This window comes from Amphiura filiformis, chromosome 16 (genome assembly GCF_039555335.1).
Source record: "Amphiura filiformis chromosome 16, Afil_fr2py, whole genome shotgun sequence".
Lineage (NCBI taxonomy): Eukaryota > Metazoa > Echinodermata > Ophiuroidea > Amphilepidida > Amphiuridae > Amphiura > Amphiura filiformis.
Window position 1 is genome coordinate 19,618,303 of NC_092643.1, and position 72,089 is coordinate 19,690,391.

At 37.1% G+C, this 72,089-nt stretch overlaps 3 protein-coding genes across 4 annotated transcripts; 2 read left to right on the forward strand and 1 right to left on the reverse strand.

The window, feature by feature from the left end:
• Positions 1-7,846: 7,846 nt before the first annotated feature.
• On the forward strand, positions 7,847-15,780 carry LOC140135698 (uncharacterized). The gene is made up of 3 exons (XM_072157288.1): positions 7,847-7,932; positions 14,324-14,731; positions 15,505-15,780. The coding sequence occupies exons 1-3, from the start codon at positions 7,915-7,917 to the stop codon at positions 15,721-15,723; spliced, it is 645 nt and encodes a 214-aa protein (XP_072013389.1). The 5' UTR covers positions 7,847-7,914; the 3' UTR covers positions 15,724-15,780.
• Positions 15,781-28,575: 12,795 nt separating this feature from the next.
• Positions 28,576-48,519, reverse strand: LOC140135687 (mitochondrial ribosome-associated GTPase 2-like). The gene is made up of 8 exons (XM_072157273.1): positions 48,452-48,519; positions 43,459-43,685; positions 37,935-38,082; positions 35,802-35,917; positions 35,006-35,074; positions 34,222-34,371; positions 30,726-30,864; positions 28,576-29,836 (listed from the first exon to the last, which is right to left on the reverse strand). The coding sequence occupies exons 2-8, from the start codon at positions 43,594-43,596 to the stop codon at positions 29,430-29,432; spliced, it is 1,167 nt and encodes a 388-aa protein (XP_072013374.1). The 5' UTR covers positions 43,597-43,685; positions 48,452-48,519; the 3' UTR covers positions 28,576-29,429.
• A 139-nt stretch (positions 48,520-48,658) lies between these two features.
• On the forward strand, positions 48,659-59,836 carry LOC140135688 (bifunctional protein HldE-like). 2 transcript variants are annotated; one of them, XM_072157276.1, is made up of 5 exons: positions 48,659-48,748; positions 53,577-53,622; positions 55,490-55,967; positions 56,471-56,578; positions 58,166-59,836. In XM_072157276.1, the coding sequence occupies exons 3-5, from the start codon at positions 55,545-55,547 to the stop codon at positions 58,523-58,525; spliced, it is 891 nt and encodes a 296-aa protein (XP_072013377.1). In that variant the 5' UTR covers positions 48,659-48,748; positions 53,577-53,622; positions 55,490-55,544; the 3' UTR covers positions 58,526-59,836. The 2 variants fall into 2 exon arrangements, with proteins under 2 accessions (XP_072013377.1, XP_072013375.1); XM_072157274.1 differs by lacking the exon at positions 48,659-48,748 and having other exon boundaries at positions 53,401-53,622.
• The last annotated feature ends 12,253 nt before the right edge of the window (positions 59,837-72,089 follow it).

Consider the following 72,089-nt stretch of genomic DNA (forward strand, 5'->3'; position numbering starts at 1 on the left):
TTGTAATTATCAGAAGGTTTTCTCCAAATTCATTCTCTAATGTGTATGGAAGAGTAACAGGGTAGTGGGAAACTCAGTGGTAACTACTCTTCTAAGTGCATCTGGCTGAGTACTAAGAAGTGACGAATTCTTATCTATATCTTTTTACGGCATTTTCGTTTTGTTATCTTTTTTTTTTTTGTGTATGTGATGTGGTCGTCTCGGGTGATCTTGATGTGTGTACCTACGTCTAAGCTAATCTATTTCAGATCCAGTAACACCTCATTTAGTTCCCCTAGGCATTTGGATATTATAATATAATATTAATAGGTAGTAGCATTTTACTTTGCAAAATCAATACAACAGGGTTGTAGTGCTAGTTTGCATTCCCGTCAATGAACATTGGTCGAATCATACCCAAGACACATAACATGCATAAGGTGTCTCTAGAATTGACACAGATAATACATGTAATAGCTGAGTGTGTGTGGGTGCTCTGAGCATAATATCTACGTCACAAGATAAATCGTTGATATCTTTATCACAGTCACCACAATAACCCTACTCTTTTCGTAACTGGTATAATATTAACTATCTTACATACCGCTTTGCATTCCTTATCCAAGTCCATACAACTTTCGCAGCAATCGCACAGACATCGTGCCTTCTGGATGACAGCAGGAATGCGATTCTTATTGTAGTCAATCACAGTATCCCAAGGACAAATGCCTACCGTGTCCCTGATGTTGTCTTGGTTGCGAGCTGCTGTGCACTCCTATATAGGGAATATCACACAGCAGAGGATGATTTAAGGAAGCCCCATCATGCACCGTAAAAGTGTTATCACTAGAGTTTCAACTGCCACTTTACTTTTCAAATCCCATTGAACTCTGTGCAAAAGATGTTGTTTTAGAATTGCCCGTGTGTCGTCATTACTTGGTCGATTTTAGATCTAAAGTGATGTATGCATGAAGGATAATTCACACCTTCTGTAGATAACATAAAATGTGAAATCGACCAACCTTTAGAAGGTGTTTTTATTGTAAATATATCTGTCCAAATTCAAATTTAACCATGCACGTGCGTATGCAGTGGGCGGGCAGTGGTGTCATGTTCACTCACACAGCTGTGCTAACCGCAAGACTTCTGGGAAGTGCTTAAATCATCCTCTGATCACACAGTAACATTTATTTCAATACATCTAAAATAAACTGATGAGTTCAACCTTATATTCAAGATTTCTATTTATAATGTTGTGTATTATGTTGTATTCTATTCAACTGAACCTGAAACTGAAACTGTTGTGCTAGCTTCTTTTTATACTTTTCAATCTTCACCCTCGGTTCTTCTACTTCTTTATATTACAATGTATACATTCTTATTTTATTGATTTTTCCCTATCTTCCTGCTTCTTTCCCGTTTCTCTTTCATTTCCTTTTTTCTTTTCTGGTCCTTTCTCAGTAAATTCGTATTCCCTATCATATCGGTAGGTTTACGCCGGAGAGTGAGAATTCCCAAGGACAATGTAGATCAAACTTTCTCAAAGAGGGAAACCCGGCTTGGGATTCCGCACTTTTCTCTTAAGTTCAGACCAGTTTCATCAAAATTCGATCTTCGCCCATTGAAATGATGAATAATTTGCTTGCACAGATTGCAACAGATCCAAAGATGTGTCAAAATGTGCAGGATAAGATATTGCATTACGGTATTAAAAAAACAGTGCTTAGATTTCAAATTAGGTGCTTTTTCCAAGAGTAAAGAAACTTGTTGCGTGCAGTTACTTCAACTTCTCTAATACAATATAAAATACGTACCATTTGCGCAGGTTCTGGATAATAGTCTGTTGTGGTGTTAAATGGATACAAAGCGAATGTACTTTCAAATGGATACAAAGCTGCACTATCAAAGACATTCTCCTGTGGTACACAATAGTCATCAATTGCTTGTTCATGTCTTGGAGTTGGATTAGCCAAACTGTATCTAATATTCATCAACATCAGTAGAACTACACCAGCAACCTGAAAAGAGGTGTTGTATAATTTATACTTTTTTTAAATTTATAACATTCGGCCGAAGCCAGGCTAAACCCAATAGTGCTCAGAGGCTACTAAATTCAAGGGATGCCATCCGGATATGACGGGACAGGGATATGGGAAGAGGTCCGATTTTAGAAGCAGGAGGAAAACCGGAGCACCCGGAGAAAAACCTGCGAGGACGAGCATGGATCGGCAACCAAACTCACATGTGGCACCGCGGTGAATTGAACCCGGGCCACAGTGGTGAGAAGCGAGTGAGAAGACCACTACACTAACCCGCCCTCCAAATGTTACGTTGTCCAATGCTATCAAAATAACCGTTTTAGAAGAGTCCGCTGTACAATGTACTTATGATATGAACACAGAATACCTTGGTGTAACAATATGTCAAAAATGAATTTAAAAGTTTAATACATTGAGCTACATTGCATGGATCTGACGTATTAGCTTGAGGACGTATAGGACATGACAATAAGTTGAAGCTTGTTTGATTTGAAATATGAGGCTGAATAAATATTCAACGGTTTACACTTCCTCATATAGGCCTATTGATCGAAATTACTGCAAAATTATAAACATTTCAATTTTACCCGAATGTCATTTCTGAAGTTGACGCGAATTGAAATATTTTGGTTGCAAAAGCTTTGTGTGGGTGAGTGGGGGTGGATACGTGTGTGGGTGTTGAGTGTGTGGGGGGTGGTTGATCATTATAAACCCATTTCACACAAGATGTCAATATTAAAAAAACTATAACATTGAAAATACATTGAATATGAACGTTATATTTGCTGTGCAGAATACGGTATGCCACATATCACATGACAATTCAACATCTATAAACACATCATACCATCTTGGTGCGATATATTGGGAAAAGTACATTATTTGTGGATTTGGTCTAAAAACAACAATAATAACTTTAGGCTATAATAGGCCTACATGGTATTTTTGTAATTATAAAATTTGATATTAAGAAGTATTAAACTTAAGTATTTTACTATTGAAAATATATGACTTCCTTTTAATAGCATGACAATGTTGTAAAACGTAATCATTCCATTCATACAGGCTGTATCAAACCACAAGCCTTCAAAAGATCAAACCGAAACGATTGGTTGCTATGACTTTTCATGATCAATGTCGCGGTTTCAATTACCGTATTGTTTGAAACAGTCAGTGGAACACCACTCTATGATTGGCGCAGCAGCAACAGAAAACCTGCGTTCGTTCTGCAGCTAAGGTGAATTTTTCAATAATTGCAAGAGGGGTCATTTGAAGATCTGAGCGGGCGAGTAGGAACCTAATCATGATAATTGGGAGAACATTTGAGCAATGTATACAGGTGATTGATCATGACGTGCCTTGTACAGAAGCAAGATTTTAAAAGTTACTCTGCCTCAGGCTCTGTGCCACTGAATATCAGTTTCCTCCCCGGGTTTCCTCCTGTATCATTTAAATTTGGTACTCAAAGTGTTCTGGTTCACGATGCGCAACTCTATTTCCTACTTTAAAACCTATAATTAATTGATGCATTTGCTATTTGTCCATTCCCTACATGTGCAGTATTGCATTATCTATAAAATGACTTTTTTAATCAAATAAAATGATATCTGCTCAAATATCTTCATGTGCATTAACTATGTTAACTATTATGTGACCGTACACCATGAATGAGCCGTAAAGTCGGCCCCAGTGTTTTATTTCGTGTTTTGAAAATATATATCATAAGCTTTAAAATGGTATATCATTTGACTTCAAACTATATCCAGAATCGGGCTTATGGTTGGTTGAACTTTGCTCCTTCAACAAAATGGTAGGCCTATACCTTTTTCGGTTCAACATGTGTCTCTTTTCCCCACATTGCTGGTAATAAATATCAAACAGTCATAATTGACGGTCATTTCAAATCATCCCCATGTCAACGAGGTTCATGAATGTCCTCTCATTGGTAATTGTTGGTTTTACATACCTAGACAAAATACAATGCTTTGCAAACAGGATTTTGCCCAAGCAAACAACGACTAGAACTATTTAAGAATTCTATAGACTAGGTAGAAGCTTATTATCCTCTTCAACAAAAGGGTTTTTGATTGGTTTAAAATGTGTTTGACTAGCGCTATCAAAATGAGATACACTGTGTATCACCAACTTGAGGTACCTATGAATACGACCTTCATGCACATTTTATACTCAGAATACAATTTAGGACATTTAGGCCTACGGCTCATTCGTGGACGTGGTTTAGACCATACGGTCATATATGCTCTAAATGTGACCATTTATTTGGTAGAAGGAAAATAACCTCACCTGATTAAAGAATTCCATATCGGTACAGTTTCTCTGTCAAAATTGCTATTATTCTTCCAACGACGAAATTTAATTTTGATGCCTATCTCCTGATGTTTTCTCCTTTATATACGAGTATATATATAACTGATACTGTTTCACTATAATCAACTGCTAGATATAATTCCTATGTTATTCCAAATACCTTTCACTTTGATGTCTTCTGCTGTTTGCTACCTTTCTATTGAAGTCTGTATGACTGTCAAATCATTATTCACGTTATATAATCATTATGTTATTTTTACACTTCGTAATTTTACCATTTTTAGTCACGTCTCGGCATCGTTTTAGTCATTAACTGACACGTAGGAATATCCCCATCTGCATGATTTGACATCTACATTAATCAAAGACATTGTGTAATAAGAGATTTCCCTCATGCTAAAATAAGCATCTATCATATTCCACCCATCTCAACCTATACATGTACGTGATCAAAGCCCTATACTGTTCCATAGCTAGGTTACATTATGTTTATGAGGTACACGTTACATTTAATACATGGATGGTAATTATATCCATTTGCTTCTCGGAAATTACGCATCGTGGCGCTTTATTTGGACAATTATGAATTCTGTAAATTGTAGTTTCTAAAAAAAGGGGAAACTACAATAATTGAGATAAAATTGTTTATACATACAGAAAACCTGTTCAGATATCGGTGAACAATTTCAATATTAATTTAACAGCTTTTAACCCCGTACTTGCACAATTGTCCGACTCCGAGCGAGGGGGAGCCCAACATTTAAAATACGAAATTCACAAACGATATACATTCGGTCTTTTCAAATATTGAGTTTTAGTTTCACGATTGTTCAGAAAATAAAAAATTGGAGATTAAAAAGTGGAGCAGAACTGGTCTCCAATCTAACACGTTTGTTTTGGGAGGACACAATAGGATATAAACCATAAGTATATAATGGTCTATTGCATAATTATTATCGGATATCTATCACCGCGGGCGGTAGTTGATGCTCTATCAAATCTGATTTAGTCTAGGCTTTAGAGGCGCCCAACGAAGTCTGTTGTAGGTGGCCTACTTTCATGTCACCGTATAATTACACCCTAGTTCTGCCCCCCCGCTTCGGGCGGAGCACATACATCAGACTGTAAACCAACATTTTGAGGGGGGAAATTTTAGCAATTTTTTATGGAAATTCCACAATATTGCTTTAAGTTCATCATGACGTCATTTCCTAATTCCCAAAGATAGGAAGGATATTATTAAATACTGTATCATAATATAATAGATTTATTTTATGATAGGAAATAATCAGGTATCATATTATAATGATATGTTCTAAAGTTAGCAGTTCTAATTATAACATTTTCATGGGGAAAAGAGCAGTGCGAAATCGTGTTAATACTGATGAGAAATGACCGAAATTGATCTAAAATGGTGAAAATGATAATGAGATTGCATGCATTTTCTTACACTTTACCGTACTCCAAGTAGAAGCAACAATCAAAATAACACGAAAATGCTTTGGAAATAATCATTTAAGGCCAAAATGTGCAACAAGGGTCACTGAATGTGTAATTAGTAAAACAATGACAAAATCTCATCAGTATAGTTGCATTTTTTTCTGACTCCTGCATAGCCGGATTTAAAGTCATGTACGATCTTATAGGTTTAATATGAACTGAATTGGTTAATTTTTTTCAAACCTGATTTGTTTGCATATTTGTAATGTTTACACATGTCCCAACTTGCACCTAAATGGAATCGGCCAAATATGTTGTCTTTGTGGGCGAACAACAGTGAGCAAAGTAGAAATGCATGTTAAATGTCCAAAATAACCAGTGACGTTTCTTTCACTTTCAGCTTAAAATGGACAGCACCCCTTCCCGACAGTTATTACTAATATTATTTCAACATTTTGAATAAAGAATAACAAAATTAAAATTTGACGGAAATCGTAGGCCTACATTTAAAGGTAGTAACTTAACGTTGACTAGATTGACACATCATTGAGCAATATAAAGTATGACAAAATATGATTAACATTAACCCATAATTGAGAAAATTAAATTAGCGTCATAATTTGTGTTTACCTTTTGGAGTCATATTTACTCTTAGTAGATATACCAGTCGACAAAAGACATTAGAATGATTGCAAAAATTCATTTATGATCTAAATATTAAAAATACCTACCAATAAATATATAGGTCTACCTAATGTCTTCAGAGTCTATGCTAAAACTCAGCTTACAGCCAATGGAACAGCCAGCTCAGAACCGCGAGTGGGCCGGGGTCGGCGGTGCGTACTTTTTCATGAAACTTAACAATGCAAAAACCGAGATTTCACTTTTGGAAACAAGCTCTTCATTTATGGAGAAAAAAATGTGATAATTTAGTGGAAATATAGAATGCTAGAACCGTACCGTAAAATGGGGTAACTTTGTGCCACTTTTCATAGTTTTTAAACCACTGCTTCCAAACAAAACCAATTATATTTCTAATTAACTTTTTTTATGACATTAGGGTTCCCTTCTACACCTTGAAGTTGAAAAAGATTTTTCAATAATTTTGTAAGGGTGCCCTAGGGGTTAAAAATAACCTGCCCAAAGTTACCCCGCATTTGGGGCAACTTTGGTCAGAGTATTACATTCCATGAAGAAAAAAATCAAAAAATTGATCTTCGCTGTAAATGAGCAAGTTGTTATTTTTGTGACATTTGACCCTTGCAAAATTAATCAAGCACACATCCATGCTCATAAATATCGATTTTTATTTTTCCTGTAAAAAATGTAAAAAAATGCTCATTTTTGGTCAAAAATCTAATTATTTTTAGTAGATTTCAAGGAAATTGGACATGGGCGACTATTATTTCTTCCAAATATATTTCTTAACAAATTGACACCAAATATGACTAAAAACAATCAGTGCTGTACGGAAATATGACCATTTCAAAAAATATATTTGACCGACCAAAGTTACCCCGCTGACCGAAGTTACCCCATTTTAAGGTAGGCCCTATTATAGGCCTACTGATTTCGATACTGAAATAATTTTTAAAATTGTGTTCTTTGATGATTTATGATGTTCTTTGATGATTTATTTAGAGTCTTTCATTTAAAATAGGCGGGAAAATAGGGAAATATAGCAGTATGAGTAGGTTTATTCCGCTTATATACCTTATATTCTTATAATATTATCATTATTTTGTTTATATTTTTATTATTGTTTTTTTTTTAATCGTAATCATAAAGAATAAATTAAGTCATGACATCCTGTTGTTGAGTGCTGAATCCAGGTACCTGGCTAAATCACCTCGTAGAGTATTAAAACGCGCGCGCCGCCATAGCTTAATTCCATGATCTTGATCTTATTTTTATCGATATATATCGATCACTTATCGGACACAATAGATGAAGTATTTGATTGACAAGGTTACCCCCTGCGTCCCCTAGCCGCTTGTGCTCCTCATTAGTCGCATCATGTCAGATCATGTGCAATATTAGCTAATATTGGTTACGTTTTGAATTACGGCACTGTGGGCTTACCATACCATATCGACATACTGTCGGTGGGGGCGCACTATAAGAAAAAATGGCGGATGTTTTTGAGGTAAGAAGTAACGGTAGGATGTAAAATTAGTTCTTTCGTAATGAAGAAGACATTACTATGTATAACTATTTGTAAAAATAGTAACGGACATCATACAAATGTATGTAGACTAAAAATAAAGTAACAGCGACATTTACACGTAATGAAAATGTGGGTAAATTATTTCGGCTATGGAACAAAACAAATGCTAAGGGTGACGAATTCTACTCCGGGAGTACTAATACCTGCTAAACATGTAAAGTTTTATTCAGATTTCCTTTTACAAATTAAGCGTACTGCTAGCCGTCCAGCACGTATTATTTTGCACAAGGTCCAATGCACACGCTTGACGTCGCGCACATATATATACGCGATGGTTAAGCTGTCAACATGGTCATGATCATAGACTATAGACATACCACCTACCTATCACTGCCCATCCCTAACCATGGTAGGGAGTCCGGCACTTTTTGCCTTTCTTAAGCGAACCTTATCAAGTTTGGTATCACTGGAAAGAGAATTTAAAGAGAAAACCAACAGTCTTTAAATCAGCTCAATAGCTTGAAGTATAGTGAAGTTATGCTCAATTAAAGTTGTGTGCGTACAGGTTTTGTGTCTGTCGCCGCGACCAACTGGAATGTGTGCAACAAAGTCCCTATTATGTCAATTACTGTCTCAAAATTTATTTGAAATCTAATAAAATTTGGAAAGGGAGTTAAAAAAGACAATGTAATATCATATTGACAATTATTGAATAAAAAAGTAACAACATATGATTACATAGTATGAAGTGCAGTTGTGTGTATTTTATTTTTTTCTCAAGTCAACCCAAACTTCGGGCCTATGCGGGAAAAAAAGCAAACATTTTTATAACAAGTTTAGAAGAGAGATTCTTAAAATACTGGAGTTGATTAAAAGTAGTAACATATATAATATCAATTCATTGAAGTGGTTTTTTTCTCATATTTCTCTGAAGCCCTCATGCAAAATGTTCTTGTCTTTAGTTTATGAAGCTCATCTGACACTGCACTACTCAACTTCAGAATTGAAAAAAAAAATACAAAGGAAGTGAAACAAAAATTAAAAAATATTACACAGATTCTTTAAGTATCATAGAAATGATTAAAAGTAGTAACAAAAATAATATCACTTGTATTAAGTGTGCCTTCTTCATTTTTATCCTTGCCCTCAAGACCCGATAATGCGCTACATCTACCACCCGGCGTCAACCCGACAAGGCACATGGCATGCACCGCTAACACACCGCTACACTCCCCGTACTTCGCATGTTACCACAGTACCTCCCTGTACAAAATCATGGTTCGCATTTTACCGCAACCTCCGATTGCTCTGCAACTTGGCCAACTTCTTCTTGAAAGTCTATAATTTAATCTAATACCAGTTTCATATAGGTTTCATGGACTCTTTATAACCGAATTATAAGGCTTTTGACAAGAAAAATCGGGAAAAATTACCTTGATTTTGGTGCCTCAGAAATTGCTTTTGACTGCCGTTCATGCTTTATCAACGGGCATTTGTTTATTATTGCCGGATGGGGAATTCTTTTTTCTATCCCATAATAATCTCAGATTTTGGACTAGGTCAGGGGTTAATGAGATGTGATCCAAAAACTCCGTCACATCCGGAAGCTCATGTGACAAGATGGCGACGAATGCGTCTACTGCTAATCTGTTGCTCTGAAGGTACACCGTATTTATCGCATTGATCTAGGATTATATGGACTTTTTTTGGAAAAAACATCATACAGTTAGAAAGATTAATCTTTAATCTCTTCAAATCATAATTTATTTTTCCATTTGAACATAAAAATCATGTTTAAAACATAAGACAATTCTTGCGTGTTTTACGTGCTTCCAGATACAAATTCGGAAATCGGGAAACTACTGGACTCCCTAACCATGGCAGTAGGTGAAGCCACGTATCCAAGGTGATTTTGGTCGGGTGGTCGGACGCGGAGAAATAAGCGTTCATGTCTGGAACGAAAAACGCGATCGTTTGCGTGATTGCTGCGCCGTTATCGCCCGCGTCAAATGCAACATGTTCTGTAGACATGGTAGACGCGAACATGTCTGCTTGTTTGCGTCTAAGTTGCGTCCTTGTCAAAATCGTTGCTAAGCAGTGTTGACTTCACTACGCAAACCAAAGTCATAGGTCTAGGTACTTGTTTGTCTGGGGTCATGATGGTCAAAGCCTAAGGAAATCTGAATAAAACTTTTCATGCTTTTAGACGTTCGCTTTTCGTACGGACGTATCTCTTTCCTTTGTTGAGAAAATTAAAATTGTGAAGATAGGACATCCGGGCCATACTCTGCCATGTTTGGCTGAGTAACGGTATATGAACACGGCCTTTTTTTTTTGCAGGGACTGTCTTAGTCCGAATAATCAGACCCAGAACAAAATATTAATTTCTGACATGATCCTGTTCTGGGTCTGAACTGTTTCCATATGAAATCTTGATGGCAAATTGGACAATAGAAGCACATGGTTCTACGTGACAGCTTTTTAATCCCTATTCATGTTACATGAATCACGCTATTGTGGACCATCCTTCTGATACTTCAGTGTTTGTACAAGCGGAACGTTGTTTTTTCTACCTCTCTGTTTGTAAACAAACCAGGAGGTCGAAATCGTCCTCCTCGCCGAATACGAAAGTCAGCGTAATAGTACGGCACTAGGACTGTCTCAGTCTTTTCATGCTTTTGTTAGACCTGTATGTTCATAAAATTTTGAAGTTCAATATTTTTAGCTGAAAGTTCTTTCATTTGAAAGAGAATCAAATTACCTAAACAATAAGGGGTCAATCATGTTTCTAGTGCATATACTTTTGAAGTTACAGACAAAAATAGTGTCACCAAATTGTCCAAAATTTTGTGTGTGAAATTGTGACAGCAGGCACATGTACAATGTACACTACTGTATGTGACCCCAGATGACCTCCTATTCTTTACTGTAAGAAAGCTGTTTTGGATGGTCTTGATTTAAAATACACACAAATTGCTTTTGAGCTAAATCGAGTGTCGACTTGGTGGAACATGGATTGCACTATGTCTATCACATAGACACAGGGGTCGCGCTAACCTGCGTTTCTGCGCGTACAGCGCATGTTTTTAAGTTTGGGCGCATATATTCATTTTTGCATATCAGTTCAGGGGTTTTCATGCGCGCAGAAAAATGAAAACATGTGAAAGAAAAATAAAAGCTTCGATCTCCAATATTTACGGCCCGTCCAGAAATTATGTAACATAAAATGCAATGTAACATAAATGTTGAATTGAAGTCGCCGTAGCATTGTAACATAATTTAAAAATAGAAATAAAATACACACCACCGGCATAATTACACAGATTGCGATATTGTCTAGAATCACTGCTGATGAATTATTGCAGTACTGAATGATGACACACGCAGGGGTAGCACTAGGTTTTAAAACCAGGGGTTCTCAGAACCCCTGAACCCCCTGAAAGTGTTCAAAATATGCGCTCAAATCCTAAAACGAGGGGTTCTCTAATCTGTCAAGTATTGAATGTACCATTTTTATATGTATCAGTATCAGATTTTGTGATTTTGGCTATAATGATGTGTTACCGGTACCATTGGTATAATAGTTGTTTAGCCCAGCAAAAAACGTGATCTCGCTTTTCACTGCACGATTCTCGCCTGTAACCAACTATCTCGCTTTTTAAGAAAGTTCCCGAGCAGTTTACTTACTATAAAAGTGTTGCTTTATGCCATAAAAGTTCGCCGAATTCCACAAAATGCAGTTCAACTTCGGCAAAGTGCAGAATTGGCACCATTGGCACCACATGGAAGCAATGCTTTACTCAATAAAAAATGACATTTCATTGCAAATGAGTTCAAGTTTAGGCCAAATATTATGATATTTATTGGATTACTGGAGTATTATGACTATAAAACATAATTCAAGGGCAAATTTTTGTCATTTTTTTCTTCTACGGCCGATCATTGTGTCGTATTTCACTGATGGCATATCTCTACACACCACCCACAAAGCATTTCTTTCCGATCCCTAGAATTAGAAATTACCAACTCACGTACGTGTGTTATTATCCCAGTACCAACATAAGTCAACATCACTTAGGTTTTGGTTGTCAAAATTAATTTGTATGCCTTACCTCCACCGGAGGTATTATGTTTCCTGGTTGTCCGTCCATCCATCCATCCATCCGTCCGTCTGTCCATCTGTCCGTCCGTCCGTCCGTCCGAGCTTGCGGGTGCAATTTCTCGGAACTGGTAAGATGTATAGTGATGCAATTTGGTGGAGGGATGGTCATTGGCGGTCTTCAAATTCCAGTAGGTGTGGTTAGTGGGTCAAGGTCACCCAAGGTCATCTAGGGGTCTTCTGAGGTCAAATTAGCAAAAACTGTCATATGGGCATGAACCTTGGTGGGTACTGTAAACATTTAGAACCAAATTTAGAACCAAATTTTTTAAGGTCATTTTGGGGTCATCCAAGGTCATCTGAGGTCAAATAACTTAAAACTGTTGTATGGGCATGAAACTTGGTGGGTACAATCAACATTTAGAGTCAAATTTTTGGACGGTCATTTTGGGGTCATCCGGGGTCACCCAGGGGTTATCTGAGGTCAAATAACTTCAAACTGTCGTATGGGCATGAAACTTGTCAAGGTGGAGGCATTGCGGCCGACGCTTTGCGTCGAGAACCGCGCAAGTCGAGAACCGCTCTAGTTAGTAATTTTTTCCATTGAGCCCCACAGTAAAGCCATTTTTGGACCGTACAGGCACATTCCACTTCCCTATGGACGAATAGCGCCACCTATAGTGTGAGATGTGAGCCTGGCTACTTTTGTGCAGGAGCAGCCATTAAATCCTGTCATTTTTTAATAGAGCTTCTCTGCTCTGGAGACTGAAGCCTTCAAGCCAATACAAATTACAATAGAATGTAAGGAGAATGGTCAACTAAGGAGGAGGGCTAAAAATCACTCTCCTAGATCACTATGAAAACGCTAAAGAGACATGACGAGAATGTCAGGGAAATCGACAAAGATGTATCATGTAAAGAATAAGAAATCCCGAACTATGGTAAATTTGTGTTAGGATGTTGAACTTTTCGAGCTTTCTTAGCACAAGTTTTTGTTAAATACTTTTTGTCGATACATGCAAAGCTCTTGACGACAATCGGCAAAAGTGCTTATTGTCGACAAAGCCTTGTCGATACCACCACTGATGAAGACCGTGGGAAGTAGACTGCGGAACTCAGTCCTCAATGATAGTCAGTCACCACAGAATTAAAACCAGAGAACCAGGACTCGACCGCCATCTTGATACAGGCATGGAGCAAAATTTGGGGGTATTCGGTTTCCCTCGAATTCGCCGAGGCATTCGTTGTCATGCAAGCGACATGGATGATGGGCGCATTTGAGAGACGCACTTGATGCGACCTGCATGCGAGTACCAAGATGCTTCAGATGAGACGCAGAATTGTTTTCGTTCATCTCGGCGCACCGTCGGCAAGGACCCGAATACCCCAATTTTCTCCCCATAGCTGACGCTGACGGCGCGATTGTATGCGGGCGGTATAGGGAGTCCCGGTTCTCCTTCTCTAATTCTGTGTCAGTCACTTATCTTTTGGTCGTTATATGAGACTATGTGAGAAGCCTAGTCCTGCCAGCAAGACTTCAGTCTTTATCATAAACATAATGACATCTATGGACCTGAATCGGTAATCAGATAATGTCATAATGTCATAATGTTTAAAATAAAGATTACTGAGTTACTGGAACCAATGAAAAGCCCAGACACTGGGTACTGCTCAATCTGGTTCCATACAGTGCCATACTTCACTAACTATTATAATAGTTAGCACCCAATAAAACTAATTGGGCGGATTATCAATTTGACACTCCAGTTGGATCTCATATTGGATCTCAAATTACTTCAATTCTGTTCAATTTGAGATGATTACAAAATGAGATCCATTTTCCAAAATCATACTTTTGAACAGCAGTGATAATAAATGATGATTGATGGGGAGAGAGTATATAAGAAAACATTTAATCATAGATTAGCATAAAATTGTTTACTACCGGTATAGCTGAAACTTCGACCAACACCATGAACAAATTTCATAATGTTCAGAACTTGTATAAATTATATTTAATTTATAAATGCAAATAAAATTGATAGATACAAACATTGTTGTGCTTGAAATGTGTAAGTAAATAGATCAATGATCACCGGGACTAATCCATTGCTGCCATTTTGATATTTGTACCATTTGTATTTTTCCGACAGATTTCTACACGCTCGCCAAGTCCATGAGGGCCGCAGACTGCAGGTATAATGCAGCAAGCCCTCATTATGTCAAGAATGTTTTCTAAAACATAAAATATAAATGCTTTTCTGTTCACAGGTTGAGAAAATCCTTGGGGATCGTACCCGTAAAGGGCAAACGGAGTACAAAATCAGATGGAAAAAGTTTGGCCCAAAGGGAGACAGTTGGGAACCAGAAGAGCATTTACTAGATTGTACCGATGCCCTGAAGGAGTATAAAGCACAGAAATCTTCCAGAACAGCTCCAACACCACGTCGCTCACAACGAGCTAACCCTACACCAAGAACTACAACCAAACCTGAACCAAAAGTGGTCAAGTCGACAAAGAAGGTGAAAACAACAACTGTCACTGTACAGAAGCAAAAGAAAACAGCATTGGAAAATGATTTTATCACCCCTAGGCCGCCAAGGGCTTCAATTCGACAGCGGGTGTTAGAGTTGGAGGAATCCGCACAGAAAACCTTGCAGCAGATCAGAAATAACCAGGTCAGTTGCTATTAAATTTTTCAACCATTTCAGGATTTTCCAACGTTTTTACGATTTCAGCATGTTCTGACAACACTGGCTGATATCTGAAGTATATACTGATGGGCTAGTATGAGTAGTTTCATTAGTCCTTGCTGGAGCTGAAAAAAGATGTGAATTTCCCAGGAATATAAACTCAAAATTTGGCTGCAAGGAGACAGGATTTCCCTTCAATTTATTATGCATTTCTTTATTTTAACCCTAGGGGCACTTACTACATTTCTTACAGACTCCCTGATTGGTTAATAACATGATCTGAGTAACCACTAACCAATCAAAATAGAGCTTTTAAATCTCTTAGCAATTTTAAGCTTAATCCACTTCAACCCTATGCACTGTTCTTACCTTATCTCTAGCTCAATATATGATATTACCTTCTTAGCAACCAATCAAAACAGTTCTTAGAGGCCGATATTTCGGCTTGTAGTGCCCAAGGGGTTAACCTTAAATTTCCCTCCAAACCACAAATTTTCCAAGAATAACGTTCCTGAAAAGTACATCCAGTGCCCATTCTCATATTTCAAGGATTCACATCCTGCCAGTCGTAAACAAGAGTACCCATGAAATATAAAAATGAATGACTGTAAAATAATATTTATTTTGCACAGTACATAATTACAGTGACTGTCAGGTTTCATCAAATGTATGCCTTCCAATTGTTTCTCGTTTTAAAACAAGAGTGTAACACTAATTATACACAAATGGTACATTTTATTTTCTTCCATCAATTACAGAATCAAGATGAGCCCGACTCGGTTAGTTTCACAAGAACACCGGTATCAACCCAGAAAGCAAGAAACAGGCTAATGGAACTGAAGAGATGGTTAGACCAGGATAAATCATCAGGAGCTGAACATGAAGGGGCATCGTGGTGGATAGTGGCCTTGTGTTGTCTGTGTTTCCTTGCTGTAGTGGCTCTCATTGTCTGGAATAGCCCTGCATCAATATCATGAGTGTAATAAACAAATGTACAGTGATTGATCAGTGTTGTAGCTAGCAGAAATTGAAAACTGGTTTTTTATCAAAATTTCCCAGACATTACTATTTTAAGGCACAACTGTACATTTGTTTTCAATTTTTGTGCAGTTTGGGAAGACCTTAAGATCTCTTGAGCATCGATGCATCATATGTGGTTATCTTGAGTATGGTTACAGAATAGTCGACTGCAGATCTGTCAGATAACGCTTTTTCAATGGGAAATGAATTTTGCTGCTTGGATGATGTCACAATGAGGTTAGCATTTATTCTGTATTGAAAAGCGTGTTCTGACGGATCTGCACTCGACCAACCGGTTCTGACCAGTATAGCTACAATACTGATTGATTGTATATAATTTTGTATAATTTATGTACAAACAGGGTAGTATAACCATAGTCTAAGTAATTACAGAATATTTTCCACAGTCAAAGTCCCTGTACATATTGTATGCTGTGAATTCTCGCATTTTTATGAGGGCCGATCGTTCAATCCTGCCATATCTAACAATCACATCTTCAAGACTGTAAAAATACGCGGTACAAGCATAGCAGTTTTGCCTGTCGCATTTCATGGAATGATCGTCCCTCATTATCGGGTGATGCTGAGACTTTGACTGTTTGGAGTTCTTCTGTATCGCTTTAGTCTATGAGTACAACATCTAGCTAAAAAGACATTCATGTACAGGGCAAGTTATAATAACCTGTTTAGTACAAATTGTCTTTTGATGAAAATCAACTTGCAATTGTGAGACAAACTATACATTGCCAATATTTGGACAAAATCTTTGAAACTTTCTTGAAAGATTCAACGGTTGATTATATAATGAACAGAAAATTATGCAAGGAAATGTATTGTATGTAAGTTATGTAAAACTTTGCAAGGCAGCAGTTAAGCAAATGTGTTAGGAGCATTCAAAATCTATATATGGTTTGTTCACAAGAAGAAGATTGTGCAAGTTGTGTATTTCTTTGTGTGCTATGTGTATACCTCACAGAATTAAGAGGAGAACCGGGACTCAACCGCCATCTTGATACAGGCATGGAGCAAAAATTGGGGGTATTCAGTTTCCCTCGGAATGCGCTTGAGGCATTTGTTGTCATGCAAGCGCGACATGGATGATGGGCGCATTTGAAAGACGCTTCAGAGATGCAGCATTGCTTTCGTTCGTCTCTGCGCACAGACGGCAAGGATTCGAATACCTGATTTTTCCCCATGGCTGACGACGCGATTGTATGTGGCGGTATAGGGAGTCCGGGTTCTCCTTCTTTAATTCTGTGGTATACCTGCAAAGGGCAATGGCGCCATTGTACCCTGTATGGATGTATTTCAAACTTGGCCAGTTAAGCACAGTGAATAGTTTTTGTGATTATTATTACTAGGCTAACTAGTATGTTATGCACTTGTGCCTTCTTTTTCCATGTATTTAAATGTATATCTGTAAGAATGCTATTGCTTATTGTTTTTATCTTTATACCGTGCATGCATACTATTGTTGATAAGTAATTTTTATTATTCTTTTGTGGTCCAGGTACGCGCTGGTGATTATCGATTGCGTAGTCATGGTAGAATATTCAAGGTCCACCACCACCACATTTACTAATACTTGGTTGTTGTTTTAGACTTACATCACCCACCTTTGCACAGTATTTTTGTGGGACCTGAGAGCATATCAAATTGCATTCCAGATGCGAGGAATGTCCTGATATTAAATAAATTTGAATTTTTTTTAAAATTCACAATGGGAATATACATTTTTATGGAAAAGTGTTTTGTGTTAGGGGTTAATAGATTGAAAATATTGACAAGTCAATGTTGGAAAAAAAATTGATATTTTTCAATACATTGAAACATCATAGCACCAGCACAGCACCTAATATATTACACAGGCAGTACATGTATGCTGTTAAAGTATGTGGAATGAGTTTGTCAAGATCTCATTATTATACATAATTCTGATTAATTATTAATTTTGGCAGTTGCCACATGAGTGGAATTTCATCATAATGTCTTCAAATGGTCAAGGTATTTGAATTTTATGTTCTCCACACTGGTGGCAAGTACTGCCAGTCTGCCATTGGGCTATTCCAGTTGAAATCCACACTACCCCTGTGGAAGATTTTGGAACTATCTTCTACAGGGGGAGTATGTTTTTCAAATGTAATTGGTCATTTAAAAACCCATACTCCATACTCCCCTGTATTATGGCTTTACCTATATCTTCCACAGATGGAGTGAGTATTTCAAATAGAAGTTACCCAATTGTCTATTCTATTTGAAACTCATACTCCCTCTGTGGAAGATTTAGACTCCCTCTGTGGAAGACTTAAGCTAAATCTTCCACAGGGGTAGTGTGGATTTCAAATGGAATAGCTGAATGCAAGTGTATGTCAGTCATCAGTTCCATTTATTTTTTGTATGCATGACTTTAATTTGGACTTGAACTGGTCAATGTGGTAATACAGGGTTACTGAGTTTTCAAATTTAAGTTAAGTGAGACGGCGATGTCCATTTAGCTTGCAGGAGGTGTATTTTCTTGCAATTGCAGAATTTCAGGCATCCTGACAATGAGTTTTTAAATATTGCCAAGTACAATTTTTAAGAATTATGCTCTATTTTTCAGACATTTAATATATATCAATACAATTTTATGCACAATACTTGTAAGAATAAGTTTTTAACAAATATTCTAAAAGTGATAAAAACTGAAATGAAGTGCATACATGTGTTAATATTTTAAAAAGAGAACAGACACTAGCTAGTGTCTGCCCTCATTTATTATGTAATAGTTGTGGTTAGCTATGCCAATGGTTCTAATTATATGAAGCCTTCATTTGGACTAATATTGACAATGTTATTTATATTTAATAACCACTTGCTAGAGCTGGCTCAAGAGATAATATAAAGTGCCACATGTACATTATTCATGTCAGAGAGGACGTATGTTCTTTTCAATTTTTAACATAATTCGTCTAGGCTTGGGCATCGTCAGTCTTTTGCATATCGCAGCCAAAAACATATCGCGATATCGCCATCTGACGATATTTTTTATCCATACATGCATGCATGCATGCCATCAGAAGTTCACTGGTATCGGTGCAAAACGGACCAGCAAACAGTGAAGCAATTAGTATACAAATAAACAAGTACAAAACATACTTATTCAATCCACTGCCATCGTTCAAAACAGCTTCTTTATATACGAAACGTTATTAAAAACAGTATGAAACCATTTGCTGCCATTATAATTGTGCATGGTTTCCGCTATATCACATTGCATGAACGGTAATGAACATTTAATAAGTTGATCGTGGCCTGCTGAGTGGATGGGAGACCACTGCTGCCCTCATGCACATAAAACATTTAGTTGATTGTGGCCTGCTGAGTGGATGGGAGACCACTGCTACCCTCATGAGCATTGAACATTTTGTTGATCGTGGCCTGCTGAGTGGATGGGAGACCAATTATAAGTATATCGCCTGTCACTATGTCTACATATCGTCATCGTGATAAGGATTTTATATCACAATATATCGCAGGGTGCGATATCGCCCAAGCCTGAATTTGTCCCACTTCAATTTGCTTGAATTCATTGAAATATTGTTTAAAAACTCAGGAATTGTATGTTCTTTGTATATTGTATCAATGTACAATCTTATTTCAAAATAGAGTATTATGTGGTGAAAGTTCAGGGATTCAAACTTGGTGAGAATCTGAGGAATGATTCTCAGGATCCAATTTCCAAGACCAGATTTGTTTGTGGTCCTGTCAACCAGATCAAAATGCCGTGCTGCACAGGTTAGCAACCAGAGGAGTAAATTGTAAGAATTAATTTTGATCTTCGCAAATTCCTTTCCCCCTTGATTGTTCTTTTGAGTTGCACCAAGGCACAAAATGACATACTTATGTATATATTTTTCCCATTTGAAATTTTCTTTTCCTTTAGTTTTGCCATTTTATTAACTTAATTTACAAAATGTTGTTAAAAAGGAGACTTTGTAAAAATATTGTAAAAAGTTATATTATTTTATAATCTGAAATATTGTTTAATTTTTGAGGCTGATGAAAGTTGATTGTGAGTTTCCGTCACCTTTTTTATGCCTTAGCAGAACATTGCTATTTTATGATTATTGAAAACTTCAAACATTTCAGTGTTTTTCCTACTTAGTTTCTTTGTAAACAAATACTTCCTGCATAGAGGTTAATATACTAAGCTATAGTGTATTGACCTGTCATTTTCTTGCCTTCCAATGTTTTGTTAGTTACCAGTTCAAAGCTGATATGTGAATGTTCAAAATATGAAGAATAATGAAAGAGTCACCCCATCACTCGTCGAACAATATGTGAAGGAAACTCAACATCAACTTTCATTAGCCTTTAAGGCTCTCTACTATGGAAATAAGTACCAGTTAACTTTATTATTTTGCTACACGTGTCATGGCAACTAACCAACCTGTCCTCAAAATAACTTGCTGTAACATTTATCACCAATTTGCACCCTATATTGAGGTTGATGAGGTGCATTGTCATTTGAATATGGGGAGTATATAGTGCAATGGAATGCTTATCATTTTAGAAGTATCACACTTTTGCACCCAGGCGGCGAGTGGCATAATAGAGCCGGCAACTTGTGAAACCGCCCGGCCGTATGGCATTTTCCATATACTCGGTTTGTTTTGTGGGGTTCATTATTGAACCCCAACGGTTTTAGCTTGTATTTATATTATTTATCAACATAGGCCTATTTGTTTGTGATATTTCAAGCGTTTTAAAATTTCAAAATAATCACATTCAATTACACGGTTGACGATGGAAATTTACTGAATTTAGAGAATGCACGTCATTCACCACCTGTTTGCACCCAACTCTGAAAGATGTATCACAATATAGGCAAATTTTGGTGAGTGCAAATTGTGGTGCCCTTAAACTTAATTTGAGGTGTGATTTAATTTGAGGTGTAATGTCTTAATGCACAAATTATTTTTTAAAGATTTTAAGCACTCTAATTGTGACATGATTTGGGCCACTTAGGGTTTGCATTTGTGATGCGATCAAGCAAAATCAGTCGGAACTCGGAAATATTAAATTTTCAGTTTCTTATAGGATAGTAAAATGCATTTACAAAGCTGCATTTTGCAGAAAACCCCATTAAAATTGAACAACCAGTTCCAAAGATATTACCAATAACAGAGTTTCCAAAACAATAGGAAACAAAAGGAAATATTACCTTTGTTTAGCTATATCTCAAAATCAATATTCCCGAGTTCCGACTGATTTTGCTTGATCGCATCACATTTGTGAAAAATTGTCAGATTTTGGTGTGAGTGGATCAGATAGGTCATGCACTTGTACATATTATGTTGGGCTAATGTGTCATTGGCCCCTGAACATGTTTATAGCAAAACCTCCTATGTAACCTCTTGGCAGATGTTTTAAACATGTTCAAGGGCAACAAGTACACAAGAGTTTTTTCCGTGCCCTAGGATGAGTTCACTTACTTTAAGTTTTGGTGTAATTTTTGAAACTTTTGTTTTTATAACCAGATGTTTGGAATGTATCTTTTTACATATTTCGTCACCTGAATCACATTCTGTCATATCTGAAAAGGCTGCCTTGTGTGATTTTTATTATCATTGTATTTCATCTTGTTATTTTGTAGTTCAGCATGCTTCTTTCTTTTATGACTGGACATTATATGTGACCATCCACGTTGAAACGCTCGTAAAGTCGGCCCCTGGTCAATTTTGTTTTCTTCTGTGTTTAGAAAATATATATCATAAGCTTTACAATGATATATCATTTGACTTCAAACGATATCCAGAAGCGGAGTTATGGCTTGTTAAACTTTGCTCCTTCAGTAAAAGGGTACATTATTTTGGTGCTTCATTATTTCTCTTTTTCCACATTGCTGGTATTACATATCGAATGGTCATAATTGGCGGTCACTTCAAATCATCCGCAAGTCAACGAGGTTCAGGAATGTCCTCTCATTGTTGATTGTTGGTTAACCCACCACTTGAACAGGATTTAGCCAAAGCAAACAAAGACTAGAGCTATTTACTTAACTCTATACATAAGTATAAGCTTATTATCCTCTTCAACAATAGGATTAAAGATGGTGTTTGACTGACACTAAAATGAGAAACATGGAGGACAATTACAACCTTTATGCTTTATTTTGCACTGCAACTCGAAATACAATTTGCCGACTTTACTGAGCGGTTTGATATGGACGGTCACATATTGTAGTATTGTGATAATACCTCAAAATTAATTTATTATAAAGTTAATTTTACAGTGTATCACATCACAACTTCCAATAATAATAAAAATCACACAAGGCAGCCTTTTGAGATACGACAGTATGTGATGCAGACATCAGTTTGAGTTTGGGGCTGTTAATTTGTTTTATAATGAAAACTCAATCTTCCAAGTCACAAAATTTGATTTAACATATTGCCATGAGATTTGTCCTAATTCTTCAAATTATGAAGAAAAGGCCATGCAAGATTAGAGAAGTTTTTCCATATTTCTGGAATGAAAAAAGCATGTAATGTTAGGCTTGCATGTTTCGAGTGATTAGCAGTAGCACTAGAAGGCCTTATTTACATCACCAATAGCTTCTGCAATATTTTGTACATACCTGTAATATATGACAGCTGGCAGCTATTTAAGATGGGCATTCTTACCAAAACCCCTCAATTTCTACTTTAAAATGTGTACAAACATGCTGTAGAATAGTTAAAACATTTTACAATTTTGTACAAACAATGTAGATATTAACATGTGTGACATTAACATCACATTGTATTTTGTAGAGAAAATAAAATCAGATAATCATTCTAAAATCTGCAAATATAAAATATCCTTGTGTGTTTGTTTGTCAGTTGTGGAATATAGTGGATTGTTTAGAACTTGGTTTTTAGGTAATATTTGTGGAAGATTATATTGTTACCTCATTTCCAATTGTTCTTTCCATGATATTCTTCTGTGATGGGTACTTCATAGAGAACAATTTGCCAGCGAAGTGTTAACGTGTAATCCAATTATCAATATGTCAAATGGATCATGCTTTCGAGTTCTGCACCACGATTGAAATGATCGCAACACAAAGTCTATGGCATGTACAATCAATTCCAAAAGGTGTGTGATCCAGTTACCAGGGAGTTACGTAACCACTTCACTGGCGAATTGTCATTTTGAACGCATTTAATTTCCATCCATGCAGTCTAAATTCAGAATGATTCACAACCAATACTTCATGATAAACTTATTACTGTAAAAGTAGACATTTTCGCGAGTGGACATAAAATCGCAAAAATAAAAACTTGCGAAAATAACCTTTTGCATTTAATAGGTTTCTATTGTATCATTATAAAAACAGTGAAATTTAATTCTCGCGCAATTGACAAAATGTTCAAAATCGCGAAAATATCTCGCGAAAATATTGACTTTGACAGTATTTCAATGAATCCAGCATAACATAATAGCCCTGGACTACGCATCTGCCATCCAATGTGTGGTATGCGATTATCAGCAATTTGTGATACCCACTTGGTATGTGGCAAGTCTGTCATTGCAGTGTTTGACGATTAAGAACTTGGAATTTTACAGGCAGCGGTTGACATGATCGAGCCGGCAACTTGTGAAACCGCCCAGCCATATGGCATTTTCCAATATAGTCGGTTAGTTTTGTGGGGTTCATTATCGAACCCCAACGGTTTTAGCTTGTATTTATATTATTTATCAACATAGGCCTATTTGTTTGTGATATTTCAAGCGTTTTAAAATGTCAAAATAATCCCATTCAATTACAAGGTTGACGATGAAAATTTACTGAATTTAGAGAATGCAATGCGGCCACCACCTGGAATTTTATGAATTTATGTGACCTGCTTCCATGAAAAGTTGCAAGTTGGTAGTTTCGCGACATCCTGGCTGCCGAGTTGATGTTCTTTGTTTGCCATGCACCTGTACAAGCCAGTAGTATGTCCTTCGTGAATGGCCCATTGTGCCCTCATTTACAAATCGAAACATATTTGACGAAATGCAATAGTTAAAAAAGGTATGGGTAGCCTTATTTGTTATACACATATGGACCAAATTATAGCGTCACACATCATTGCGTTCAGTCACCATGGTTCATTATGTAAAAAAAGACTGTTTAAACAGTGTTAAAAGTTGCATCTGAGTCCATAGGAGTCAGCTCTCAAACAATACAGTAGGCCAGGTCTATTCATGTGTTTGTTAAAGAAAACCTGACTGCTATGGACTCGGGTGCAACTTTTAAAACGGCCTCTTTTCTTACACAATTAGCCATTGTGACTGAACGCAATGATGTGTGCGATGCTATAAATTGGTCCACATGTGTAAAACAAATAGGGCTATGCATACCTTTTTACATTTCGTAAAACATTTTTGGACTAAAAAGTATTAGGGGGAACTTATAAGAAAGTTGTGGACCCTATATTGTGTAAAGCATTGATCCCGTGTTCAGTGTTCTCCAATTCAAAAATAATGTGTGCGTAACATTTTAAATTCATAACGATCCGATTTCAGTCTCTAACACCACTATTATTGCACCTCCCCACAAAGGATGATGTTCTTGGATGTGGATGTGTTCAGCATTCTTAGCGCACAGTTTAGGTAAACACCCAAGAAGCATTTTTTAAGGGGGGTCTATTCAGGTCATAAATTCCATACTGTCTGTGTAGTTTACTTTGATTCAGACAAGTTTAAATATGTGAATGGATCAATCGGAGTCGAGACAAAGTCTGGACATTTTGACATTTGAGCGTTGTGGGAAAGAATTAGGGGTTCATTCATAGGATTGAGGGCATAAACAGCGATCATGCCCTCAATCCTATGAATGAACCCCGTTCATACATACCCAACATTCTTAGCAATTCAATACAGATGAAAATAATAAGGGTTTACAAGTTTTAATAACATTTCCATACCGTTTTCCTTCATAAATTGGAAGAAAATGAGTAGGCCTACTTGCAGGAAGCAGCTCGGCTCATGAGGTCAACGGCCGGGAGTCAACGCGTGATACGCGTTATCTTTTGCGCTCCGCGTGAGATGGGCGCGGTGACATGCGCGTGTACGCAACACTAGCAAATCGTGGATTGTGTTAATTGGGTTCCAACGCTGCGTGACGCAGCTTATTTATGCCCTGCGTACTGGTCATAAACGGTATTTATGACCAGCAAAAAAGGGTGCAAATCCAATCAGAAACGTCGTTATATCGTGAGTATGTATGAACATATTTTCTGCTCCAGCTTGACCCAATCCTCAGGCTAATGAAAGTTGAGTCCTAGTTTCTCGTAACCTGACCCGGTCCCAGAAAATTGACGTTCAAATAATTCATTATTTCCAAATATTTCATTCTTTGATATTTTGTCAAGCTTTAGAGAAACAAAAACTAGTTCAAACTATTGCTCATCAAGAAAAATGTATTTCATGCATCTTTTTATGGATATACAGCATGTCTCAAAAAAAAATGTGCAAGTAAAAAGCGCCCTCTGTGGCAATTAGAAAATACCGTTGTGACATAATGCTTACATCGACGTCAAGGGCATAGTCTTAGCTCTCAAATGCCGTTTAGTCTGTTCAATTTGCTTGTTTTAATTAATCTCGAGATATGCTTACTTAACAACGAAAGGGTAAAATCACAATTGTGCCACTTTTACTAGGAAAGGGCTGTACATGTAAATCAATGATAGCATCAAGTTGATCAAAAGTTCCTTCGTGAAATCAAAAGAATGCATCAATTACACAACAATACAAAATTGTTTTTAATGTTTCATCATGATAAAGGTATAATGATTCTCTTTTCCTCTTACAACAAATTAAACGATAAATAAATATTTCACATTCTGCTGTAAAATTAAATACATGTGCATGTCAATGATTTTATCATGGTAAATACTGTTCTTTTGTCATTCAAGACATGTTAAAAGACAAACAAATATTACACATGGGTTAATGAACTTTGACCAGTTCATGAAATTTGACAAATTAATGAAATTAGACAAAATAATGCACGCGGCTGGTGTTGATGCGTCTAATGCACGAGCCCCGATGCTAATGCACGGTATTGCAAGTGTTATGTATAATTTACATGTACAGCCCTATTCCCTAGTAAAAGTGGCACAATTGTGATTTTATCCTTTCGTTCTTAACTAAACATATCTCGAGATTAAAAAGAGCAAGTTGAACAGAACAAACGGTATTTGAGAGCTAAGACTGTGCCCTTGACGTTGATGTAAGCATCATGTCACAACGGTATTTTCTAATCGCCAAAGAGGGTGTTTTTCACTTGCACAATTATTTTTGAGACAGGCTGTATAGGGGGGGCATAAATGCACTCAACTGACATCACGACATTGTTCGCGTCAAGGGCATAGTCTTAGCTCTCAAATGCCGTTTAGTCTGTTCAATTTGCTTGTTTTAATTAATCTCGAGATATGCTTACTTAACAACGAAAGGGTAAAATCACAATTGTGCCACTTTTACTCGGGAAGAGGGCTGTACATGTAAATCAATGATAGCATCAAGTTGATCAAAAGTTCCTTCGTGAAATCAAAAGAATGCATCAATTACACAACAATACAAAATTGTTTTTAATGTTTCCTCATGATAAAGGTATAATGATTCTCTTTTTCCTCTTACAACAAATTAAACGATAAATAAATATTTCACATTCTGCTGTAAAATTAAATACATGTGCATGTCAATGATTTTATCATGGTAAATACTGTTCTTTTTGTCATTCAAGACATGTTAAAAGACAAACAAATATTACACATGGGTTAATGAACTTTGACCAGTTCATGAAATTTGACAAATTAATGAAATTAGACAAAATAATGCACGCGGCTGGTGTTGATGCGTCTAATGCACGAGCCCCGATGCTAATGCACGGTATTGCAAGTGTTATGTATAATTTACATGTACACATTGTACAGCCCTATTCCCTAGTAAAAGTGGCACAATTGTGATTTTATCCTTTCGTTCTTAACTAAACATATCTCGAGATTAAAAAGAGCAAGTTGAACAGAACAAACGGTATTTGAGAGCTAAGACTGTGCCCTTGACGTTGATGTAAGCATCATGTCACAACGGTATTTTCTAATCGCCAAAGAGGGTGTTTTTCACTTGCACAATTATTTTTGAGACAGGCTGTATAGGGGGGCCATAAATGCACTCAACTGACATCACGACATTGTTCGCGTCGCAGTTGTAATTTAACAGGTCTGCATTGCAGTCACATGTTGGTTCGCAGATACGGCATTTACTGTGTCACATTGATAATGAATAATGAAAAAGTCCCTACTCAATCTTGAAAATATATGTAACAAGAAACTGGGACTCGACTTTCATTAGCCTAAAATGTCATCTTCCAGTATGTTTAAGTTATACTACCCATATGGCAGCAAAACCAACATAAGATTGGATGTTAAATCAGCCCACAACTCAAAAACATCTTGTCTTCATTTTTCTCTATCAAGTGATAAACAAGAATATTTGAAATATATAAAATTAAAAGAAACAAATTATTCCATGTTCACTACAGTCTGTAGTGAACATGGAATAATTTGTTTCTTTTAATTTTATGTACATGCTCTCCTTCATGAAAGAAGAAAAGCAACTTCATGTTTATTTTGAAATATATTTAGGTTGTACAAAGAAGACTTTATGCCATCATGAGTCGTGTGTCATTGGACTTGATAACGTCTCATCCAATATTTTAAAACTCATACCTCGACCAATAAACAATCGATCCCAATTTTATATCAAACTTAGGTCATATAATAATACAAATAATGAAATAATAACACACATCATCAAAGTTTAAAGCAATTAATTTATTTTGTATCATTTTAAATAAAATAATACTAGCTATTGTTACTTCCGCCTGTTCCTGAGACATATGGTATAGGGCCAACCCAGGTGGTGAATGTGAGCTGTATGGTTTTATAGATTTGAATTCTCGCAACTTGGCTATAGTGGTCAAGCTTCCTAAGCCCGTAGGCTAGCCCTACCAATGTGTATCCATTTTATTGATTTGGTGATGTATGATGTGAAAATGTAAGCACTGATATAGGACTAATTGGGCTGAAAGTGAAAGCCCCACTTTTGGTTCAAGTTCCTTTGGGCATTAGTCAAGGTTAAACTTTATCCATGTAAATTCTGTTCCGTCTGTCATCAAATTAACAGGTGTATTGTCAGTTCTTCTGTGGAGAACTGGCCAGGGGCTTCCTGTTTATTTTAAGCCTGATGGCTTAGGAAGCCTCACCACTAGCCATGCTTCGAGAAACCGGCCCATAGTATATATCCAGCAATACTGGACTTATTTGCATTTTGTTCAAAGTTCTCATTTTGCTTTACATTTTTACACAAATTGGGTCACTCCAAGCCCATAAATCCTAGTCGGTGTTATGCACTTTCAGTTTCCCCATGTGTTCGAAAGTCTAGGGAGCACATTTCTTCAATATTTTGACAAGTTGACATCAAATGCTCTACTCTATATTGTTTGGCAATAATGTCTTTTGCCAATAGTACGTCCAAAGTTGTAATTTTGTGATTTTGATCGCAAAGATCAGATATTTTTATTCCCGATACCAATTCTACACCCTTCGCAAGGGTGGAGAATTCGGCAGAATTTTGACGATAATTTTGCCTTTTTGGACACTAAAATGCATTCGATCCTTAATTTTGTTTCAACCGAGTCTTGAATTAGCAAGCACAATAAGGTACCAATTTTATATACCTTTGATGAAATTTTGAAGAATGTTTTCTAATATCTGACCTGCGCAAAAGTATTTTCCATAGACAGACAAAATGGCGTGAGCCAGTCCTTTAGTACGGTATGTATCGTAGGACTGGCGAGCGAGTCTACATAAATCCCAGTTTGGGCATCATGATCATTGGCTCCAACATTTAGTCTACAATTCTTCACTTTTTTAATATTTTGAATTGAAGCATTATGTTGCATGGCAAATACTCACTTTGAAATTCACAACACAATTTAAATGCTCCCTTAAAATGACTTACTTAAGTGCCCACCCTGGCAGGGTACTAATTAGGTTGAATAAGGTATCCATATAATGACAATCCCATGATACTCACTTTCTCAGCATGGTTCATTTATAAAACTGCAATATTCTCATTTCAGCAAACTATAGGCTGGTAACATTTCAGCCTTGTGAGGGGTTGAATTCAAAAATAATTGGAACCTGTCAGTTTCTGGTGATAATTGTGAACATGACCACCACATCAAACTGCAACATATAATATCCATAATAATTTGCCTATTGCACGGTTCTGCCATGATGCAAGGAGAGCCTTGAACTAGCTGGCATGACATGAAAGAAAGAATTACATAACTTTATGTAATGTTATATGACTGGTTCAATTCCCATTCATGCATGCTGCCAGATAGAGGCTCTCCTCGCACATGGCGGAACCATGTAATGGGTGTATAGCTCTTTAAATATTGTACTGGTCATGCAATTTCATAATAGGACATGTTACTTGCTTTGTAATATGGTTGTGAGCACAGCAATCCATTTTTGCCTTGATCGCTACTTGTGATCATGATCGGCAAATTGCCAAATTCAATTCACTTGTAAGATTGGGGAAAACTCATAACAATATGCCCTCATCATGCCATGATGATTTATATAATCCTGCTTTTATCCACTTTTGGTTTCTTTTCCTTGATCCTTCCCTTCATATCTTCATCATACAGCTGTCTCACATGTTTCTTCAACTCATCAATATTAATCCTTTCTTGAGCCGATATTGCAATCACCGGTAACGGTATATTCTTTTCTAATAACGGCAAATTAGTTCTACTCTCAGGAAGATCAATTTTGTTACCGACCACTGCATGAGGGCGCTCTGACAATCCTGGCTGATATTGCTCCAGTTCATATTTCAAGTCTGTGAGTTGAGTCCATGGTTCGTCAACGGAGAGATCGATGACATAGAGAAGGCAACTACAACGTTCTATGTGACGTAAGAAGGAATGTCCGAGACCTTTATTCATGTGTGCACCATGCACAAGACCTGGTATGTCAGCAACTGAAAAGGGACAAGATACAAAACATGGCAGGATTAGGCAATAAATTAGTCACATAATTGGGAGAAACTTAGAACTCGGAGGTTGCCACCTCAACCATAATCCTAACCCTTAATCTAATGGGCTATTCCATTTGAAATACATACACACCCTATGGAAGACATGACCTTAATCTTCCACACAAATCTTCCATTCAAAATCTGCAATCCCTGTATGGAAGATTAAGGTCATGTCTTCCAAAATGGTGTCAAATCTGACTTGGCCATGTTTATACTATATAGTCTCTGAAAATTTTGCAAACCAGGAATGGGAGTTTAATTTTGCATCTGGTGAACAAGATAATGGCTACATGCTTGAACATGGGTTAGGGTAAAGCCACAATTTCTCTGTGATACGGAAAAACAGACAAATTCATGGAATTCGGGGTTTGCTAAAGGAAATTTGAAAATGCTACAAAATAGTGAAAAACTGTGTAAAACGTCTAACTTTTGTCTTGATTTGCAAAACAAAAGAAAGAAAAGTGATTATTTAGCAGAAATCCATGTGGTCACCATTAAACAATACATTCTAGCATTAATTCTAGGCCTATGATGGCGATGTTGAGGGGATACTCAAAATACACTTTTAAAACATGTTTGTTTTCACTTTTCAGTGTTTTATATTGGAAAACAGAAAATCGCGGAAATCATCAATTTGTAACAAGGATTTTAAATTTTGTAACACAGAGAAATCGTGGCTTTAGGTTAAGGGCTATTTGTGTCAAAGTATGGTTTCAATATGCAATGTTGAATCTACATGTACATCCATTTATAATAAATTTAACATCCACATAACAACATAATTATAACCCCAAATCAATGGTCTATGGGACCAATAAGCTTAACATCTTACCAGCAACTTGTTCCAGATCATCATATTGCACCATGCCTACATGAGGATTAAGTGTTGTGAAGGGATATGCTGCAACTTTGGGCCTTGCCCTGGAGAGTGCTCTTAACAATGAGGATTTACCAGCATTTGGAAAACCAATCTGAAAGAAAATCAAAATGTTTAGTCTATAATATTATAAACTTATAAGTCATGATCATTTCACCATTTCTTTTTCTTCCTCTTTCATCCCTTCTATCTTCTTTATAGTCTTATTGATCGATTGATCATTCATTATTTCCTTCCTTTCCTTCATTCACTTATTCATTCTTTCACTCGTTCATTCACTGATTGATTCATTCATTTATTTAAAACCGACTCACTCAATATCCCCTTTATTAACTGGGAGGGAATGATAAAATATATTAAAATGATTATCAATTCAGCTTTTGGCTTGCAGTGAACAAAAATACATACTTGTCACTTTGCTTTCAATAAAGATCCTGCTATAGGATCAAAAGCACAGGGCAATAACAAAATCTGAAACATACATGCACATAAAACCTAACCTACCAGGCCAGCATGAGCCATAGTACATGGTTCCAGACTCAATTGTAGCACATAAAACCTAACCTACCAGGCCAGCATGAGCCATAGTACGTAGTTCCAGACTCAATTGTAGCATATAAAACCTAACCTACCAGGCCAGCATGAGCCATAGTATGTAGTTCCATACTCAATTGTAGCACATAAAACCTACCAGGCCAGCATGAGCCATAGTACGTAGTTCCAGACTCAATTGTAGCACATAAAACCTAACCTACCAGGCCAGCATGAGCCACAGTACGTAGTTCCATACTCAATTGTAGCACATAAAACCTAACCTACCAGGCCAGCATGAGCCATAGTGTAGTTCCAGACTCAATTGTAGCACATAAAACCTAACCTACCAGGCCAGCATGAGCCATAGTACGTAATTCCAGACTCAATTGTAGCACATAAAACCTAACCTACCAGGCCAGCATGAGCCATAGTACGTAGTTCCAGACTCAATTGTAGCACATAAAACCTAACCTACCAGGCCAGCATGAGCCATAGTACGTAGTTCCATACTCAATTGTAGCACATAAAACCTAACCTACCAGGCCAGCATGAGCCATAGTACGTAGTTCCAGACTCAATTGTAGCACATAAAACCTAACCTACCAGGCCAGCATGAGCCATAGTACGTAGTTCCAGACTCAATTGTAGCACATAAAATCTAACCTACCAGGCCAGCATGAGCCATAGTACATAGTTCCAGACTCAATTGTAGCACATAAAACCTAACCTACCAGGCCAGCATGAGCCATAGTACGTAGTTCCCGACTCAATTATAGCATATAAAACCTAACCTACCAGGCCAGCATGAGCCATAGTACATGGTTCCAGACTCAATTGTAGCACATAAAACCTAACCTACCAGGCCAGCATGAGCCATAGTACGTAGTTCCAGACTCAATTGTAGCACATAAAACCTAACCTACCAGGCCAGCATGAGCCATAGTACGTAGTTCCAGACTCAATTGTAGCACATAAAACCTAACCTACCAGGCCAGCATGAGCCATAGTACATAGTTCCAGACTCAATTGTAGCACATAAAACCTAACCTACCAGGCCAGCATGAGCCATAGTACATAGTTCCAGACTCAATTGTAGCACATAAAACCTAACCTACCAGGCCAGCATGAGCCATAGTACGTAATTCCAGACTCAATTGTAGCACATAAAATCTAACCTACCAGGCCAGCATGAGCCATAGTACATAGTTCCAGACTCAATTGTAGCACATAAAACTTAACCTACCAGGCCAGCATGAGCCATAGTACATAGTTCCAGACTCAATTGTAGCACATAAAACCTAACCTACCAGGCCAGCATGAGCCATAGTAATGTAATTCCAGACTCAATTGTAGCACATAAAATCTAACCTACCAGGCCAGCATGAGCCATAGTACGTAGTTCCAGACTCAATTGTAGCACATAAAACTTAACCTACCAGGCCAGCATGAGCCATAGTACGTAGTTCCAGACTCAATTGTAGCACATAAAACCTAACCTACCAGGCCAGCATGAGCCATAGTACATAGTTCCAGACTCAATTGTAGCACATAAAACCTAACCTACCAGGCCAGCATGAGCCATAGTACATAGTTCCAGACTCAATTGTAGCACATAAAACCTAACCTACCAGGCCAGCATGAGCCATAGTACGTAATTCCAGACTCAATTGTAGCACATAAAATCTAACCTACCAGGCCAGCATGAGCCATAGTACATAGTTCCAGACTCAATTGTAGCACATAAAACTTAACCTACCAGGCCAGCATGAGCCATAGTACATAGTTCCAGACTCAATTGTAGCACATAAAACCTAACCTACCAGGCCAGCATGAGCCATAGTGCGTAATTCCAGACTCAATTGTAGCACATAAAATCTAACCTACCAGGCCAGCATGAGCCATAGTACGTAGTTCCAGACTCAATTGTAGCACATAAAACTTAACCTACCAGGCCAGCATGAGCCATAGTACGTAGTTCCAGACTCAATTATAGCATATAAAACTTAACCTACCAGGCCAGCATGAGCCATAGTACATAGTTCCAGACTCAATTGTAGCACATAAAACTTAACCTACCAGGCCAGCATGAGCCATAGTACATAGTTCTAGACTCAATTGTAGCACATAAAACTTAACCTACCAGGCCAGCATGAGCCATAGTACATAGTTCTAGACTCAATTGTAGCACATAAAACCTAACCTACCAGGCCAGCATGAGCCATAGTACGTAGTTCCAGACTCAATTGTAGCACATAAAACCTACCAGGCCAGCATGAGCCATAGTACATAGTTCCAGACTCAATTGTAGCACATAAAACCTAACCTACCAGGCCAGCATGAGCCATAGTACGTAATTCCAGACTCAATTGTAGCACATAAAATCTAACCTACCAGGCCAGCATGAGCCATAGTACGTAGTTCCAGACTCAATTGTAGCACATAAAACTTAACCTACCAGGCCAGCATGAGCCATAGTACATCGATCCAGACTCATTTGTAGCATATAAAACTTAACCTACCAGGCCAGCATGAGCCATAGTACATAGTTCCAGACTCAATTGTAGCACATAAAACTTAACCTACCAGGCCAGCATGAGCCATAGTACATAGTTCTAGACTCAATTGTAGCACATAAAACCTAACCTACCAGGCCAGCATGAGCCATAGTACATAGTTCCAGACTCAATTGTAGCACATAAAACTTAACCTACCAGGCCAGCATGAGCCATAGTACATAGTTCTAGACTCAATTGTAGCACATAAAACTTAACCTACCAAGCCAGCATGAGCCATAGTACATAGTTCCAGACTCAATTGTAGTAGCAAATAAAACATAACCTATCAGGCCAGCATGAGCTATTTTTATGATAGTATGTATAGTTCCATACTCAATTGTAGCACATAATACCTAACCTACAAGGCCAGCATGAGCCATAGTACGTAGTTCCAAACTCAATTGTTTCTCTTCTCCTATTGTGCCTCTGCCTGCTATCATTGGTGTTTGGGTCTGTGCTGTCACAAAGAAATGATTTCCACGACCCCCTGTCCCTCCACGCACAGCAACAAACTGAAACATGAACATTTAAAAATTCACAACTTTTAGTAAACAAATACAGTAGTAAGTTCAACATCGTTTGAGTACACATTTGCGAGCATAGCGAGCGAAAAAATAGAGGTTTTTTATGCCTTTTTGGTCCAAAATGTCCAAATCCGCCCCAGTCCAAAAAGGTCCAAATTTTGAAAAAAGGGTCCACTTTTCCATAATCAGCATCCCTCAAAATAAATCCTGGCTATGGGCCTGATGATACCTATAAAACACTAACCTTCACAAATGATCGATGTGATGGAGTTGACCCAATTGATGAAATTGCATTTTAAGAAATAAAGAAAATTTATATAGAAATACCCTTTGAAATGCCAGTAGTGAGTTAGTGGCATTTGCACTTGTAAGCTGGACCAGGGTCCATTAAGAAAATGGTATGACTATAATACCACACTAAAGATGCTAATCATTACTGATTGAAATTCATCATCACAGGTGTCAATTTTATTGAGCAGTAATGAAAAAAATCATTTTTTTCTCACTCAGTTGAGAAACCAAGATTTACTCAATAAAGATCAGATGAGATTCAAAGAGCAAAAATGTCAATATAATCCAAGGAAGTTGGCCTTCTAATTAGCTATACTGCATTCAGTCTTACCTGATCACCTTCACTTTCCAAATCAGCTATTATAGTATCATCCTCTTTTATCACAGTACCTAGGGGGACCTGGCAAAAGAAAATAAACAATATACACATCAATGGATTTAGCTCCACATAGTAATTATCGAGAAAACATGATAGCTGGCCAAAACTGGCCAAGGGACTAAAAAAAAAGTTCTCATTAGTTGGGTATGGTTCCATCATATCTGGCTAAAATGTGCCTGCCAGCAATGGAAAGCAATGTCTCTGATTGGTCAAATGTTTTCATTGGTTACTGACAGCTCGGTTACATTACCAACAGCAGGTATTCACCTGTGATTTTCATTTTACTAAAAAGTAATAGCTTTGGCTCTGTCATCAACAAATTGAGACAGATTTTAATAGTTTTTCTATTCTAAAATGGAATTTTGAAAATCATCAGGCTTTCCTTAGTACAATTTTCACTGCAACCACGGTATAGAGAGAGCTTCAGGTAACTAGTACATAGCAAACTCATTTTTAAAACAACAGTTAATTGGGGAAAACCTGTACGATATGTAAACCATCACAATCTGTAAATTATCAGAATCACTTGCCTAGCATCCCTGGAAAACAAAAATACACAGACTAACATGCAACTGGATTTAAAATAACAAAATTTCATATTATTAAAATTGGCAAGATTTGTGTGTGCATATTTGGAAAAGAACAGGGTAAGTTGTGGAAGTGGATTTGCCTAGCCTGCAAGAGGAAATTTAACAAGTCTGCAAAACCTGCAGCTGTTCCCACCTGCATTAATCATTTCTTTACAGACCTGTATAATTGTGTGTTTGCCATTTTTGCCTGTTCTGTTCTGTGACCGTCCGTTGGCACCTGATTCAGCTTTATATTGGTGTCTCACCGGCTCCAAAGACTTCACTCTTGATTCAGCTACAAATGAAATAATAAAAATTATTATTTTTATGGAAGTTGGAAAAACAACTTCTTGGAATACGGAAATGCTTATTTAAAGGAGTATTTTGTGATCCTAGTATCCTATTTTTATGACATTTTTCAAACGATAACCACAAAAAAACACTTTCATTTGATTTTGATTTTGCATTTTATGCATGATTATGTATATTACACTGCTCCATAGACAATATGTTGTAATTTCGTTTTGGTGCACCAGAACGTAATTTGTGTAGTCAGAGGTTTCCAGTGATATAAAAATCTCAACTTTTTATGAGAAAAGTGGGTTGATGAATGATGCTGTGGATCATGAAATGCCCTTTTAAGTAGATTCATCATAAAACAGACACACACTTTTTGCAAAAGGAACTGCTGGAAAACTCCTTGTATGTGTAATTAAAAAATTATTATTTCTTTTGTTACCTTTAAAGATTTTGAATGAATCAAAAGCTCAAACCAGGTTATTCTCAAAATAGAGTTTAGTTCATTTATTTTTAATTCAATTGTCATTACCAAAAATCAATGCTTTTAATGATCTAAAATATTGAACATGCTCATATGAATTAGTGGGTTTTTATCGAGTTTGCTCATATGAAATATATTATACTTTTATTGAGTCTGCGCCACCTGGTGTCCTGAGGAGGGGGGTTAGTATTTCAAATGCAGTTAGCACATTAAACTCACACTACTGTGGTTGGACCTTTCTCAGAGGGTGTATGAAATTCAAATGTTGCCTATATAATGTGTTCATTCACTACCCCCTGTGGAATGTATTTCCCAAATCCTCCATATGGGAATTAAGTGTGGATTTTAAATGGAATAACCCATTTGGGTAGTTATCTGTTTAAATCTCAGTAGCAGATGAAATTGAATAAAAGGTTTCCTTTCTATTGACCCAAAGGCTGACAATAAACTTTTTTTTTTCATTCACATAATTTGTTTGGAGTAGCATTCTATTCTATTCTATACAAGCATTTATAAGCGCTTCTACAAAGAACACAGCGCTTTACAATGAAAAACAAATAAATACTACAGAAAAATACAAATCAAAGCACAAAAAGAAAAAGTGAGCAACAAAAACTCAACAAGGGAAGAAAAATGTTTTCAAGATACGCTTGAAGCAAGACAAAGAATCCGCTTCTCGGATCTCCATAGGCACGTTATTCCAAATACAAGGAGCACCGACAACAAAGGAAGAATCACTCACCTTTTTGTGTGATCTCAGAGTGCACATGCGGGTGCAGTCGGCGTGAGAGCGGAGTCAGCATCTAGCACCAAGGGGACCATTACTTCTTTGTAAACAAATAAGCTCTTCCAAATACGAGGAAGCTTCACCATGGAGACATTTGTAAATATACAACAGGATCTTATACTGGATTCACTCATTAACAGGGAGCCAATGAAATTCCTGCAACAAGCCGGCAGAGGGCTGGTCTCACCACAACTAAAAACTAACCGTGCGGCCTTGTTTTGGAGACGCTGTAAACACTTAAGATTTACTGCACGTGCGCCCAGCAACAGAGAGCATGTGTTCCCTTTCATGTTTCTCTCTTTTTCGCCATACAAGCAGCATCCTGGTTCCAAGCATGTTTGCAAATGGTGTGACCATTTAGCAAACACACAAACACAGACTTTTTGCATTCTGAATGTGTTGAAAGTCCTTCTGATATCAAATAATTGTTAGGTCTTTTGGGAAAAAATGTATATCTTCAACATGAAAGGTCAAAATTTTCATATAATGGACGGCTTTTCATCCCAGCTACATACACCTTGAATTTGTATCATTAAATTGATAAAGTTTACTTTGAGGACTGTTAAATGTCAAAAATATTAATTTTTAATAATTTGCCATAAAATTTGTATTATATATATTGCAAATCAAAAAAAAAAATCAAAATTATTTTATATCAGAAGGACATTCCTGATGTGCTCTCATGTCCCACAAAAATACTGTGGAACTGTCAACCGTTGCTTTCCAATTCCTTAAACACTTTACCTTGAAATACAACATCTGCTCCATTACCACCATCTCCCCCATCAGGTCCTCCAAACTCACGGCTTGCCTCATGGTGTAGAGATATGGTACCATTGCCTCCATTGCCAGCAATGACAAGAACACGGCGCCAATCTATGAAATGTTTGGACTGAAATCAAAATAGTACAGGGCAAAATAAATGTAGGTATTGTAGGCCTACAGAACTATCTTGATGTACATGTAGGTGATTTGTTAAAATCCTGTCAAAGTATAGAGCTTCATCAAACTGTGCAGCTTTAAAATTTTTTTAATATTCTGGTCAGTGATTGGGGGGGGGGTAGTCCTTTCAGGCTCGAGTAATCATAGTTTGTAAAATATCATACCGAAAACATATTGTTGAGTTACATGAAAGGGTAACTCAGTTTTAAAACTACACCCCTTGTGTGGGAGATTAAGGTCATATCTTCCATAGGGTTGTATGGATTTCAACTGGAATAGCCCATTGATTGCTAGAGCACTATCCCCTATATTTAGATCCATGTGAGAGGGACTCACATCAATTGATTGGTCTTTATTAATTGGTCCCAATGCTCTTATCAACCTCTCCTCAGGAACTTTACAGTTTTGTACTGGTTCGATCTACCTCTACTTCAAAAGAGAGCCCTGGAAACAAGAAGAGTGTCCAATCGGGAGTCCAACCCAGGACCTAAAAGGTTTGCAAGGTTTCATACACTATATGATAAGATTAAGACACAATACAAATTCAATAAGCATGTAAATATGTAGTCAGTCTGCCTAATTCATGAAGCTCCTATGGCGGAGTGGTATTACTTCTACTTCTACTTCTACGACGATACTCGACAGGATCCATAAGTAAGGATGTAGTGTCAAGGAAACTGGTCATGCTCATGCATGGTGCAAAGTCCAATGTGCTAGGTGCTTTATTTACAAGATGACAGTCGTCGTGCGAGTAAAAAGTGAACATGCCTTTACATGGCACTTGAGACAGCTCCCCGGAAGGCCTCTACTGACGGAGAGGTCAGGATTGAAGCGGGGAGGGCATTCCACCAGGTGGTTGTTCTTGGGAAGAAGGCATACTGGTAGAGTTGAATACGAGCAGGAATGATCTGAAATTTGTTAGGGTGGTAGTACCTGGTGTTTGAAGATGGCATCTGGATAAGGATATGATCTGCATTGATGGCCACAGACTTGGTGACGATTTTGAACATCAGAATAAGGCATGCTGATTTGCGCCGGTTCTCAAGGGAATCCCACTGTCCCGTTGATGGTATCTTGAAAGGACGAATCTTGCAGCGCGGCGTTGAACCATTTCAAGTCTGTCGGTGTCTTTTTTGGTGTGAGGATTCCATACTGTGTTGGTGTACTTGAGATGAGGGCAGACAAGAGAGATGTAGGCTTGCTGCCGGAGTTTTTGTGGACAGCCTCTGAGGTTGCGTCTGAGCAGGCCTAAGATCTTATTTGCCTTTTTGGTGGCATTCAATATATGCGCTTGCCAGGAAAGGTTTGAAGTTAATGTGAGGCCTAGGTAAGGATATTCATTGACTGATGAGAGCTGGTTTCCTCCCAGGTGGTATTCACGGATGGTGTTGTTTCGACGGAGGGAGAATCTCAGAATGTGGCATTTGTCCACATTAAACTTCATCTGCCACTTGGATGACCACTGGTCCAGACGGTTTAAATCTTGTTGGAGTAGATCACAATCGCCAAGGCTGGACACAGGTCTATATAAAAGGCAATCATCCGCGAAGAGACGGAGCTTAGATGAAATCCCAGATGGAATATCATCAAGGACCGTCCCCTGAGGGACTCCTGAAGTAACATCGACGTACTCGGATGACTGGCCATCAATGACAACCCGTTGTGATCGTTTAGTGAGGAAGTTTTGGATCCAATTAAGCAATGATGCATTCATCCAGGGTCTTAGCTAGCCACCCGTCTGGCCGTCATTTCAGACGGGGAGTTTGCTCCTGGGACGGGCAAATTTAATGCCTTTGACAGATGGTATATTATAAATTTTATGTTTTGAGAAGCTAATTGACCTTTTTAGTAGACCCAATTTGTAGAACAAGGTCATATCAGCACATATTTGAACTCTTTGAACCCCCAATGGGCTATAGATGTCTGATAAATGTTTTAAAGGTCAAATTAGGACAGGCAATTTTATTCAAATGACGGGCAACCCTCAATTTCTAGCTAAGACTCTGCATTCATCCCATAGTGCTGGAGTTTTACAAGCAATCTCTGGTGGGGGACGCGATCGAAGGCTTTACTGAAATCCAATACCACTGCATCTACCTGTTGCCGATCGTTCATGGCCTTTGCAAGATCTTGAGTTTTTGAAATCAGTTGTGACTTACAGGATCTACATGTACCTGAACGGAATCCATGCTGGAAGTCTGATAAAATCTGGTGCTTGTCATAATGATTCATAATTTGACTATGTATGAAATGTTCAATAAGCTTGCTGCATATGGCAGTGATCGAAACCGGGCGGTAATTTGATGGAACGCTCATGTCCCCCTTTTTGTAGATTGGCACAATGTTGGCAACCAACTAATCAGAAGGGACTACACCCGTGTCTAAGGATTGCTGGAATATGAATGTTAATATAGGCGAAATTTCTGTAGCACAATCCCTCAGGATCCGAGCAGGTATCATGTCAGGTCCAGTTGCTTTCCAGACTTGGAGAGACTGGAGAAGTTTCAAAACTCCATCTGGTGTCACAATAATGCGCTCCATGGGAGGAGCAACAGGCCTTCCTAGCACTGGAATGTTACATATGTCTTCTTGAGTAAACACAGATTTGAACTGATTATTGAACGAAGTGGCCTTGCCCTTGGCACTGAAAATAACACTGGAGCCATCTTTCAAAGATGTGATGTTAGTAGTGTCCTGTCTTTTCGAACGAATAAATCTCCAGAATGACTTGTTGTTCTTATCGTCGGGGTCATTGAATATTTTGTTCTGATACTCCCAATAGTTATGGCGGACTGACTTCCTCAAGGTTTTCTGGAAATCCTTGTATTCGCGCCAATCGGTTTTATTGCCTGAGCATGATGCCTTGTTATACAATTTCTGTTTCCTTTTAGATTTGTTCTTGATTTCATTTGTGATCCATGGATTTGACTGCGAAGTCCTGGACATCTTGGATGGAATATATTGATCCATCAAGCAACTGATATTGTTCTTGAATCTGTCCCAGTTGTCTTGGACCGAACAGTTTTCAGGATTACCATTCAAGAAATCTTGCTGGAAGCTCAAAAGATCTGACCGAAGACCATCCATATTAGCTTTGCCATACATGAAGATTTTCCTGGGCACTTTCTTGTTTATTTTTGGCTTTAAGTTCACACTAAACGAAACCATCTCATTGTCGCTGATTCCTGCTGACACGCGACATCCGCTGATGAAACTGGGATGGGAGGTTAGCACAAGATCAAGTATATTCCGTGTAGCCCCTGATATCCGTGTGGGTTCTAACACCATCTGATAAAAAAAGTGGTTGTTGCAAATGTCAAGCAGTTTAGCGCATTTTGTCGGTTCAATAGCATATTGCTTAACAGTTCGGTTATCCCAGTTTATATCAGCCAGGTTGAAGTCGCCTCCAATTATAATAGCTGCGTTCTTCAACTTTGCTTCAATGGCTGTCAAGCAGGTTGATAATTCCTCGAGATTACTGGCAGCAGATTTTGGGGGGCGGTAAAATGAGCCCACCACGAGAGGTTTTTGGCCGGCTAGATGAAGTTCCAACATTAGGAGTTCGGCCTCTTCAGCTAAAATAGTGCATTCTGTGGCCACTCGATTTTCTTGGACCATAATAAATACACCGCCTTTTTTACTATGTGACCTGTCTCTTCTAAATGTGTTAAAACCTGGCGGGGTGATCTCAGGGGTAAGAATGGTACTATTAAGGTGTGACTCGGTACCTATGATAACATCTGGTCTATGGGTATCGATTAAAGCCTGGAGATCTGGGACTTAAGTGTAGAGTCCATCACAGTTAACCACAATAACTTTGAAATTACGTAACGTGTTGTTGTTTTTGGTCTCTTTGCGTTTGGAAGTCTTGCTTTGTGTATCAGCTGTCTGACTTGGGGGTTCAACATTTTCTCTTTGCAAGGAGAGGAGGTTGCAAGGGGTGGACCTAGCTCTTCTGGGTGGAACATAGCTGAATCGTCAAGGCTGCTGAAGGAGTTGGACAAAGACAATCCAGACAATGAGTGAAATATTGATGGACTAATATTAGGAAGACCACATTGGCAGCAGATCCACGAAATACTTCAAGACTGAGCATGGATTTCATACATCTCAATTGGCATTTCCATACACTCTACATGTATGTGATACCAGCCATTACACTGGTCACACTGCAGGCAGTTCTGGCCCCACTTGGCTGGTTTTTGGCAAACTAAGCATGGATACTTAATGGGGCGTGGCCCGGGATTGACTTCTGTGTCTCCGGCAAGGAGCAAAAGGACCATAAAATATCCAGTTTTATCTCTGATGTTGAACTGAGTTTTTAGTTTCATTGGTTTGTAGCAAAGAGCACTGGTAGCATTAATGACCTTGTTGTTGTATACCGACTCGGATTTGATGGTGGACACCGTCTGAGCGCAGTTATCATAATTAAGACCAGAGATCTTGATCCAGTAAGTAATTAAGTTTGGGCAGGAAACTTTCTTCTGGATGTAGGTAGAATTGTTACCGTATGTTTAATAGCACTATTGTTGCATGAATTTACATGGCTAAATTCTTCCAAGATACTATTGGAACGGCTGTGAAGGCCAGTGGATATATAGAGCGAGCATAGAACTAACAGGCACACTGATAGATACAGACTTTAAGGTACATATTTCGAGGTGCATAACAAACACCAAATTGGTGTCATAACAAACACCAAATTGGTGTCGATGACCTGACATGCATGCATTCTTTTGTGATGGTCTTTCAATTTGTGCCGAGTGTCCTTGGCAGACTTGACTATGCTTCAGTGGTCATGAAAGGATTCAATAGATAACCTCTGCCCCACTAATCCCCAGCTATTGTCTGAAATTGCACCTCGAAGATATATTATAACAACTCAGTCCCTCAAATGATAGTCATATAACGACCAAAAGATAAATGACTGACTATCATTGAGGACTGAGTTCCGCAGTCTAGCACACTGACAGGGAAGCCTGGAATGAATGAGCCATCTTTTTTTGTGGCTGTCACTGTATGACATGGGCGATTATTAAAGTCAAAGTTGCTGACCATAAACAATGGCTAGGGTAGGAAGTTGGCATCCAAAAAATTCAATGGGTGAAGATGAGAAAAATTAAACGATCTCACCATGAAAAGCAGAATTATAAAACTCCAGGTGCAGCTCCCGGTGTAACTAGCATGCAAGATGTAAATTAATAATTTTTAGGGGATGTATTATTAATATTATTAGGGGATGTGCAATAATTTTGAGCCCTTTTGGTGACCCTCCTCCATTTGATGACCCTCCTCCAAAGAAATTGGAAGCTAAACAAAAACTTACCAGTGTTTCTTCATCCAAATCTGGTTTCTTCTTGATGATACCTTTCTTGGATGAAAGCCATCTCAGACACATAGAAAGAGTTGCAGCTGGTTTTGTCAAAATTACACAATGAAGATCTCCAATTAAAGGACGAAGCATTTTGCCTGACTGTTTACCGTGGTTGTAATGATTCTACAAATGATTACCGGGTATACTCTTTATTGTATGCGCATGTACATTGTTGATATCTGTAGGTCAAGAAGAAGGAGAAATATTGACAATTTGAATACAGATTTCTTCATGTGACATGATCTGATTCACTCAGACAGTTGGAAATTGGCTTATTTCTAACTGGCTCAGTACCTGTGCTTGAAGTCCCAATATCAACTGCATAAGTTTTGAAATTATGTTTATTCATTTTATTGTTTATTTTTATTGTATTTTTGTTCCTTAATTTTGTCCATGGATCTTAAAAGGGCATTTTGTGATCCACAGCATCATCCCCCCCCCCACTTTTCTCAAAATAAGTTGAGATTTTTATATCACTGGAAACCTCTGACTACATAATGTTTATGTACAAAAAATTTCTTGCAGATTAAATTTGTTTAGCAAAAATATTGTGAAATTTTAATTTCGTTCTTGTATACCAGAAATTAGATTCTTTATGCTTTCTTGGTGAAAAGAGTCCACAATTTTAGGAAAAGGTCCAAAACAGGTCCACTTTTTCAAAATCAGCCCCCATAAATCCAGGCTACACAATTGAATATATGAATACAAAAGCCACCCAAGTCCATACTGTGGCCAAATTGAGTTAAGCATGGGAATTTGTTGCTATGCATAGGCCTGTCATATGTATGAAAAAACAACTCAAATTCATCCACTGTGTCTATTGCATGGGCATGTGAAAAATAGCATGTATGAAAGAACCACCCAAGTCCATGATTTGAGTCTTGTAACACATTGAATGAAATCCAGTATGTATAAAAGTCCACTTGTAACACATTCATTGCTGGAGAGTGACTTTTGAAAAAAAAAAGGGTTTAATAAAGGAAAGTGTGTTGTTATATTACATGGCAGAATGCTTATCAACATTATACATACATGTGTGCTTTATTTTGTATTATCTTACTAGTGGTAATCTCATTCAAACATTGTTGTCTTTGTATATGATTCAAAAAACCACCCAAGTCCAAAATTTAAAATGAACCCCACGAAGTCCCCAAAATGCTAATCGTCATACTTAATACAGTTTAACCCACTCATTTGCACGTACAACTTACCATATTGACCAGGTAAATATAACTGAAGGAATTAAAATGATACACAGGTTTTTCTCTCAAAATCACTTCCCATGGACTTGGGTGGGTTTTGTATTCATGTATTCAATTGCTTATTATTGGTACCGGTACATAATTTTGACACCATTTCTGAGAGAGGTAGTATACAAACAATGTGATAAAAGTAAAAATTGTGTGTTACAGATATCAGACTGAAAGTAAACTTTATTATAATGATTAAATAGCTGGCATGATACAGACTTGCGTGTGTTGCCACGTCAGGACAGTGGCGTCCCGGAGTGACGTAGCCAGGATTTGTCCAAAGTAGTTGCAGGAGAGGCCAGGTGACTTTCTTTCAAGGGGGGGGGGGGGGGAGGCGGTCCGAAGGGGGGCTTTCCCCTTTGCCAAACCATGGCAATGGCTCCTTTTCTTCTTCTTCTTCCCCTCCTCTCTTTCTCTCCCCTTCCCAAATTCTCTCTCCTCCCTCTTCTCTTTCTCTTGTTTTACCTCTTTTTTGCCTCTTTATTGCAACCCCCTCGGCTGGCTCTTTGACCTTGAGTAAGGCACTTCACTCTACTTGCTTAGTGCTTCGGAGGGCACTTTAAGCCATCGGTCCTGTGTACATGTATTTCTGACATTAAGCCAAGGAAAGTCGATTTTGAGTTTCCCGTCACCCGCCCTCACTTCATTTTCTGACCCTCACTTGAATTCATTATTGTGATTTTCCAAAAAATACTGATAAAAACTGGTTATATTTGCAAAAAAAATTATGAATATCACTTTATTTTTGTGGAAAAATCAAAATCAAAACATGCATTTTGCTGTCAACCTTGCAGACTCTTTTTAATATACTTTTGAATCTCATTTGGGCTAAACATCCATCTTCAAGTGAGTGAGCGGCAAATAACAACACATTTTACATGCGTGTTGGTCATATAATGAAAGGCAGAAAAATAATGAATAATGAATAATGAAAAAGTTACCTCACTTGTTTTCAGAAATTATGTGACGGGAAACTCAAAATTGACTGTTATGGGCCTGAATAATGCAGTGTGCACATATTTAAAAGAACGTCACAGGCTATTCGAAAAGAGCAGGTGATCATCCTGGTACCCGGTACTGTTGACTGTACTTCAAAATACACTCATCTACTCTAGGTTCAAGAGTAAAAAATAAGTACAGCTTGTCTGTACGCAGTGCGATAATATACTCATATATATGAGGAAGGCACTAATCTAGAAGAAGAAGGCAGCCAAAAAAGCTATTAGTGCTACATCATACATTAGGTATCCCAGGCAAACCTTAGTTAACACATTTGCTAGTCAGCGAAATTCGCCGAGACCGGGGCCCAAACACAATGCATATTTACATAGAAATTTGAATTTTTTTCGAGAACAGGTCGGTGAAGGAAACCTACATAAATATGTTTTCTATACTTCACTTGACCCAAATATATTTTTTATGGTGATAATCAAGTCGCACATGGAATTTTAGAGGGATTTTGATAGCAGTTCCATTTAAAAAAGCTGCTATGAGACTAAGATCTAGAAACACCCCTAAATGCCGTTTTGGGGAATTTTGCTAGCAGAATCTTTTTGATGAAAGTCAATCTTTGACAAGATGTAACTTATTGTTACGGAAAGTGCTATGACAAAAAATGTTTTCAGTTTTGGCTTTCTTCACTTAAGGGCTTTAATTTGATATGTAAAATAATGCAGTTTGATGGCAAATTTGAATTCACCTAGCATACCTAACAAGCGGCTAGGGGACGCAGGGGTAACCTTGTCAATCAAATATACTTCATTTATTGTGTCCAATACTTAATCCGATAAGTGATCGATGTATATCGATAAAAATAGGATCAAGATCGTGGATGAGCTATGGCGGCATGCTTTAAAACTTTACGATTCAGTCAGGTACCTCGCCCGGTGTTGTCACTTCCTATTCAAAGGCGTAACGCATGATCGTTCCCAAAGTCAAAAATACCCCCCTATTTTGCACGGTTTCAAGAACATTTTCAGCATTTGTTACCCCTATTTTACACAAAAACGGGTACAAATTAGCCTTAAAAATTACCCCTATTTTTTGCATTTCAAGTACACTTTTACAAAAGCACCCCTTTTTTAACATTTCTAGAACACATACCAAAGAACACAGCGGCCACACTGGGAAGTGAGTTCCTGAATATTACTTGAATGCACAAAAGTTTCACAAAAGTGAAATCCGGGAGTAAATTGAGCAAGAAATGGTATAATGATTTCAACATCAGGATTCACAAAATATACCTTACCCTATTTTTTAATTTCGAGTACACCGTCGTAAAAAACAACCCTATTTTTTAAATATCGCTAACATTTTATGTTCGCGAACATAGTTTAAACATAACCCCTTTTTTCTTGAAATTGGGAACGATCATGCGTACACATAGTCAATGTTAAGTGATAACACCGGGGTACCTCGTAGGCTGGATTCAGCAGCAGGATGTCATGACTTAATTTATTCTTTATGATTACGATAAAAAAAAACACTAAATAATAATAATAATAAAATGATGATAATATTATATACTATAATAATACAGGATTTTTTTTTTAATTAAAGAAAAACATTTTTTTATCATACATGTATGTCTATTAATTAAAAATGTTAAATATACCATTTCATAACATCTTGTAGGCCTGGTAATGTCCCGCACACTGACAGAATGAATATTTTAAACTTGTTATATAACTTGTGAATCTGAGACGAAAATACCTAGACCTACATCTCAGTTGAAAACGTTTATTTGGTTTTTAAAAAAGCAGGATATTAAATCTTATGTGTTTTCAAATTTATAGAAATAGAAAGATTTCTTCTTTTTAGTAATAAGTATTTATTTATTCTCATATATTTAGTGTAACAATATTATTATTGTTATTATTTTATATTGTTTTATTTTGAATTATGTTCAACTATCATGGTCTTTCAACTTTCACATTAAAATGTAGATTATGTGCTATCTTTATACTATAGGCTATCAATAAATGGCCAATGATTTAACATAACTTTATAACATAAAGTTTGAAAGTTTACAATTTTAATATTTATTTTATATTATTATTATTATGATGATGATGATGATGATGATGATGATGATGATGATGATGATGATGATGATGATGATGATGATGCTTGTAGCCAATATTATTATTTTAATATGTAGTATATGTTTTAGGATATATGAAATAAAAAATGAATGAATGAATTATTTTATCATTGTGATAACTATTCATTGTTATCATTATTAATTTTTTTATTTCATTTCAAATTGAAATATTTTATATTTATTTAACTTTTATTCCATGCAAGTTTATGCGCACGAGTTAAACTTGGTCAATTTCGCACAGTGGTGCTCTACCATGCAGTCGATTTACTGTTGGTGGGATAATTGCTTATCGATTGGATTGATCATGGATTCATGGATAAACGTATCGGTGATGTCACTGGCTTTAAACTTTGGCGGACAATAGAATAACCATTGATTGACAAGGTTACCCCTGCGTCCCCTAGCCGCTTGTGCATACCTACAGTACATACATACCTGTACATGTCACTGAGTTGTAACTTTAACATGCATTGTAAGCTTACAGAACTGAAATCGAATTAAATCATGAATACGTCATTGACCGAAATATTTTTTGCACCCCATTGGAATAATAAGTCCAAATTCAGTTAACTGTTCTTGGTTTCATACTTACGCTTTTCGTAAGATTGTCACAAATGACTGGCAAAAAATGATCGTGAAATTAACAAACATACCTTCAGAATTCGTAATTTTCAATCAGCGCATGCGTTTAGAAAACTCGTCTCCCAAAATTCTTCGCGCGTGGTACAAATGAATTTCCGTACAAATTCAATAATTGATTGATTGGGGGGTGGGGCGGTGAAGATGAATTGCAGACTTGCTACTTTCCCGGGGCTTCTTTGCTGCTTTGCTTGTGAAGCTGTGACTATCCTGCAAAAACATAGTTGAAGTTCTCCTGATAATAAAGAAGGTAGGATGTACCGATACTAATCTAAGAGAGTCAATGATTTTTTGCATTGTTGATCAGTGTTGTTTTACTTTTTTTTAGTAAGGGAGTGTTCATAAATACTTTCATTTGGTTGGGGGTTGGAAAAGTTGGAACCTCTCACGTCAAAAATATTTTGATCCCCTAAAAAGGGTGGATTTTTTTGATCCCCTTTTTATGGTCTAAATTTTTTGATCCCCCTTCATGTCCTAAAAAGAAACCATTGGGGTTGGAGAAAATTTCTTGAAGTCCAGTGAATCCAGCACCTTTTGCCGACAAAATAAGTTTATGGTACAAATGCGCATGAAGCGCGCAAAAAAAATGGCCATATTGAAGCTAAACTGGTGAAATATAGTACAAAACTGGAATTAATTTGCACTTTTTAGTTTAAAATGACCAAATATGGGGTTAATTTTGGTTTAACCCATATACAGGCCCCGGGATACAGGCATCAACATTGGGGGATGGACTAACATTTGTATTCTGCTACTCAATTATGGGCAGATCAAGGGCGCATCAGACTCACGTCTCACTGAGAGCATGCGCCGAAGATGTCTGACAGTCATTGATGCAGCAGGAGGACATACCCGATATTGCCTGTGAAGAGTGAAGGGCAAACATTAATTAAGGAAGGAGTAAAAGAGTATCTGCATTCAATAAAACACATGAAGTGAAGTCAAAGAGTCTTAGTTCGTCTCTGTTATTGTGTACCTTTATGACGAATCTTGAGGAGCAGGAAAACCACATCAATAGGAATTACTGCAACTTTTAAAATTGAGGTCGTTCCATTTAAAAGGTCACTGTGTCATCAATTCTGCATCGATTTGGACAAATGAGGTATCAAACTGTGTGGAATAAATTTATCTGTATCATACCTTTGGTAGGTCTTGATTTAAGACCCCATCTTTGACTTATGAACCAAAATCAAACTGGATACTTTCTTTTTGGGATGAGTTTATGTCTACTCCCCTTAAAATCACACATAAAAGAAACAGGCCTCGAAATAAGAAGAAAAATCCAAGGGTCCTCTGGACCCTTGCCTTTGAAATTTCAAGGGTCCTCGTCAACTTTCAAGGGTCCGACCCCGGACCCATGCCTTTGAAATTTCAAAAGAGAGCATTAACTACGGGGATCACGGTATGTAGCTTGTAGAAAATTGAAAACCTGGGTTGAAAACTTGATGGGAAACTAAAATGAAAGTGTACTCAGCAATCAGCAGCATGCTCAGGGAGCTGGACCTATTATGTGAACCAGATTTTCCAGTGGAAAATTAAAACTAGGATTTCTTACTTTTTGCATGGTTCAATTTTTACGGGTCACACGGACCCGCATCGTAGGAAATTTGCGGTCCGCGCCTACTTTCACGGGTATTTGATTTAAGGACGCCTTTATTTCGAAAGCGCTGAAAAGAAATCACACAAATGCCTTAGTTTTTTCATTATATGGTGAAAAGTTCACTTTTTTTGACATTTTGATGTTTCATCTTCAAAAAGCACATTTTGAAAGCTGTAATTTATATAGTAAAGGAATTCTAAATTTACTACTGGGTGACATTTCTAAATGTAGTTATATGCACCTAAGTTTTGAAATAAAAATCATTTGCATATTTGAATTACAGAAAAAATGCGACCCAAATAAAGATTTGTCAAAAATCTCCAAAATAATGTCCCTCCTTTACATTTGATTTTATGAAGCACTATAAATCAATTTAAAACCCTTCCAAATTGTGCAGAATGGGTGAAAAGTTTCATGTGTATCCTGTAATTCAAAGTACCAAAAATCATGATTGTACATCAAGTGGCGGAATGGGGACGAGTGTTACTAAGTGATGTCAAAAAACCATGTCCCTCCTTTACAGCATTATTCTCTCTGCAATATATTTTTGCAGTTAGGTACCATGTTTTTAAATTACATTTTTAATAGCTCAAGGTGCAACCATTGTAGGGATAAGAACCAATTTTTGAAATTCACTATAGATTTTTTTCTTTTGCCACATCCAAAAATGTCCCCTCCTTTACGCTTGATAATACAAAATCATGACTTTGTCTAATTTTATATATTCCCACACTGATAGAGTGGTGAAAAGTAGTTAAATTTCATAATAGGAACTGCTGCTGATAATTAAGTGTGATTTTTGGAGAAATAATTTGCAATTCCAATTTTAAGATTTCAACCTGTCAAAAAAAATGTGTCCCCTCCTTTACAATCAATGGTTTTTGCATTTTATTCAAATAATAGGATTGTCTTTGTTTGAACTAAAGAAAAGTGAACCTAGGAAGATGGGTTGGATACAGGCAGACATAAAAATAGCAAAATCCACTTGGTCAATGTTATTATTTTGATTTTATGCTCCAAATAGTCAACAAAAACTATGTAAAGGAGGGGACATTTTTTGACACATTTACCTTCATATCTCAAAAACGCTAAGTAGTATGACCACCAAACTTGACATGAGACAAGATACTAACCCACTGCTTCATGTAAATGCATATTTGTGTAGATTTTACTTGTTTTGGTAAACTTGCAAGTAACTTTTCTTAGTCAAATTCAATATTTGAACCATTTCCATCAGTTAAAACATGATTCTGCGAAAAATTGATGTTTACATAATATACAATCTGTATATCATTTGAAAGCTATATTTGTCAGCAATAATATTAGACAACTTTGGAGTTGAAAAAAGGCAGTATCAAATCATTGTAATGCTGTTTGTAATCTTTGGTATTTGGCCATTTTCCTTCATATATAGCCAATTAAAAAATAATATTTGAAAAAAAATAGTTAATTGGCTAAATAATTGTTAGAACTTGAAAATTTGATATTACCATTTTAACATTTAAAACAATCACATTAAGATACTCTGATTTTGCACCCTCGTGAAACCCACTTGTGTACCCTGATTGTGAAACAGCCCACACTATGCAAGTATTAAAAATCTTGAGTATGTGCCCAGATGTTGCTCTGAATTTCCAATGGATAGCGACGGGGGCAGGTGGGGGCATGTGCCCTGGGTGCCATTCTTAGGGGCGCCAAATGGACCAATCCAGCATCGATTCTGCGCCACTCTAAGCGATGAAAGTCAAATTTCAGGACAAAGTCATTTGAAAGATCAATTTAAGACAAATATTCTTTCATTATAACCAAAATTAATTAGTGGTAGGCCCTATTTGTACTCCGGGCGCAATAATTATTTCAAGAATCGGGAGCGACACCTATCCTTAGCCCTGGGTGCCACAAGCCCTATGTAGCTACGCCACTGTCAATTTCCCTTTTTTGTGTTACTTTTATAAAATTATTGGTTATAAGAATGAAACAAAAATTAGAATGCATAAATTGAAATTAAACTTCATACACGTCACAGCATGTGAAAAACACCTTGAACTTGCAGGCCTATAGCCCTATAAGGCCAATTACAATTGATTCTTAGTTTCCTGTTTCCCGCCCGTGACCAAAGTAGAGAATTGCAAAATATTTAATTATTTTATTTATATTTTGGATTTTCTCTTTAAAAATAACTTTTAATGACTACCATTTGCTACTTTCTGACTTGGATCATATCATCTATAATGATGAATAAACATAGAACCTAATTGTACCATTACTTATGTATAAAATCAAACATAGTAGTAAAATAATTAAATGCATGCTCCTTGTCAAAATGGCAATGTAGGTTGGGACCACTTATTTTAAAATAAAGAAAATAAAAGATAATTAATAATTAAAAGTCGCCTCATCCCTAGTTTTCAACCATGAAACAGGAAACTAAGAATTAATTGTGAAGGGCCTAATTGTGACTGAGTTTGTACAAATGGAGTAGCCCCCCTCCCCAGACTGTTTTTTAACCTCTTGGAAAGGGGGGGGTCAAAAAAGTTTTATATGTCTAAAGTCACAAAAGTTTTAGGGGGGGTCAAAAAAAGTTTTGACTCCAAAATTCCAAGTGCCCAGCCCCCCCACCAAAGTATTTCTGAACGGTCCCTTAATACCACAAAAATATTCACTTTTTATCAGGGTTGGTGATTTTTTTGATTTTTTAATAAAATCAACAAAAAAATCGATTTATTTGATTTAAATCAGATTTTTTTATATTTAAATTGTTTTTATTTTATTTTTTTTATCCCAAGAACTATACCCCATGATAAAGTCTAAAGAGACCAGTGGAATGCTAGACATTATATGTACAATCCTATCAGGTATTTACACAAAATCAAAACATGTTTTCAGATGTGAAAATTTCAAAGAATAAATTTGCTAAAATCATGGGAAAAAACCTGTTGAATTCTGCACCTTGAAAATGATTTTTCAGCAATAGATAAGAGATAAAATGACATCATAGAGGTATTTAATTGTATCCAAAAGGTGTAGAAACATTACAAATGAAGTAAAACAGGCTATTCAAGATAGAAATTAACTTAAATTTATCAAAAATGGTAAAAACTGAAAAAGTTGATTTAAATCAGTGATTTAAAAAAAAAATCATTTCAATTGATTTAAATCACGATTGAAGTGACAAATACAAAGACTTGGAGTAAGACTAGCATCATTGAGCAATCACTCCTATGGTTCATAATTTGCATGTGTCAAACCATAGACCATTTACGCCTACGGGAAGTGAGATAGTATCAAGCCATGTGTGAAATCTTTATTGTCTGTGTGCTCACTCCTTTGAATCACTAGTTCCTGCTGATAAATATTGATGGTGATTATGTGTAGGCCTATACTAGTACTTTGCTTTCTTGAATTTGTCCCATATTGTGTGCTCAATGACACTGGACTACAACCATCGTATTTTACCCACTCATTTTTCTGTCAGCAGAAAGGAATTGGTTTGACGTTGACAGAGGGGATCACATCAAGTAGACGTAAGTTTTTTTATTTATATTTTATTTTATGGAGCTATCTAAAACTTAAAAGAGACCAAAGTTTTCAATGCAGTCTAAAATTCTAAGTTTGTATGGGGGCATGGAATAAGAATTCCCAATTCCCAATAAGGGTTTAAGGGTGTACTACACCCCTGGCCAATTTTTTGCCTATTTTTTTGCATTTTTCTCAAAAATTATAGCGCATTGGTGACAAGTAAGATATGTATATTATAGGGCAAGGACTACAACTACTGCACTGAAAATTCAGCAACTCAAGGCAAGTACTAGTTATTGATTTATTGATCAAATATTGGTTTTCCCTCATTTTTGACTGTAACTCCACAACTGTTGTCTGTGCTGAAATAAAATTTCCAGTGCAGTAGTCCTTGCCCCTATAATATACATATCTTACTTGTCACCAATGCGCTTATAATTTTTGAGAAAAATGCAAAAATAGGCACAAAATTAGACAGGGGTGTAGTACCCCCTTAAGAGAATAATTGTAATTTTAATTTGTTGGGATTTTGGAGTGGAGAGAGGTCTTTCATGTACGTGCTCTATTTGATCACAGAAAAAGCATAGTTTCTTGGTTTTCATTGATTTAATACTAATAAGCTAATCTCTTGAAGACTTCCCAGTTTAGATGTTTTGGCTGTATTTATATAAATAGGCCTTGAAATTTTCAAAAGCATCCCAATTGAAGAGTAGCCCATTGTGTGTTCTCTGGCAACTCTGAAAAGACTATTCATACATTTTAAAGAAGATTATCACCTATTTAGAATATTTGGCAAATACTTGATGAATTCATCATTGAGGTCAAATTTGAGCAAAAATGCTCATTTTTGGAGAAACACCCCCCCCCCCAATTTTGTTTTAGCCCAAATTTTTTCGAACTAAAAAAAAATTATTATTTCAACAACCAAATAAAATATTTAGGACCCTTATTTTTGTTAATTTTGACCATTCTTGAGAAATTTTGACCAAAAATGGTTGGAATTTGAACAAAAATCCTGAAAGGCATTTTTATGATTTTTTGAAAAGTGTGCATTTTCCAACCATTTTTGATGCAAATTTCTGAAAGTTGGTCAAAATTAAATTTTTTTTAAAAACAGGTCCTAGGTATTTTTATCTACCGTAGTTTTTAAAATTAATACAAATTTTTGTTTTACTCAAGATTTCCGTGGTCCACTCCAAGTTACGTGGTCCAAAAAAAATTTGGAGATTTTCTCCAAAAACAAGTATTTTGAGAGTATTGAAGTAATTCTGTGTGCAATTTTTGTTCATTTTTATGGACAGGATTTTTAAGATACATGTATGACCTTGTGAAAAATTATAAGTTTCTTTTTGAGGCCAGTTTATTATAATCCCATGAGTGTGTGGATGATACAAATTAAAAGGTGATGCTAGCTTGCAAATGGGGATTCAATGATTGGTACTTGTATTACCGGTACTCTATTTGACAATTCAACTTTAATTTTGCTGAATTTTCAGCATGTTGTTATTATACTTGCAGTTGTGTAAATTTCTTTTTCACATATTTGGGGAATGGGATTAGTGAAAAATTCCATGTGCAAAATTTTTTGGCATTTTGAAGCTGAAATTGTGAAAAATGGCGCATGTGATTGGGACAGATTCGCGCATAGTGTGAGTTGGCAATTTTAAAGCTAAAATGGCTAAGTATGAGCTTAATTGGTCAAAAAACACATGCAAGGGCATCAGCAATGAGCACTGAGGCTGAGGGGATGATTGTATGGACCATCCCCCACCCCACAGGATTAACGCCTATGAACACTTGGGTGTAAAATCATTTATTGTGTATATTTTGCAACATAAATCTTATTATCACAATGCATATGATTTCTTGCAGATTTTCTGCCCAGATATTGAAGATCTTATAATCTTTTGAAACATATACACGAACCATGGAAACTACATTGGCTTCTTGTCCAATTGAGATAAAGAACAACAACGGCCACCATGAGAACTTAAATATGGACCTAGATTATGCGCTTGTCCCATCCCCAACTTACGATGAAGATTCTCGCGAGTCTTTCGGAGATGTTCCCCACCCCAAATTTGATTGCACCAATGTGCTAGACAAACTCAGGGAAGTAGATGTCGGACAAGAACTTTTAAACAATGTGCACCAGAAAATGACTCGCAGCCCTGGAGACAATGTCGTTGAGGAGATTATGGCAAAGGCCCGGCGCAAGCTCTCAGAACCTGGTCTCTTGACAGAGGATATCATTGAACCAGTGGATAAGGTGTACACAATTGGCTGCTTTGATGTGTTTCATCCAGGACACGAGGTGTTGTTAAAACGCTTGAGAGCATATGGAAAAAAGGTAGGAGTTTTGTAGGATGCACAATAGTCTACTTACTCAAAATAGAATCTTTACGTTGGGTTCTTCGTAGATGGTCACATATGATATCTCATTTTTAAAGCTGACAATCTGAGCATTTTAAATTTGGACATTTAATATCTCCAAATCATAATTTCCCAACTTTATTCAGGTTTCATGGGAGCTGGTGTCATATTTTGCCTGGTACATTTAATGTTATATATTATACATGCAGTTATTGTTGTTGACCATTATACTACAGCGAAGCAGACCCAGGGAAGCAGAGAAAGTTCGGACACAATCAATATGGCGTAGCTGCCGCAGCAGCATGGGTCATCATATGGGGGGCACCGACCATGATTTGGGGCCACAGGGGTCTGATGGGGGGGCACAAGCTGTTTTTCGGTAATTTTCCTATGGGATTTTCTAAATTTTGCAATCGATTGCAAACTGGCAAAGAATGAACCCAATTCATAAAAACAATCTTGATTCATATTATTATACAGGTTTGCGTCGGTGTCCATGATTGCAACAGTATCTTCCAACTGAAGGGTGTCTGGCCAGAAGACAACATTGCAAAACGAATGCTTAACGTAAAAGAATATGCAGACGTGGTAAGTAATGATGAGGAAATGGACAGCCCAACAAGAAGCTATCACCGCCAACGAGTCAGAGCATCCTACGTGGTTTCTTAGGTCCATTTGTTTTTTAGGTCAATAGGGTTTTGGCTTTGGAGGTAAACCAAGTGATAAGCATCAGGTGATAAAGCTTCTCTGAGTTTCTTTAACTTTTCCTGGCTCCATGCATGGTTTGAAAGAAAGGCATCGGATGAAACCCACGTATGAGTACCAGTTCAGTCTTGCATTGGTTGCGTGTGTACAGGCGTATTATCACTAATACGCTTCTTAGAACTTCCATTTTTTCTTTTTCTCGGGTTTTCTGTTGAGCTTGTTTTTTATACAGCAACTTTTTTTTAAATTCATGCTGATCCCTGACTATTGAACACCATTAATGGTGAAAAGGTAATACATGTAGGTAAAAGATTAAAAAAATTCTGAAAGCAGCATTTTTTATTATTTTTGATCACAAAGAATTTGGTTTTGGAAATGGGACAACGTTGGGAGCTATGCAAAACGATTCCTCTTCACAGATTTTTGAATTTTCAAATCATCAGAATGTATGTCAATGTCCAAAAAAATTATGCTGCTTTAAGAACAAGTTGCTCTTTTCAACATCCCATGGATTAAAACATTCTCGATATCAATGTATGACTGATTTTAAAAAAATGATGGTCTTAACCCTGGAATTATGGAAACATTTGGGCCTCAACTGCTAAGCCTAAATTGTTGGTCTAAAGAATATAAAAGTATACATTTTTAGAATGGCAAAGACTTGATGAACTCATCTGTGAAGTCAAATTTGACCAACTTTGAGAAATTTGCACCAAAAATGTTTAAAAAATGCTCAATTTAAAAAAAAATCATAAAGCTTGATTTTCACCAAATTTCAAATATTTGTGGTGAAGTTGGTCAAAATTCAAAAAAAGTAAATTAATGTTCCTAGATATTTTTATCTAGTTTTTAATTTTGGCCCAAATTTGACCTCACAGATGAATTTATCAACTCTTTGCCATTCTAAATATGTATACTTTTATATACTTTAGACCAACAAATTATGAGGCCCAAAAGTTTCCATAATTCCAGGGTTAAGACCACCTTTAATTGCTTTTTTCTTTCTGACTCTGATCCATCAGTTACCCCCTGCATCACCATCATTCAGTACAAAACAATGATTCGTTGAAATGAATTTTGACATGAATGAGGTTTTAACTTTTTTAAAGCTTTCAATCAAATCAACAAAATATGTGTCAAGTTATTTTTTTAATCCTTTATATAATCTCTAATACTAGATGTTTTGCTCAATTTTAGACATTCTAGGTATGGTATTAACCCCATGAGATCTACCTGACGATTGGCCAAAAAGAAGTTTTCATTATCAACTGGCCCAATCAGCAACATTGTTAGAATAATTTCACCACACAAAAAATGTGGGTGAATTATTCGCAAAGCTCCATTCTGATTGGTGATTAAAGTGAAAATATCATGTAATTGACCAATCAGAGGCAATGTTAGATTGGCAGGTAGTGCTCATGGGGTTAAAACAATTATGTTTACTCTCTTTCTTTTCATACCATATTCCAGGTATTCTGTGTAGCCGGTACAGACCCAACTCCATTTATCGTAAGTGCCATCGATCTACAACAAGGAGAGACTGCAATCTACATCCGTGGGAATGACATTGAAAACTTTCCCAGCAAAGATGTAGTATCAGCAATTATGCCTATCAAACTTCTTCCTTACAGCACTGGAATCAGCTCAACACAACTCAGAAGGACCATCAGAACCCAAAGCGTTGAGACTGATCATTGCGGCCAGGATGACGAAAGCATGAGCAGCAGCGGGGTAGGAACCGATCAAGGTGACACGAGTGTCGGCGCCACTAGTGCTGGTGATGATTATATTATTCGAGATGGAGACATATTTGGTGACCTAGAGGATTAGAAGGAGTATTGTAGGCTCATGGAATGATGTTCACCAGCAACAAACAGTGTCAATCTTAATGCAGGATTGAATAAAGTTGCTTATGGAATGATGTTAACCAGCAACAAACAGGGTCAATCTTAATGCAGGATTTTCACATGAGTTCCCAGCAAACACAAAATGTATCAAAAGCAAATGTTCAGAAAAGGTTGCCAGAAAACGTTAAATGTCAGGTTATATCAGTGATGTCCAGAAGCCTGGCTACCCTACCCTTTAGCGCTGGGTACTTTTTAGGGCAAATTAAAAACTTGTATTGAAAACGTACACACACACACAAATCTGTAAATTTTGCTTGGATCTTCACTGTACAAAGTATTAATACATGTACACATTTTCAGGATTTGTTAAAGCAGTTTCTGGAAATTATGTCTGCTTGTTTTTATCCCTGGAAAGTGTACTGGTAAAGTCTGCTACTATTGCTGTTGTGCCAGTAATTTTCTCTAAAAAACAATCACTTTTGAAAAAAAAAACAGATCTACCCACTGGCTAATTTTTTTTATTTGCGGGCTACTTTGAAACTTCTCTCTGAGTCATATCAAGAGTATATTCATCTAAAGGGTATAAAACACTTTAATGATATTCATAACATGCAAAATAAACAACAACATCAACAAAAACAACTTTGTGTTTGCTGGGTATAACTTACTTAATTAAGCTGTGTGTATGTACATAAATGTTTGTAAATACATAATTATGATAAAAATCTGTATCATAAGAATGGTGGTCAATAAGTTTGTAGAACAAGAAACTTGAAAGAGTACTAGCCAAATTCTTTTTATCTCACTTTTGAACACATACCCATCTCAATTTTTCTTGGAACCTTCTGTGTTAACAAAATGGAAGTATTCTGATCGACATGCATAGCAACTGTATATTATTAAATTTCATTTGAGTTTTGCTCTCCATCTGGAGGAGAGCAAATTCCATGATGACCCTGTGTTCACTTCTGGTAGTACCTATGAATTCAAGGAGATAGGCTTCCTCTATAGGGTGTCCTGCCCATATACAGAGATGCAAAAATTGAATATTTTTGTGAAGGAACAAGCTTTCAAATGAGACCAAATTCATTACCCTGCGACAAAGTAGCATACCTTGTTCTACAAACTTTTTGACCGCCCTTCATTTATATATTATAAGAATTCAACTTTTGCAATATATATTGTGGAATATTCAGTTTAAGGGGGTACTACACCCTTGTCCAATTTTGTGCCTATTTTTGCATTTTTCTCAAAAATCATAGCGCATTGGTGACAAGTAAGATATGTATTTTATAGGGGCAAGGACTACAACTACTCTCTGCACTGGAAATTTTTATTTCAGCACATATACAACAGTTGTGGAGTTGCAGTCAAAAATGAGGGGAAACCAGTATTTGATCAATAAATCAGTAACTACTTACCTTGAGTTGCTGAATTTTCAGTGCAGTAGTTGTAGTCCTTGCCCCTATAATATACAAATCTTACTTGTCACCAATGCGCTATAATTTTTGCGAAAAATGCAAAAATAGGCACAAAGCTGCAACTGTCTGCATTAAAATTAAAATAAGACTCATTTACTTTTAGATAACAGTGTGCTTATAAAATCTTGCGGATGGGATTTCAGGCATGTCCATGGTCACTAAAAACACAGTAACCAGTCTATAATATCGAATTGATTAATTCGAATTAAACAATTCATTGATGTTTGCACTGGGTAGTAGCCATTACTGCCAGTAGACAGGAGGTCTAGAAAATTGACCTCAGCGCTGTGTGAGGTCTTCCTGTGCTTTTAAATGGGACAGCCGCAGTAACCTTGGCCAATTTTTAGACCAAAATGTTGGATTTTTCAGATTTTTTTCTAGGTTTGTGAGAGCATAACAAGACTATCCGTCGGTAAATATTTTTTAAATTAAGTTTTTCATAACATATTAAAAAGGCAGAGACCCCTGCTGTATAATAAATTAACTAGATAAGTTTTGAGTAACTTGGGTCGATCCTTCATGTAATTATTTCGTGTAATCTAATCCTAACTCTAACCCTAATCCTAACCCTAACCCTAAGCCTAATCCTAATCATAACCCTAATCCTAACCCTAACCCTAATCCTAACCCTAATCCTAACCCTAAACTAACCCTAACTCTAACCCTAACCCTAACCCTAATTTCGTGTAAAATTACATGAAGGAAAAACCGTAACTTGGTGCAAATTATCAAAAAAGGGCCTATTCTTTTGTGTGTGTACGGTCCATCACCTGTCACTTGGTAGTCTTGTAACATTTCTAATGGCGCTGCCCATGACCACTCGATGAATTGTTTAATTCGAATTAATCAATTTGATATTATAGACTGGTAACACTGGTAGACTGGTAGTACTTGCATGGTCAGAAAATGCACACAATAATTAGAAAGTAGGCTCAGTAACTTGGAATTCTTGTAAAGTCACCACAATACATGCTGTATCTCAGGACGCATAATCTTGCAGGAAAACATGTTTTTCAATGCCTTCCATCCCTTATCTTTGTGCTTGTAAAAATTTGAAGATATATATAATATATATATAGATGCCCATACATTGTATGAGTCATTATGAAATGATGTTGTCCATTTCAGCACTTCAGACATTCAGTGCAGATTTGCACATAATAAACTTATCCAGATTTTTCACTGATCAATCTGGCCAATGCTGGGTCCCATCATGGCCAAATACGCAAGGTAGACGTCAACTGTACAAAGAAAATATTTCATTATTTTGATATTACAAAGTGTGTAGAGACAAATATTTACATATTTGTAAAAATCTTGGTGCTATATTGTTCTGCCTTGGGATGTTTAAAACTTAAATTATAAATTGCAGTATTAAAAGCACTATCGATGATTTGCGAAACCAGAATATCTAAAAAAATCAGATTTCCGTACTTTTGCCAAGAGAACAACGTTACTACTAACATACCCATGAAGTATTAAATAAACAAGACTGAAAACGACTTAATTGGAGTAATGTCTCAATTTGGTCATTGTTGGGGGAGTTTATCCATACAGTTACTTGCATCTAAATACATTTTAATGGATCTTCATATTTAACATGTTTATTGACACTCCCATTTTCTTTGTTTTTATTTATTTTTTAAATGATAGAAGTAACTAGTGACAAATTTATACGCAATTTCTACCAAAAAATCAAGCTTTTGTTGGGAACGCAAACCGCAGTGCCTTTAATACTCGCATTTTTAAACAGAAATGATTTTTGATAAATGTATTCATGCTTAGTGTTACTTTGATTCAATGCAATAATGTGTCCAGTTTTGTTGAAGTTTCAAAATAATTTTGTTTCAATTCAGTTGTACTAGTTCAGATTTCATTACAATACAAATGGTTTCAAAATAATTTCAATTCATTTTCAATGCATCAAAATGTAAAATGACCAAATTAATGTTTTGAAAAAAATGACTTGAGGTCAAAATATATGCGATGCGATCAAGCAATATAAGTAATATGGAAGTCAGAAATTCTAGTTTTACCTACTCTATAAAATTGTTTTATTTTTTTGAATAACTTTGTAACAAAAGACAGTGGCGTAGTGTCATAGGGGTACAGAGGGCATAATATGCCCCTCAATAGTTGCACATTTAGAAAATCCTACAGGAAAATTGATAAAAATTGCTTGTGCCCCCCCCACAATCCCCCAATAGGATGACTCATGCTACGCCAAAAAGGTGATAGAAACATGGCTTTCAGTGATAACATAAGGTACAAAATTACAGTTGTGATTTGCATAAAGAATAGATTCCTATTTAAATGTTAGTTTTCATTGTTTACATTATCCCCTTTTCGAGCCAAACAAATGATGTATAACAAAGAAAATTGTGATTTCATTCCAGCGCCTGCAAGGCGTGTACTACGCTCGCCGATCGTAACATGCATGTAATACTGCACGGAGTAATACTACTACTTGACGTGTGTACACATAAGCTGACATCCACGGGAGATGCTAGCAAGCAGTCGATCGACGAACTCTGAATAAAACCAGGTCGACCCGGCGTAATATAAAAAGTTAAATTGTACTGTTATTAAAGCACTTCAGGGTTAGTCCTTTATGTGGTATTTTAGTACACCATCGGGCATTATAATTATGCAAAAAGTAGAAATCCGAGTAAAATTGAGGGCGTCGCTGTAAAGCAAATCAGACATTATGACTTTAACACAAACTTGTCAGGGCCCTGGATTTTCGTTTGTTAACAGGAATTTGTGTCAGCAAGTCATAAGTGTATAAAGATCGGGGGGGGGGGGGGATAAATCCCCCAATATTTTGCCAGGGGGATGGTCCATACAATTATCCCCCATGTTGATGTCTGTGGGTTTTTTGCACGCTTCGCGTGAAATTATTCCACTTTTGCACCATATTTGTCCAGTTTAACTTCAATATGGCAAAAAATTTTGTGCGCTTCGTGCGCATTTGTACCAAAATATTATTCTGTTGCTAAAAGGTGCTGGATTCACTACACTCCACATCCCCCCTGCCCCCAATGTCAAAAAGAAATCCACGCCAGTGGAAAATAGGCATCGCAAAACTTCAAAACCAAGTATGCTAGACCTTTAGTGTTTTTGGTATAATGATAATCATAACCTAATGGTTGTAAAAGGTATAGTTAACTCAATTATTTAAAAGCCTCATTTGGCCCCCATGAAGCTGATTGTGTCACATCTTGCATCATAAACATCAATGTACATGAATGGGAATCTGATGTACTCAGGAATATTGTATATATTTTGTGTAAATAATCATGATGAATTGAATATCTGATAATTACTTGTAAAGTTCTACAAATGACAGATTTTGTATACTGCTGATAACCTTTGAAAAATAAGAAATGACTGAAAAATCGTCTATTGTCTCACATTTAGTCTTTCTGTTTGTGTGAATTTGTCATTATGCCAATTGCAGCAAGGAGTGAACTTTTTCAACTCAAAAAAAAACCCACTGAAAATGCCATGTTTTCAAATTTGTGTCCCCATATCCTGAAACATTAATCCACCCCTTCCAAATGTAGTGTCACCACCGCATCATGCTGTGTGACTTGGGATAAGGCTATGGACTACCAGAAATCAGTTTAACCGGAAGCCCTTCCCTTAATGTAAGCCCGATGTAAGCTAAGATATGATAGGGGTATTGCATAACAATTCCAAATGGTTGTAACATTTTTGCTCAACATGTTTAATGGAAATCACTAGCAACGCGCGGTATACCGGTAGCTGTAAAACCGAGACAGGAAACAGAAATGACAGTAAAGTTTGGAGTTGACAGGAAGTTGTAGGAGTAAGGTTCTTAGGTTAGTCATGTTAGTGATGGTCTGTTGGATTGCCATGAAACTTGGTGGATGTGAGCACCACTGTTCAAGGTCAAGTCAATGTCATCTCGGAGCAACTGAGTTTTGATAGTAGGATTGTCCTGAAATTTGGTTGATGTGAAAGTTGATATGCTGCATCAACTAATATACAAAGGCTTGCCGACCGGGGAAAACTAGTATCCCGTCCTGGCCTGAAATGTCAGAACTTGTGAGGGCACGGTGGCTCAGTGGACACGGCCTTAGACTCATAATCTGAGAGCTTGCTCGACGTGCGTGGGTTCGAGTCTCCGTCCCGCCACCGTGTTGTGTCCTTTGGGCAAGGCGCTTTGCCTCGTTTTCCTCACCCCACCCAGGTGAAATGGGAAGCTGCTAGGGGTAGTCACAGTCGTTGTACTGATGAACCCTGCGCCATTTGTAGGCTGCAAACGTGGTTCCGACATATTCTAATGACGGCGGAATAAATGTAAAGCGTTTTGAGGCCGTGTACGGCATAAAGCGCCATATAAATACCTACATTTTATTTTATTTTATAACTTGATCAAAAAAAGGCTAGGGCCTGTTATGCCAAACCATTATTTTCAGCCTGAGCATATTATTCGCGTTTATAAATAAATGTCACAAAAAGTGGACCACTTTGACAATGAATATTTAATCTCGATTTATATTGAGGCAAGGCAAAATGACTCGGTTTTTTTTCCAAAAAATATTTTTAAACATGTTAAAAGAGAGATAAGATATGGGTTTTAGGCCACAACTGTCCTCATTATGGCGCTGTTCGAAATGTAAATGATATGGATATGCATTGTATTTATCCTATATAGGCCTATAGCATCAGTGAAAACAAAAAATAATTAATCTGACAAAAAATGTGAATTTAGGGGGGCTAAACTTGCCAGTGTACAAAACATTACATTTTTTCTTGCATATTTAATGACCCCGTGACACAAAGCGCAATTACAGAATTTTTTATTTTTTGACAAATTGGGCATGCAGTTAGTGTGTATACAAAGTTTCAGACCTCTCTCTCTTTTTATAAAGAAGGCACAGACTCCCAAAGATAAAATTTATTTAAAGGGCAACTTTTGAGTCCAAATTTAGACCCCACTACTCCAACTTTAAATGGCTGCCACAGAAAATCCGTAAGAGCTACAGACCTCAAATTTGTAAGTTTTTAATATTTTTACAGGTACAAAATATGACTTAAATATAAAGCAAATCTGAGGGGGTCAGGTGGGGCGCCTCCTTGATTTCATATGGAGTGACCCAATTCGATATGTCTGATGCGCTCTCCCACAAAAAATATGTGGACACTTTGCTATCCGAGCCCTTTATAGTCAAGCAAACCATGTTAACATTTTAATTTGTTTTGTACTGAATGTACTCAATGTAGAGAGTGTAGTCACTAACAGCACAAATTCAGTCAGTAGTCCTGCCTTTTTTAGTTCCAAAAGTTCACAAAGGTTCAAATATGTGTTTTTTGCGGTATTGCTATATCATCATAAGATAGAGCACGCAAGAGATTGGAAGTAGTATGTAGGCCTGCTGTCGACGTAAAAAGCAGCCGTATATTTCCAACTTGCTATAGCAACACAAGAATAAGAATATTTTTATATATACGAAGAATCATTTAAAAGTAAAGATATAAATTACATATGCATAGATGAAGCAGAAACTGTAAATATGGCCATCACTGATTATATCTCTTAGCTTCTCTTGTCTCAAATGTGTTATATCAGGCTAGTGGCCCGCCGGGCCAGTATTATTGGAAGTTTACTGGCCCGACGCAAAATCCACTGGCCTCGGGCCACCGCTTAAATCTGTCCCTGCAGTTTACATTTTCTGCAATACCTGTTAGCAAGTAATGTTAGCTTTACATACATACATATTGAGCATTTATAAAGCGCTGCTACATTAAGAGCGTAGCGCTACACACAATATTGAAGGTGGCAATAGGCCAAAATATATACACAAGCAAAATATATACAGAGCAACAGAACAATTAGGAAGAATTATACAAATGTGTCTTAAGAACCTTCTTAAAAACAGGCAGTGATGCAGATTCACGGATATTGATCGGTAAACGATTCCACATTCTGGGAGCATTATAGTAGAAGGCCCCGCGCTCAGCAGACTTCAGCAATTTAGATGTAGGCCTATTGTGCTCTGTCAGTCGTGTGGTGTCAGATGCTGAGCGCAGTCCAGCTCTACCAGGTTGATTGAGAGTGATACAAGAGGAGATGTAATTGGGAGCCATATGATTCAGGCATTTGTAAACAAATAAAAGTACTTTAAACACAATTCTTTTTTCCACAGGCAACCAATGCAGTTCTTCCAAACATGGAGTTGCATGATCTTGTTTACGGACTTGACATATCATCTTCGCAGCCCAGTTCTGAATGCGTTGAATACGCTGAATGTCAGTTTTGTTTGACCCTAGGAGAAGTCCATTGCCATAGTCGATTTTAGACAAGATGAGGGCACGGATGACAAGATGGCAAGTATCACGATCAAGATACCTACGAATCCTAGAAAGGTTTCGAAGATGATATGGCAAGCTACAGCAAAGGTTTGTAATATGGGCAGACAATGACATGGAAGAATCAAATATAATACCTAAATTGCGGATGTTATCAGATGGATTGATCAACATATCACCAACACACAATGACACAGGACCCACAATATGTTTCAGGTGGGACGGAGTGGCTACAAAGAACTCGGTCTTGCTGTCATTGAGCTTAAGCATATTCCTCCTCATCCATTTTCTGAGAGCATCAACACAGCAAGACAGGTTATTCAGAGCAACCACAATGGAAGAAGGGTCCTTGGGGTTAAAATTTGTGTACAATTGTATGTCATCTGCATACATGTGAAAATTCAAATTGAAAGATCTAACTATACGACCAAGCGGCAGAACATACAAAGTAAAGCCAAGTGGTCCTAAAATAGACCCTTGTGGTAAACCAAACTCTAAAGACATAGGGTCTGAAAACACACCATTGATTAACACACTGCTTGATCTATTTGAAAGGTATGACCTGACCCACTGAAGAACAGTACCCTGTATACCAAGATCAAATTCAAGCCTGTTAATGAGGATTTCATGGCTGACAGTGTCGAAGGCACTGCTTAAGTCTAGCAACACTAGAAAGACACCTTGGCGTTGAGCAAGATTTTTCATGATGTCATCCTTAACTCTCATGAGTGCCGTCTCAGTGCTATGTGCCTTCCTGTACGCTGATTGAAATTCTTCACCCAGATGATAGTTATCAATATAGTTGATTATAGTGGTACAAGCTTGTTTTTCGATCAGTTTGGATACAAAGGAGAGATTTGATACCGGTCTATAGTTTTTGAAATCATTTTGGTCAAGAGATGGTTTTTTGATGAGTGGGGTAACAATAGAATGTTTTAAACTACTTGGAAAAATACCTGTCGATAGAGAACCATTGATGATTTGAGTTATGATTGGTACAAAAGAGTCTATATTTTCATGAAGGAACCATGTAGGCACAGGATCCAGCGAACACGACTTCTTAGCAACTTTATTTATCATCTGGCGAACGTCCGTCTCACTTAATAACAGATCAAACTCAGAAAGAGAAGGAGAGCTAGGTACAGACCCTTCGGAGTTAGGATCTGTCAGCCCATCTTCAAGCGAGAGATAAATAGCTTTGATCTTATCATTGAAGTAAGTTGCAAAGTCATTGCCGAATCATGGACTGGAAGCTGTTTTGTAGTTTTATTTAGTAAGCCATCAACCTTCTTGAAAATAGCTTTGCAGTCCGCATTCTGAAATTCATGCTTATAGTACACCTGCTTGGAATGTTCGATCAGCAAGTTTGTGGCATTCCGCTGCTCAACATAAGCTTGACGATCTATTTCAAGATGCGACTTTCGCCATCGACGCTCTAGTTTTCGACGCAAACGACGAGCCTGATGTATCTCATCATTGTACCATGGTTGTCTACGTCGACAGCTGCGTGAGGAAGTTTTGACTGGAGCATGCTTGTCCAATGTCAATGTGACAGCAGTCTCATAGTGAGAAACCAGATCATCGATGTGATGGTAATGAGTCGGTAATACGAACTCTTTCTCAAGATCTGCTTGGAAAATCTCTCTATTAACTGAATTTAAAAGTCGCGAAGAAACCTGGATCTTGGACGGTTTACATTTCTGTTGATTTACATTGAACAGAACAACATGATGGTCTGAACCTAGTCGCAAGTCCACAGTGCAATTGATAACAAGATCTTCTTTAGGACGAGACATTATCAGATCTAAAGTATTCCCGTCTTTATGTGTGGGACCAACAACGTGTTGGTGCAAACCAGCACTGTCCAGTGTTGTGAGAAAATGCGATACTCCGTATTTGGAAGGAGTGTTAACATGCAGATTAAAATCACCAAGTATGATGATTTTACTTGTCATGGTGTTAATGCATTCGATAAAGTTATCACACTCAATGAGGAATTGCGAAGTTTTCAGACCATTAACAGACGACGGGTAAGGTCTATAAACAAGAAAGTAAAATACGTCTTTGTCAATGGTGGTGAAACATGCAATACATTCGAAAGTTGGAAACTTCATGATTTCAGTGTTAAATATCTGCCATTTCATCTCTTCTTTAAATAATACACCTATGCCACCACCACTAGTAAGACTGTCACATGGTGTACTAAGAAACCTGTACCCAGGTTGTTCCAGTTCTGCTACAACAACCGGGTCAGATACATTTAACCAGGTTTCAACTAGCATACAACAGTCAAGATCGTGTTCAATTATGTACTCGCTGAACATGGTAGTTTTGTTCCTTATCGAGCGAGCATTCCACAATCCAAATTTAACACCTGACGTTTCACATGTATGTGGTAAAGTTAGGAGATCAGAAATTGGTGTTGTGTTGAGTTCTCTATGAGGGGATGCTTTTGCCTTTTTAGAACCTTGTGAACCTCTATGAGTAGGTCTCACTGCCTGTAAATCAAGTGACACAATCCTCTTCCACACATTGCTAGGAAGGTGTGTAGGGGTACCCCCGTTGAGAGCCAAGAGCTCACTTCTACTATAACAACCCATTATATCAGTTTCACAGTCAATAAAGATTTGTATTGATGACTTCAGAGATAAATTGTCAACAATGAAATTATCTGTCCCATCAATTGATGTTGTTGATAGAAAAGTTAATGATGTGCGACTGACTCTGTGGGTACCCAGTACCCATAATAGAGTAGTTAGGAGTATTAACAAACAGCTTCTTGTACTAGCCATGGACAGTGTTTAGATAAAATCCCAGAAACAGTAGTAAACAAAAATCACTTTCCTTTAAATTCTGCTCAAAAGACAGCACAGAAACCTTCCAATTTCTGCAATACCTGTTAGCAAGTAATGTTGGCTTTCCAGTTTCTGCAATACCTGTTAGCAAGTATAATGTTAGCTTTCCAGTTTCTGCAATTCCTATTAGCAAGTAATGTTGCCTTTCCACATTCTGCAATACCTGTTAGCAGGTAATGTCAGCTTTCCAATTTCTGCAATACCTGTTAGCAAGTAATGTTAGCTTTTCAGTTTCTGCAATTCTTGTTAGCAAGTAATGTTAGCTTTTCAGTTTCTGCAATACCTGTTAGGAAGTAATGTTAGCTTTCCAGTTTCTGCAATACCTGTTAGCAAGTAATGTCAGCTTTCCAATTTCTGCAATACCTGTTAGCAAGTAATGTTAGCTTTTCAGTTTCTGCAATTCTTGTTAGCAAGTAATGTTAGCTTTTCAGTTTCTGCAATACCTGTTAGGAAGTAATGTTAGCTTTCCAGTTTCTGCAATACCTGTTAGGAAGTAATGTTAGCTTTCCAGTTTCTGCAATACCTGTTAGCACGTAATATTAGCTCTCCAGTTTCTGCAATACTTGTTAGCAAGTAATGTTAGCTTTCGAATTTCTGCAATACCTGTTAGCAAGTAATGTTAGCTTTCCAGTTTCTGCAATACCTGTTAGCAAGAAATGTTAGCTTTCCAGTTCCTGCAATACATGTTAGCAAGTAATGTCAGCTTTCCAATTTCTGCAATACCTGTTAGCAAGTAATGTTGGCTTTCCATATTCTGCAATACCTGTCAGCAAGTAATGTCAGCTTTTCAGTTTCTGCAATACCTGTTAGCAAGTAATGTTAGCTTTCCAGTTTCTGCAATACCTGTTAGCAAGAAATGTTAGCTTTCCAGTTTCTGCAATACCTGTTAGCAAGTAATGTTAGTTTTCCAGTTCCTGCAATACATGTTAGCAAGTAATGTCAGCTTTCCAATTTCTGCAATACCTGTTAGCAAGTAATGATGGCTTTCCATATTCTGCAATACCTGTTAGCAAGTAATGTCAGCTTTTCAGTTTCTTCAATACCTGTTAGCAAGTAATGTCAGCTTTCCAGTTTCTGCAATACCTGTTGGCAAGTAATATTAGCTTTCCAGTTTCTGCAATACCTGTTAGCACGTAATGTCAGCTTTCCAGTTTCTGCAATACTTGTTAGCAAGTAATGTTAGCTTTCTAATTTCTGCAATACCTGTTAGCAGTAATGTCAGCTTTCCAATTTCTGCAATACCTGTTAGCAAGTAATGTTAGCTTTTCAGTTTCTGCAATTCTTGTTAGCAAGTAATGTTAGCTTTTCAGTTTCTGCAATACCTGTTAGGAAGTAATGTTAGCTTTCCGGTTTCTGCAATACCTGTTAGCAAGTAATGTTAGCTTTCCAGTTTCTGCAATACCTGTTAGCAAGTAATGTTAGCTTTTCAGTTTCTGCAATACTTGCTAGCAAGTAATGTTAGCTTTCCAGTTTCTGCAATATCTGTTAGCAAGTAATGTTATCTTTTCAGTTTCTGCAATACGTGTTAGCAAGTAATGTCAGCTTTCCAGTTTCTGCAATACCTGTTAGCAAGTAATGTTAGCTTTCCAGTTTCTGCAATACCTGTTAGCAAGTAATGTTATCTTTTCAGTTTCTGCAATACGTGTTAGCAAGTAATGTTAGCTTTCCAGTTTCTGCAATACCTGTTAGCAAGTAATGTTAACTTTTCAGTTTCTACAATACCATGATAGCAAGTATTGTTAGCTTTCCAGTTTCTGCAATACCTGTTAGCAAGTAATGTTGGCTTTCCAGTTTCTGCAATACCTGTTAGCAAGTAATGTTAGCTTTCCAGTTTCTGCAATACCTGTTAGCTAGTAATGTTAGCTTTTCAGTTTCTGCAATACCTGTTAGCAAGTATTGTTAGCTTTTCAGTTTCTGCAGTACCTGTTAGCAAGTAATGTTGCTTTCCAGTTTCTGCAATACCTGTTAGCAAGTATTGTTAGCTTTCCATTTTCTACAATACCTGTTAGCAAGTAATGTTAGCTTTTCAGTTTCTGCAATACCTGTTAGCAAGTAATGTTAGCTTTCCAGTTTCTGCAATACCTGTTAGCAAGTATTGTTAGCTTTTCAGTTTCTGCAATACCTGTTAGCAAGTATTGTTAGCTTTCCAGTTTCTGCAATACCTTTTAGCAAGTAATGTTAGCTTTCCAGTTTCTGCAATACCTGTTAGCAAGTATTGTTAGCTTTCCAGTTTCTACAATACCTGTTAGCAAGTAATGTTGGCTTTCCAGTTTCTGCAATACCTGTTAGCAAGTATTGTTAGCTTTACAGTTTCTACAATACCTTTTAGCAAGTAATGTTAGCTTTCCAGTTTCTGCAATACCTGTTAGCAAATAATGTCAGCTTTCCAGTTTCTGCAATACCTGTTAGCAAGTAATGTTAGCTTTCCAGTTTCTGCAATACATGTTAGCAAGTAATGTCAGCTTTCCAGTTTCTGCAATACCTGTTAGCAAGTAATGTTAGCTTTCCAGTTTCTGCAATACCTGTTAGCTAGTAATGTTAGCTTTCCAGTTTCCGCAATGCCTGTTAGCAAGTAATGTTAGCTTTCCAGTTTCTGCAATACCTGTTAGCAAGTAATATTAGCTTTCCAGTGTCTGTAATACTTGTTAGCAAGTACTAGTAATGTTTGCTTTCCAGTTTCTGCAGTACCTGTTAGCTAGTAATGTTAGCTTTCCAGTTTCTGCAATGCCTGTTAGCAAGTAATGTTAGCTTTCCATTTTCTGCAATACCTGTTAGCAAGTATTGTTAGCTTTCCAGTTTCTGCAATACCTGTTAGCAAGTAATGTTAGCTTTCCAGTTTCTGCAATACCTGTTAGCAAGTATTGTTAGCTTT

What these genes read in the sequence shown, in the direction of transcription:
- LOC140135688 (XM_072157276.1), top strand. Translation starts at nt 55,545, where the DNA reads ATGGAAACTACATTGGCTTCTTGTCCAATTGAGATAAAGAACAACAAC. An exon ending in TGAGAGCATATGGAAAAAAG is followed by an intron (nt 55,968 to 56,470) that starts GTAGGAGTTTTG and finishes ATTATTATACAG; the next exon opens with GTTTGCGTCGGTGTCCATGA. An exon ending in TAAAAGAATATGCAGACGTG is followed by an intron (nt 56,579 to 58,165) that starts GTAAGTAATGAT and finishes ACCATATTCCAG; the next exon opens with GTATTCTGTGTAGCCGGTAC.
- LOC140135698 (XM_072157288.1), top strand. An exon ending in AGCAGATCAGAAATAACCAG is followed by an intron (nt 14,732 to 15,504) that starts GTCAGTTGCTAT and finishes CATCAATTACAG; the next exon opens with AATCAAGATGAGCCCGACTC.
- LOC140135687 (XM_072157273.1), bottom strand. Translation starts at nt 43,596, where the DNA reads ATGCTTCGTCCTTTAATTGGAGATCTTCATTGTGTAATTTTGACAAAA. An exon ending in CTATGGCTCATGCTGGCCTT is followed by an intron (nt 30,865 to 34,221) that starts GTAGGTTAGGTA and finishes ATTTTCTTTCAG; the next exon opens with ATTGGTTTTCCAAATGCTGG. An exon ending in TGATCTGGAACAAGTTGCTG is followed by an intron (nt 29,837 to 30,725) that starts GTAAGATGTTAA and finishes GTCCCTTTTCAG; the next exon opens with TTGCTGACATACCAGGTCTT.